Raw genomic sequence first — 72,089 nt, 5'->3', positions numbered from 1 at the left:
ACAATTTTTGATAATCCCTTATTACATCCCCTTATTCTTGTTTACAGAAACTCTTCCAATCTGTGAAACTCCCTACTCCACACTAATTCTCTCTCTAATCATGTTAAGTTTTATGCATGCCTTCAATACACACTTCTTTAAAGCAAAGAGTGACTATAGTTTGAGGCCAACACATAGGGTAGCACTCTGGACACAATTAAGATCACGTATATATGCAGCGCCCCAGAGTCCTGGTCGTTGCAGTACTGTGGCTCCGCCACTATGGGGAGCCATGGTGCGTCCGATGGCACTGAAGGAGTTCATCTGATCAGGTATCACAGACACCAATACATTTCACAGTCGGGCCTCCGGGGGGAGCTAAGGGTTCTATTCATTAGGCCACTCCCCACCATAGTGGGTAAACTGGGGGTCAGGCAGGAAGTTAGATCAGAAAGCTGACTGGATTGGACGAAGCAACACTCAGTGGCAGAGGGTGTTGTGGAGGAAGAGACAGTAGGGTCTCTGTCAGGGGTGGGATCCTGACAGAGGCTTGGCATTGGAAAGAACGTAACAGGTCCGCGCCAGCTCCGGGAAGCGGCGGGGCCCAAGAAAGGACTAGAAGCGAGATAGATTGTGCTGAGTGAGAAACGAGATCAAGCGATAGGAGAATTCCAGTAGGGGTCGTGCTGTAAGACCGAAGCAACACCCTACTGAGGCGCACTACCGGTGGCCGGAACGCCGAGGGAGTATTATAACATTCAGCTTCAAGCAATACTCTAAACAGCGGCAGGACAGTCAGTTTAAGGCGGGCTGTCTAACACATATCACCTATGAAGTCTTGGGAGGCAATTGCGGGAGAGGGGTGTCTCTAGGGTCCCGGAAGAACTCCAGGCCTACCCGACAAACGGGTGCCGTTCTAACCGTAACATCAGGAAGGGACGGACGATTAGAAGAACATCATTTAATCGAGTTGTGAGGGAACTTAAGAAACAGACACAACAGTTGTGGGGTACTTTCCGTAAGCACAGCAGGGGAGGACTACAACACATAGCGCTAAGAAGGAAGGCACCGATTTCCACCTGTGAAGAGAACTCTGGAGGTGCCATTGGACCTGCCGGACTTGCGCAGCCTGGTGAACCGTATTCTGGACTGAGGACTCAGAGATCTCCAGTAAAGAGGTAAAGAGACTGCAACCTGGTGTCCTCGTTATTTACCGCGACCTGCACCCCACAACTGCACCGTTACAACACTGCTTATTTCACCGGACGTCCCCCCCCACTGACAGACAGGGCCACGGACCGGGTCTAGCCACCGTGACAACCCCAGGACTGAGACCTAGAGGCCCGGCTCCGGGTACCCCTCGGCCCTGCGGCGGTGTGGGGGCGCTCCATATACAGCAGGTGAAAAATGTATTTAACACGTTACAAATTTTCTAAGCAAATATATTTCTAAAAGATGCTATTGACTTTAAATTCTCACCAAATGTTGGCCACAACCCATCCCATCAAATAAATCAAATCATTGATGTCCATAAATTAAGTTTAAATTATTTAGAATTGAGAGTCCTCAGTGGTTGATACCTTTTAATGGCTAACTGAAAAGATGGTAACAAATTGCAAGCTTTCGAGACTACATACGTCTCTTCATCAGGCAAAGACTAAAACAAATTCTGAAGAATCACATATTTATGCACAACATAGTATAGAGAAAAAAAAAAAAAAAAAAAAAAGGAGGGGAAAAAAACCATGGATAAGCTAGGTGACATGAAGCAGAATTACCATGGGTGATAAACAGTTACGTCCATAAATATTGGGCCAATTCTTAGATAAGGATTGTTTTATTGTCCTGTGATTAGGGCCTCGTTCTGTTGTGATGACCCCACATGGTCTGAGGGGCATGTGGGGTCATCACAACAGAACGAGGCCCTAATCACAGGACAATAAAACAATCCTTATCTAAGAATTGGCCCAATATTTATGGACGTAACTGTTTATCACCCATGGTAATTCTGCTTCATGTCACCTAGCTTATCCATGGTTTTTTTTCCCCTCCTTTTTTTTTTTTTTTTTTTTTCTCTATACTATGTTGTGCATAAATATGTGATTCTTCAGAATTTATTTTAGTCTTTGCCTGATGAAGAGACGTATGTAGTCTCGAAAGCTTGCAATTTGTTACCATCTTTTCAGTTAGCCATTAAAAGGTATCAACCACTGAGGACTCTCAATTCTAAATATTTTTCTATCTACTGGCTAACACGGTACCAAGATATATTTCTTTCCTGTTTAAATTATTGAAAGTGTAATAATGAAAACTGTCAAAAAAAAAGTATTGAACACATGAAGAGAGGTTAAAAAAGCCATGGAAACTCATGAAACCAGCAGAAATCTATCAGTAACAGAAAAGTTTTCCTGCCACTGAGTGAAAAATAATATCAGCTGGTTCAACTGATGGCCTATAAAAAGGTGTTTGATAACAAAGGTGCCACACATGAAACATCTCATGATGGGTAAAACCAGTGAGCTGTCTCAAGACCTTTGCAACCTTACTGTTGTAAAAGATTCTTATGGCATTAGTTACAGAATAACAGTGAGCACTGTTGCGGCCATGATACAGAAGGAAGGATATCATTTCACCATAAATCAGCTATGACCAGGTGCTCCTCGCAAGATTTAAATAGCGGAGTGAAAAGAATTATCAGTACAGTTGTCCAATTGCCATGGGCCACCTTTGCAGTGCTCCAGAAAGACCTGGAATCAGCAGGTACAAATGTTTCAAAGCTAACTACACTGATGAGCAAAAGGGTAACAATGTTTTGAACTTTTGACTTTCAGGCTTCATATCTCACCATCCACTGCTGCTTTGAGCATGAGACTACGATCATTTTATAGACAATCATCTTGGCTATCTCATGCATAAATACATAGCTGGCAATCAAGGAACAGAGTACAGAGATAAATGGAATACAATGCTTGGTCACCCCAGAGGTGTACTGAATGCCACTGCTTGGTTTGGACAATCATGTAATTCATTTAATCATTTTATTCTTTAGTTACATACTACTGACTACTTTGCACCCACAATGTCACAACATACTTTACCATCTCAAATAACTACAAGAGTATATATCCAATAATATTAATTATAACAAATCACTAAATTGGAAAAAAGAAATACATTTGCAAATGGAGTTCAAAAATTATTGTTACAAATAGAAAGAAAAAAAGACGGTCCACATAATGGTTTATACAACAGGATGTTAACTGACTATCATTAGCCTAAGTGCAGCATCTCTGTTCTACTCATTCTTTTAGTGATACATCTAAAATGCAGTTACTGTGTGGATAATGTTTTTATACACACTACTGTGTGCACAGAATTCACGTACCTCCACGCAGCAACTCCGATCTAGTTATCTCTGCAGTATGACAGCTAGAATTGAGCTGCAGCATTGAGGTTCATGATTTCTTAGCAGACACTCCTACAGCATTGAGGCCCCAAGTCATGATAACACAATATGTACATATGTGTAAGGCAGTCTATACACTGTAGAAGAGACTTAACAAGATTACACATGCTATTCAATACATTATGGGACATATTGGAATACAAAATATCTGAGGAATTAGGAAGAAAACAGTGCTTCAAAGAACTCAGAAAAATATTTAGAATTGAGAGTCCTCAGTGGTTGATACATTTTATCGGCTAACTGAAAAGATGGTAACTAGTGTTGAGTGATACCGTCCGATACTTGAAAGTATCGGTATCGGAAAGTATCGGCCGATACCGGCAAAGTATCGGATCTAATCCGATACCGATACCCGATACCAATACAAGTCAATGGGACTCAAGTATCGGATGGTATCCCTGATGGTTCCCAGGGTCTGAAGGAGAGGAAACTCTCCTTCAGGCCCTGGGATCCATATTAATGTGTAAAATAAAGAATTAAAATAAAAAATATTGCTATACTCACCTCTCCGACGCAGCCTGGACCTCACCGTGGGAACCAGCAGCGTTCTTTGCTTAAAATGCGCGCGTTTACTGCCTTCCGTGACGTCACGGCTTGTGATTGGTCGCGTGCCGCCCATGTGGCCGCGACGCGACCAATCACAGCAAGCCGTGACGTAATTTTCAGGTCCTGAATGCCTAATTCTAGGCATTCAGGATTTTAAAATTACGTTACGGCTTGTGATTGGTCGCGTCGCGGTCACATGGGCGACGCGACCAATCACAAGCCGTGACGTCACGGGAGGCAGGAAACGCGCGCATTTTAAAATTACGTCACGGCTTGTGATTGGTTGCGTGCCGCCCATGTGACCGCGACGCGACCAATCACAGCAAGCCGTGACGTAATTTTCAGGTCCTGACTGCAGAATTAGGCAGTCACGGCTTGCTGTGATTGGTCGCGTCGCGGTCAAATGGGTGGCACGCAAACAATCACAAGCCGTGACATAATTTTAAAATGCGCGCGTTTCCTGCCTCCCGTGACATCACGGCTTGTGATTGGTCGCGTCGCCCATGTGACCGCGACGCGACCAATCACAAGCCGTAACGTAATTTTAAAATCCTGAATGCCTAGAATTAGGCATTCAGGACCTGAAAATTACGTCACGGCTTGCTGTGATTGGTCGCGTCGCGGCCACATGGGTGGCACGCGACCAATCACAAGCCGTGACATCACGGAAGGCAGTAAACACGCGCATTTTAAGCAAAGAACGCTGCCGGTTCCCTCGGTGAGGTCCAGGCTGCGTCGGAGAGGTGAGTATAGCAATATTTTTTATTTTAATTCTTTATTTTACACATTAATGTTGTTTCGATACCGATACCTGATACCACAAAAGTATCGGATCTCGGTATCGGAATTCCAATACCCGCAAGTATCGGCCGATACCCGATACTTGCGGTATCGGAATGCTCAACACTAATGGTAACAAATTGCAAGCTTTCGAGACTAGGGTCTCTTCATCAAGCATAGACTAATGCAAAATCTTTCTTTTATGAGAGAACTCAGATAATTATTGATTCTGACAATGTAAGAATAAGTCCACATCTATAAGAATGGCTATGAATTTTACCTGTACATTAGCACAGGTAAAATCCACAGCATATTACAGTACTATGCATGTGGATGAAACTTTAGAAACCTTAATCAGATGCTGAATTATGTTAAAATCCATATCATGGCAATTTCTCCTTAATTGCTGATTGTAAGCCTTTCAGTATAGCTAATAGCTAGAATAAATACTGCAATGAATTTAAAGCAATATATGCAGGTTACATGCACAAACTTTACTGCAAATTTTTCAACTCCAAATGTTCGTACTCTACAAAATGTTTCTTTTTAGTGATGTCTCTTCTGCAGGTGCTGCCCTTAAGCTGCAGGTAAATAGCATTTCTAAATATGATAGCAAAAAGCCACAACAAATACAATGTATAAAATTCCCCTCACTATGTACTATTTTATGTACCTACAAATTCATCTAAGAGCACATCAATATAAAGCATATATTTAACTATGTTTGTGTTACAGAATTTATTTGCATTATAGATTTGTGTTGTTACAGCATGCTATGCAGTTACAACATTCCAACCTTTATATTTTATCATTATATTATTATAATAAGAAAATATTACTCTTCCCATTTGTCACCAGTGCTTGACATACTGATTCATGTTTATGGTTCAGAGAACTTTTAAATTGAAGATAATATTGTGAAGAAAGCTCTCCATTTTGTCCCAGACAGCCAGGCAATTATGAGATTTTTCACCCTACACTAAACTCATTATCTAACTTTAGTAGAAATGAATATTATTTGAAAATTTGCAAAACTATTACTGTGCATTTGGAATAAACTAACATTATGTTTAAAATGAAGAAGTCCTAGTGTGAGAAAACATTATATAGTAAAATACAACCTATATGCAGAATAGTTATGTTGATGGAATAAACATCTTATTAAAACGTTATGACTAAATATGGCACTTCACACTAGGCTAGATGCTTTAAAAATTCCATCTTAATAGCATACTAGAACATAAACTGTATTTGTTCCCAGGTAAGCAAAGTGGAATAGTAGTTTAACAGCCAGGGAGTACGCTTATGTTGTACATCCCCTGTTTATTGTGTAGACCTCTTTGGTCTAAATGTGTCCCATTTCAGATATTTTAGATAAAAGTTATAATGTAATATACACTGTTTAAAAAATAAAGGGAACACTTAAACAACAGAATATAACTCCAAGTAAATATAACTTCTGTGAAATCAAACTGTCCACTTAGGAAGCAACACTGTTTGACAAACAATTTCACATGCTGCTGTGCAAATGGAATAGACAACAGATGGAAATCATTGGCAATTATCAAGACACACTCAATAAAGGAGTGGTTCTGCAGGTGGGGACCACAGACCACATCTCAGTACCAATGCTTCCTGGCAGATGTTTTGGTCACTTTTGAACGTGGTTGTGCTTTCACACTCGTGGTAGCATGAGACAGACTCTACAACCCACACAAGTGGCTCAGGTAGTGCAGCTCATCCAGGATGGCACATCAGTGCGAGCTGTGACAAGATGGTTTGCTTTGTCTGCCAGCGTAGTGTCCAGAGGCTTGAGGTGCTACCAGGAGACAGACCAGTACACCAGGAGATGTGGAGGGGGGCCGGAGGAGAGCAACAACCTAGCAGCAGGACCGCTATCTCAGCCTTTGTGCAAGGAGGAACAGGAGGAGCACTGCCAGAGTCTGCAAAATGTCCTCCAACAGGCCACAAATGTGCATGTCAAACACAATATCTCAAATACAGATTATACAATACAGATACAATACAATACAATACAATACAATACAGATTGGATTGATAATGGATAGATGTCATAATTGACGCCTCTCCATTATTAATCTGGCTTAATGTCACCTTACAATAGCAAGGTGACATTAACCCTTCATTACCCCATATCCCACCGCTACACGGGAATGGGAAGAGAGTGGGCAAGTGCCAGAATAGGCGCATCTTCCAGATGTGCCTTTTCTGGGGTGACTGGGGGCATATGTTTTTAGCCAGGGGGGCCAATAACCATGGACCCCCTCTAGGCTATTAATATCTGCCCTCAGTCACTGGCTTTACCACTCTGGTGGAGAAAATTGCACGGGAGCCCACACCAATTTTTTCCGCCATTTAACCCTTTATTTTACAAGCTAGAGTGCCCACATTTTGCACATACACACTACTAACATTAGTAGTGTGGAATATGCAAAAAAAAAGGGATATGAGATGGTTTACTGTATGTAAACCATGTCTCATATCATGTCGGGTTTGGGAAGGAGAAATGAAAAGCCGCAATTGAATTACCGGCTTTTCACATATCTCACGCTGAATTAAATATAAATACAGAATATATATATATATATATATATATATATATATATATATATATATATATATACACATACTGTATATATGTTTTAATGAACATTTGAGCACATAAATCCATTAGATGTCGGTTTTGCAAGCCTGCGAGAAAATATCGCAGTACGGATGCCATACGGATTACATACGGAGGATGCCATGCGCAAAATACGCTGACTTACCCTGCCTACGGATGACATACGGATCACTATTTTTGGAACATTTCTGCGTATTACGGCCGTAAAATACGGACCGTATTTTCATACGCTGAGTGTGACGCCGGCCAAAGAGTGAGCCACCTTTCATAGACACATCTGGCTTGATGTTTTCCTTTACTGCACAATGCATAGTAGTAACTATAGCTATTCTATTGAAAGTTTCTCCACTTCAGCTCATCAAGAGACCACAAATGGTAGATATTCATAGCCTATAATTATCTAGTTTCCATGTGTCAATAAAGACATAAAACTATAGTTAACCCTTTCACAATATAACAAAATGTTCCAACATAAAAATAAAAGCCAAATTGTTATATTTTATGAATAAAAAAACAACTTTTTTTTTTCTTTTGCTGCAAACACAATTTAACCTTTCAAAATAATTTGCCATGCTATATTCCCAAGCCACTGAAAATCTGCTTGTGCAAAATCGCAGACTTTTTGTTTCAGGTTTTTGCATTCTGTGCAAAGAAGGACGCGGCCTACCTTTTCTTTGAGCTGCACATTACCTTTATATAGCTGTCCATGGATGGTTGTCTATTAGTCGGTGTCTCGGTCCAGTCCGGCCCTTATTCATATTTAAGTTATTTGATACATAGGGCATGTTAGGTTATGCTACAAGATGGACTTAAAGTCTTCCTTCAACATTAATAACTATGTTGTGTTATGTTATATAGTAAGGTTTACCTTAATGTGGTGGGATAGTTTTTCCTTTTTTGATTAAAGTTTTTATCTTGGGTTAAAACCATGCTCACATTTTATTTTGCATATATTTTATTATACATTATGTAAATTTTTTTGTGACAAACATTTTTGTGAGCCTTATTCTGTTAAGGCAGCTTAACATTTCCCTGCTTTCTCTTTTCTCCTTTTTTTCTGATAATACCCAACATTTGCAAAACCTTATAAATGAAGTGTCATCTTTAACAACATTTTTATTAAACACCAAACACTTTGCTTTACTATTTTTTTTCCTAAATGATGAAGTCTCTGAAGAAAATGTTTCTCTTCACTACATGCAGAAGTCATATTTTTTTCAGAGCAACTGTCTTTAAAAAGATGCAAATTCATGGATTGATGGTGTTCATGAATATGAAGTTCACTTTTATTTATAGCAATGTTAGCAATGGAACAAAAAAGACATTATAATCACATCTCATATAAATTTCAAGATGTCCCACTTACAGTTTTCATGATCCAAGTTAGGGATGATTGCAAAAATCATGGCTGCTTCAAATTTGCAATTAACTAAATGGGATAAGGCCACAGATGGTGTAACATGTACAAATAAATCTAAATATTCAGCGTAATGGTGTTAAATCCAAGATGTCTGTGCAGAGAAAAAACATGTTTGTAGTCAAGGATAATGAGAGATGAGTTACTGCGGACATATACTGGAAGTACTTACTGCTTAAATGATATGTTTCAAGAAAAGTAACACATTCCTCCGTAGCGCTGAGCTGGAGTATTTCAAACCATTTTTATATTGCTGAATCTGCTTTGTGTTATATTTCTGTCTGGTTCTTGTGCCCTGATTTATCTAAATAATAGCTGAAGTGCCAGGCGACTGTGTATATCTACAGCAAAAAGCTATCTGGAAACTTTAGAGGAGAAGAAAATATAAAAAAGTAGTCTCTTTTATGGTCTAAATAAGTTATCCACTCCTGCTTCATATGTAGAAGCATTTGGAAATGACTTGCCGAGGCGATCGTTTTTTTTAAAGCGTATTTATTAAAAGCCGCGTAGTACACATAAATACGAGCTTTTATCTTTGTACTGAGCCAGCAGCCACATAAAGAATAGCTGTTGGGGTTTTGTGCAAGTCTAATGTTAGAAAAAAAATCTGCTTTCTTTAGTGTATTAATCGTGGAGTTTAAATAGACACACAATCCTCTTCTGCATCGAAATCATATGGGTTTAGACTGTTCTTCATCACTTAAATAATTTGTATGGTATGAGGTCCCTTTTATAGGGTAAGAATGACGCTATCCAGAAAAACACTTCCACCTATCCATCAAATTATAAGTATGCATATAACTGATGGGCCATTTGATGAGGCTACAATGCTGCTAAAATCTAGTGCATTCTCTCTGTTTGCTTCCTCTGTACATGGTATTCTATTTTGTTTGGTCAGCTTTGGAAGGAAATCACCTAATGTCTTTAACCCATAATGTCACAATATTTGGAAAGGAAGAGTTAAACCTATGTACCTTTTGCTGGCTGATTAATACACATTTAAACTCTTAAAATATTTGTAGGTAGCATTTTGCAACTCTTAATCCTTTTCAAGTGATGTTTGACATTTGTGAAAGATCTGTCTGAAAATGAGGTTTTTTTATTTACTTAAAAAGTAAGTATTTTTGTTATAAGTGTTTTATGAAAAATGTAGCCTTAAAATCATATACAAGTTTTGTGTTATTTTTTAGCAATCATGTGTAAAACATTGTCTTTACAACACTTAGTTAAAGAATTTTAATGGGATTAGAATCCAGATCTGCTTTATTTCCATAATCAGTGTCACTCTTTAGCTGTATCTAGGACATTCATGTAACATAGAACACACTGGACATGCTTCACTTAAAGGGGATCTGTCAGGTCATTTTTATGTAGTATAGTGTCCCGAAAGCCGACAAGTCGGTATGTTAATGCCAAATGAATATTCACGCCTTCTACTGCCCATAATCCCGCCCATCCCTCCTGGCAGGCATGACTGATTTTTTGCAGTTAGACTGCTGTGTTACTCACGCAAGGATTGCATCGCAGTCCTGGGACTTGCCGCCTGCTCTCCTGACATGAGCGTGACAGCACATATTTCTATGCAGCTGTCATTCTCACATCAGGAGAGTAGATGGACAGTCCGAGGACTGCGATGCGATCTTAAGGCATACAGCAGTCTGACTGAATCAGGGACGCCAATGGGCAGTATTATGGGAGGTGGAAAGGATGAATATTCATTTGCAAATTACATATGTTTGACTTGTCAACGCCAGACAATAAATTTGTTCGTGGCTTACAATAAGACAAAGGGGCTCTGCTGAGAAATTAAAGTTACATATCCTGAAAGGGATGCCAAAGCTCTATTTCTGGATACTATTAGTATACTAAATAATAATGACCTGACAGATTCTGTTTAAAGGGAACTTGTCATAAGGTTTGGCCGATAAGAGATACGGCCATCGCCTTTCAGGGCTACTATAGAACATTCTGTAACATATAGCATAGCATTAGCATTCTATTTGACCTGCAAGAGAAGAAAAATAATGAGCGGTCCGGTCCGATGGGCATCACTGGTCTTGGTCCGGCACCTCACATCTTCTTGCGATGCCGCCCTCCTGCTTGCTTCGTATGTATAACGCGTCTCCTCGGCACCACGCTCCTGTGCAGGTGCACGTTTCTGCCCTGTTGAGGGCAGAGAAAAGTAATGCAGTGTGCAGGTGCCTAGAAAGGTCAAAGAGCCCTGGAGCATGTGCACTGCAGTACTTTGCTCTGCCCTTAACAAGGCAGAGAAGTAAGCCTGTGCAGGAGCTCGGTGCCAAGGAGACTGTGTGTTTGACGAAGGGACACATCATCCAAATGAAGCAAGCAGGAGGATGGGGATCGTAAAAAGATGGAAGGCACTGGACCAAGACCAGCGATGCCCATCGGACTGGACCGCCCCAGAGGTGAGTATAATAAAGTTATTTTTCGTCTCTTGCAGGTTGGGTTGGGGACAGATATACAACATTATAGAATGCTGTATATCAGCCCTGAAAGGTGATGGCCATATCTCTTATTGACCAAACTTGGTGACAGGTTGACTTTAAACAGATCTTCAAATCACTGGGTCATCATTGCAGGAATGTAACCTAGGACCATGCCATGGATGATATTCTTCTTGACTGAAGTTGTGTCTCTACTCCTCTTGCCTTATGAAGGGTTTCTCAACTCCAAACATTGCATGAATTAACTGGTTTACTATGGAATCTCTAAATATTTGTTTTGAAGAAGTAAGTGGTCAGCTCTACTGGAACCTGGTACTTTTTAAAGTAAAGGTACCTTCACACGAAGCGACGCTGCAGCGATAGCGACAACGATGCCGATCGCTGCAGCGTCGCTGTTTGATCGCTGGAGAGCTGTCACACAGACCGCTCTCCAGCGACCAACGATGCCGAGGTCCCCGGGTAACCAGGGTAAACATCGGGTTGCTAAGCGCAGGGCCGTGCTTAGTAACCCGATGTTTACCCTGGTTACCAGCGTAAAAGTAAAAAAAACAAACAGTACATGCTCACCTGCGCGTCCCCCAGCGTCTGCTTCCTGACACTGACTGAGCTCCGGCCCTAACAGCACAGCGGTGACGTCACCGCTGTGCTTTCACTTTCACTTTAGGGCCGGCGCTCAGTAAGTGTCAGGAAGCAGACGCTGGGGGACGCGCAGGTGAGCATGTACTGTTTGATTTTTTTTACTTTTATGCTGGTAACCAGGGTAAACATCGGCTTACTAAGCGCGGCCCTGCGCTTGGTAACCCGATGTTTACCCTGGTTACCAGTGTAAAACATTGCTGGTATCGTTGCTTTTGCTTTCAAACACAACGATACACAGCGATCGGACGACCAAATAAAGTTCTGGACTTTATTCAGCGACCAGCGACATCACAGCAGGATCCTGATCGCTGCTGCGTGTCAAACGAAATGATATCGCTAGCCAGGACGCTGCAACGTCACGGATCGCTAGCGATGTCGTTTCGTGTGAAGGTACCTTAACAAACACTCCAGATTTGGCAAGACACTGAAAAAATAGTAAAGTCAGCCTGCCTCAGAAAAAAATGCCTCTTCTCTACTCTTTTACATGCCTCTACCATGCTTTAGATATCTAAATATATAAAAAATAAATAATGGTTTGAACACAAAACCTCTTCTTTAATGGGAATATTATTGAACACAATTCTTTTATCCTGGACCTGTTGAAGCATAACAACTGCCTCAGAAAGGCCGTCGTCCACCACAGAAATTTTAATCTTGATGTATTGAATAAACAATATATTTTTTATCGGAAATCAAAGTGCCACCTCTTCACTTCTTCTCTTGGATTCCTGGTTCCCCCATTTTTGACAACCAGCCAAGCTAAAGCAGACAGATGAGGGCTTGTATTTTCAGTCTGGTAAGGGTCCATGGGTATTAGCCCCTCAGCCTAAAAATAGCAGCATATAGCTGCCCAGAAAAGGCACATCTATTAGATGCAACAATTCTGGCACTTTGTCTGGCTCATCCCACGTGCTCTATGGTGGTGGCAAGTAGGAGGTTGATATGACCTTTGTATTTTCAGGTGACATCAAGCCCACGGCTTAGTAATGGAGAGTCATCTATAAGAATCCTATCCATTTCTAATCTTATAGTTATATTGTAAATAAACGCACAGCCAGAATAAAGTACTTAATTTGAAATAAAAACACACTTTTACTTTTTAATTTTAAAAAAACAAACACAGTTATACATTGTCAACTGTAAAAAATCAAAAATAAAAAGCAACCATATCCCTCACACATCCAATGCCCTGTCCCACGCCGTAATCCATGGCTGCGATAAATAATTTTCAACATGGACTGTGCCAAAATGCGATCATCCAGCAGGAAACTGTGCTCTCTCTCCTACCCGACGGGCACCGTTTTGCAGCTCGCATCTTCTGAGAGCACAGTTCCGTGATGAACGTTTGATCAGCATTATTTACCGCACCATCGCCCCACGTGCATTTGTAAGGTAACAACTGATGCCATAGATATAATATATGTAACTTAGATTGAGGTAAGCTTAAAACTGTTCTCATTGTTTTGATTGGTCATAATTGAGTATTGTACTCTGGATTATCATATCAAGCAGCATATGTGTATACTATATATTAACATACAGATATTATATACTAAAAAAGAGAAAAAAATGTATATACACTGGCGCTTAATCACCTGAAAAGATAAGGTGGGGGCCTTGGAAGCTGCACGTGGTTAAAAACAGGTTCTGTGCAGGACTCTGTTAGAAAAATTAACACCTAAATAGTGTTGAGCGATACCGTCCGATACTTGAAAGTATCGGTATCAGAAAGTATCGGCCGATACCGGCAAAGTATCGGATCTAATCCGATACCGATACCCGATACCAATACAAGTCAATGGGACTCATGTATCGGACGGTATTCCTGATGGTTCCCAGGGTCTGAAGGAGAGGAAACTCTCCTTCAGGCCCTGGGAACCATATTAATGTGTAAAATAAAGAATTAAAATAAAAAATATTGCTATACTCACCTCTCCGACGCAGCCTGGACGTCCGCGAGGGAACCGGCAGCGTTGTTTGCTTAAAATTCGCGCGTTTACTTCCTTACTTGAAGTCCCGGCTTGTGATTGGTCGCATGCCGCCCATGTGGCCGCGACGCGACCAATCACAGCAAGCCGTGACGTAATTTTAGGTCCTTCAGGATTTTAAAATTACGTTCTGGCTTGTGATTGGTTGCGTCGCAGTCACATGGGCGACGCGACCAATCACAAGCCGTGACGTCACGGGAGGCTGGACACGCTCGCATTTTAAAATGCGCGCTTGTCCTGCCTCCTGTGACGTCCCGGCTTGTGATTGGTCGCGTCGCCCATGTGGCCGCGACGCGACCAATCACAGCAAGCCGTGACGTAATTTTAGGTCCTTCAGGATTTTAAAATTACGTTCTGGCTTGTGATTGGTCGCGTCGTGGTCACATGGGCGACGCGACCAATCACAAGCCGTGACGTCACGGGAGGCTGGACACGCGCGCATTTTAAAATGCGCGCTTGTCCTGCCTCCCGTGACGTCACGGCTTGTGATTGGTCGCATCGCGTCGCGACCAATCACAAGCCAGAACGTAATTTTAAAATCCTGAAGGACCTAAAATTACGTCACGGCTTGCTGTGATTGGTCGCGTCACGGCCACATGGGCGACGCGACCAATCACAAGCCGGGACGTCACGGGAGGCAGGACAAGCGCGCATTTTAAAATGCGCGCGTGTCCAGCCTCCCGTGACGTCACGGCTTGTGATTGGTCGCGTCGCCCATGTGACCGCGACGCGACCAATCACAAGCCGGGACTTCAAGTAAGGAAGTAAACGCGCGAATTTTAAGCAAACAACGCTGCCGGTTCCCTCGCAGAGGTCCAGGCTGCGTCGGAGAGGTGAGTATAGCAATATTTTTAATTTTAATTCTTAATTTTACACATTACTGTTTCGATACCGATACCCGATACCACAAAAGTATCGGATCTCGGTATCGGAATTCCGATACCCGCAAGTATCGGCCGATACCCGATACTTGCGGTATCGGAATGCTCAACACTACACCTAAATAACAATATTGCAAACCACTGCGCTAAAACTAATGCTGAAATATCAATATACTTACTTCTATTATGGTTGTTTGTGTGTTATATGAGAATCCTTATGGATAAAGGGTTGCACCTGGTTACAGCAATTTTACTGAAAGGTAAAGTATAAAGGTATCGGTATATCGGTATATTATTTGGGCCGTACAAATAGGTTATCAAGGATATCAATTAAATGCACTTACTCCTCATGTGAGGTTTTATAGGCTGCACCTGAAGTGTTCCTATACGAGGTTTAAGTGTTTCTTGGTGTGATAAACCAATGCTGGAGGGTAGAATATGCAAAAAAGAAACAAACCCCCCCAAAAAAACAGTATAATATTTGGACCGTATAGATGTGTTATCATAAGTATTAGTGGAAAACACTTACTCTCTTTATATAAGACTATGTAGGCTGCATCCGGAGTATTCCTATATGTAATTGAGCATTTCTCTTTCCACGGTGTGACAAATTGATTGCTAATAAATAAATAGAGAAAAAATGTCAGCAGTACCTTAAAACAATTGGGTTATTGCTAACCACAACAATTGCAGCAGTATCAATAAGAATCACCCGGCACTCACCACATCCTGCTTAGAAAACCACATGCAGGGAAGATGGCGAGGTAGTGCTGTTTGTATCGCTTAAAATAGCTTCAGCGGACTGTGGTGCAGTCAGTGCTTGAGGCCGAGGTTCCTGGACGGTAACGTCCCAGTGAGTGGCAAGAAGGTACCAGTGCCTAGCGTGCCCCGGCCGGAAGAAACGCTGAGGACGCGGTGCCGGTTCCCCGCATGTGGTTTTCTAAGCAGGATGTGGTGAGTGCCGGGTGATTCTTATTGATACTGCTGCAATTGTTGTGGTTAGCAATAACCCAATTATTTTAAGGTACTGCTGACATTTTTTACTCTATTTATTTATTAGCATTCAATTTGTCACACCGTGGAAAGAGAAATGCTCAATTAAATATAGGAATACTCTGGATGCAGCCTACATAGTCTTATATAAAGAGAGTAAGTGTATTCCACTAATACTTATGATAACAAATCTATACGGTCCAAATATTATACTGTTGTTTTTTTGTTTTTTTTTGCATATTCTACCCTCCAGCATTGGTTTATCACACCAAGAAACACTTAAACCTCGTATAGGAACACTTCAGGTGCAGCCTATAAAACCTCACATGAGGAGTAAGTGCATTTAATTGATATCCTTGATAACCTATTTGTACGGCCCAAATAATATACCGATCTCCTGTATACTTTACCTTTCAGTAAAATCGCTGTAACCAGGTACAACCCTTTATCCATAAGGATTCTCATATAACACACAAACAGCCATAATAGAAGTAAGTATGTTGATATTTCAGCCTTAGTTTTAGCGCAGTGGTTTGCAATATTATTATTTAGATATTATATACTATTTTCATATAAATGGGATTGTCTCTAACAGGATTCATTTCAGCATAGAATTTTTTATTGTTTATGTCCTTATCACTAGATTTTATATTGCTATTTTGCGGACATGGTTTATATATTGGCTTATACAACTGACAACTGCTGAAGTTCCAGATAGTTGATATTATTGTACATATCTTTATGGAAATGCTAATTACTACCCTATGCTGCCAACATAATTACGGTACTGTAGCTCTCCCTCTCTTTGGCGGTTTAACTAAGCCCTGTCTATTTTTTTATGGTGAATATGGATTTTAAGCTAATATTAATAAATTTTGTATTTTTTAATTAAATAATCTTCTGTGGGAATCACTTCAGGTCTAGCGGCAAATGCACCACAAATAGACTACTTTTGTTGTCATTTGATTGAAGTGTCTAACGCCTGAATAATTTTTGGACACATAGTATTACTGTTTAGTTCTATGTACAGTAAGTTATTTAGCTAGGAAACGGGTAAGAAACCTACCGGCTGTAACTTTACATTATAAGTAGCAAGTTGCTGTATCAAACTTGCCATTGTATTATGCTTTATCCTTTAATAAGAAGCACATTAATAAATCAAAATTCATTTTATATATATTACAGAATAGTATGGTTGGATTCTACTAACACAAATATCCTTTGCTCCTAACACTTCATAAAATAATTGCTTGGTACCTGAAGCACAGGGAGTTGAAGTGGCTTGCTCAAGGTCACAATGAAATTGTCTTGGGTCTCAAACTGAGTTAATTCCCTTCATAGATACAGTCACAAACTTTGTGGCATAAGCCAACTTTTTTTCAATTGCACCAGGCAAAGCTTAGCTGGAAATAAAAATATGAAATGGTTTTGCAATATCTACAGCACACTCCCCTCAATATGTTCCCTTTGATGATGATTTTTTTTACATTCATTCTCTGTGAGCATATAAGAATAAACAAGTTGCAACACTTAAAATAAAATAGCTGGAGTAGCTATAACGCTATTTCTTCTCATGTGGAAAGTGCCATTTTATTGTCCAAAACATTGTAAAACAGGCACTGGTTATTTATTTATATCGGAAAATAAGCAATAATGTGTAGTAAAATAAAAATAGAAAATGAAAAGAAAAGAAGCAACATATGTCTTTTTTCGGCTTACAATTATTGGAGTCTTCTCATTTCTGTGTCATATCTTAATCTATTCTTCCTGCCACTTGAGTTACATCTTTTTTTTTTACAGAAAGACTATATTCCTATGTAGCATAAATACACTTTTTCTGCAGAATATTTTGTGCAAAAAATCTGTTGCATTTAATGGTCAAAACAAAGTGGATACAATTTCATGAACTCATGCCCATGGTGGGTTTAAAGTTGATCTTGAACTGTGCATTTTTGGTGTGTTTTTTCTGTTCAGGTGTCTATGCCAGTTCAGAAAAAAATGTTTGTAAAAATGCAATTTCACATTTAAGTGCAGAATCAAAGTTTTTCTGTGCCAAAAATGCACTAAAACGCTTTAAATATGCTCGTATGCTCGTGCAGAAAATATGCAGGTAAAAAGCATTGAGCTTAGCCTAAGGATTAGTGTTGAGCGATACCGTCCGATACTTGAAAGTATCGGTATCGGATAGTATCGGCCGATACCCGAAAAGTATCGGATATCGCCGATACCGATACCCGATACCAATACAAGTCAATGGGACACCAAGTATCGGAAGGTATCCTGATGGTTCCCAGGGTCTGAAGGAGAGGAAACTCTCCTTCAGGCCCTGGGATCCATATTAATGTGTAAAATAAAGAATTAAAATAAAAAATATTGATATACTCACCCGTCCGGAGGCCCCTGCACCTTACCGCTGTTAACCGGCAGCCTGCTTTGCTTAAAATGAGCGTGTTTAGGACCTTCCATGACGTCATGGCTTCTGATTGGTCGCGTGCCACTCATGTGACCGCCACGCGACCAATCATAAGCCACGACGTCATTCTCAGGTCCTAAATTCCTAGAATGAGGAGTTTAGGGCCTGAGAATGACGTCGCGGCTTGTGATTGGTCGCGTGGCGGTCACATGAGCGGCACGCAACCAATCAGAAGCCGTGACGTCATGGAAGGTCCTATACGCGCTCATTTTAAGCAAAGCAGGCTGCCGGTTAACAGCGGTAAGGTGCAGGGGCCGCCGGAGAGGTGAGTATATCCATATTTTTTATTTTAATTCTTTATTTTACACATTATTATCGATCCCGATACCGATTCCCGATATCACAAAAGTATCGGAACTCGGTATCGGAATTCCGATACCGCAAATATCCGCCGATACCCGATACTTGCGGTATCGGAATGCTCAACACTACTAAGGATATATCAATGCTAATATCCACTCAACTTTTGAAATAGTAGCCTATAAATGTTAATTATACCTTGTAATAAGTAGAATCGCAAGTACATTGAAAATTAGTGCACTCTCTTGTAAATAAGGGTTTATCTTATCAACAGGCCACTTTGTGCAATGTGCAAGGCTCAACTGCACTATTGTGCTTCATATATTGCTTATATCGGCCTGCTGCTGGAGCAGATATCAGGTGATTGCTTGGGGTGCTATTTATCAGATCTCCATCTATGCCATTTTGATGACCTTTCTCATTGCACAGCTCTTGACAACCCTATAAGCTCTATTTGCACCAGGATATCAAACTCAAATACACAGAGGGCCAACATTAAAAGCTTGGATAAAGTCTTGGACCAACCTTGATATTTTTATAAAAAATGCCCAAAATTGAGGAAGTTTTCCTTATCAAATATCATGATGAACTATTTCTTATGGAAGCAAACTTAAAGAGATTGTCCCATAAACAAAGTACATTTTAATTAATAGATCTTAGAATAAAATGTTGGAATTATATAATATGTAATGTAAGAGTAGTTAAAAGCATATGGCCCAATGGCCTAATTTAAACATGTAATAACTAAAGATAAAAAACCTTGAATAATACAGATAATAATAAGGAATGATGCCAACAAAAGTACCTCCAAATATGGCAAGATACCCAACGTGCACGGTATGATGTATCCTCCACATGCACGGTTCGATGATCCTTCTGTACCCCTCTCCCTCAATCCCCCTGACAAGACTGGTGACCCCATCACACTATGATTCTGTAATCCCCACAGAGCCCTCTTTATAGTATAATGGCAGCAAAAAGTGCTACTTGTAGTATAATGGGCCCCACATAGTCCTCCATACAGTATAACAGGGCCCTGCTTTGCCTTTCATACAGTATAATGGCCCCCACATAGGGCTCCATGTGGTATAATGGCCCCACGGTGCTTCACACAGTATAATCAGTATAATGGATTCATAGTGCGCCATACAGTATAATGGTCACAAAAAAGTGCTTCATAGAGTATAATGGCCCTACATGATGCTCTATACAGTATAATGGCCCCACATAATGCTCCATATAGTATAAGGGCACCACATAGTGCTCCATACAGTATAAAGGCCTCACATAGTGCTCCATACAGTATAATGGCCTCATTATTATACGAATTATGCGAGATAAAAATATTTTATAAATGCCAACCTCTAGATAATATATAAACAATATAGAATCAGCTTAAATCTACATCACAGACAATACAATTGGTTCATCAATATGTGCAGCAAGTGCATCCCTAACCTAAACAGGAAGCGCTGTGCCCCACAATAACAGTATGAAAAGCCAGGACTGAAACAACCAAGAAACTGATTAGCAAAAAGGTGTATATATATTCAGTACTTTCATACTGATAACATGTTCAAACAGGTGCCATTACTACAGGTAATGAGTGAAGGACAGATGAGCCTCTTAAAGAAGAAATTACAGGTCTGTGAGAGCCAGAAATTTTACATGTTTTTAGGTGACAAAATACTTCTTTTCCACCATAATATGCAAAATAAATCTTGCCAAATCAGACAAGGTGATTTTCTGGACTTGTTTTCTCATTTTGACTCTCATAATTGTGGTCTACCTATGATATCAATTACAGGCTTCTCTCATCGTGGGAGAACTTGCACAATTGATGGCTAACTAAATACTTTTTTCCCCACTGTATCTATTCTATTCTGTTGGGTCATGCTGTGATTTTACTGTTTGTCGTAGATGAAATGTAGGGTTTTCATGGAAATGGGTGTGCAAAAATAGGATGGCATTCGTATGGTCTGAGTGCCGTGTGATTTTTTTTTAATCACACCCTTCGAATTGCATTGTTTAGTCTTGTCCGAGATATGAGGACAATCGCAACATGCTGCTTTTTTTCTCCGTCTGATTTCAGATGATAAAAAAAATCACAGATGAACAGGGAATCATAGATTAACATTGGTCAGAGTGCAGAGTGTTTTTTATTGGATTGCAGTCTTCCGTTTTCCTCGCAGTTGAGTATGAGCCCTAATATAACAGATATAGGAGGCAAATGGTGCAAAATTAGTAATCAACCTCTTCACGACATGCATCATGCATATACTGTGCATGTCGTGTCTCTCCCTTTGATGTGGGCTCTGACGCTAAGCCCAAATCTTTCCCGGCTAATGTCAGCTGTTTTACATGGTTATATACTACGTGGCTGTGCTATCTACTACATGTCTGTGCTATATACAGTACTATGTGGCTGTGCAATATACTATGTGGCTGTGCTATATACTACGTGGACTGTGTTATATACTGCATGGGCTGTGCTATATACTACGTGGCTCTGCAATATACTACATGGCTGTGCTATATATTACGTGGCTGTGTTATATACTATGTAGCTGTGCTATATAATAAGTGCCTGTGCTATTTACTATGTGGCTGTGTTATATACTGCGTGGGCTGTGCTATATACTACGTGCCTGTGCTATACACTATGTGGCTGGGCTATATAATACATGGCTGCTATATACTACGTGGCTGTGCTATATACTACGTGGCTGTGTTTTATACTATGTAGCTGTGCTATAGACTACGTGCCTGTGCTATAGACTACGTGCCTGTGCTATATACTACGTGGCTGTGCTATATACTACGTAGCTGTGCTATATACTATGTGGGCTGTGTTATATGCTATGTGGGCTGTGAGACTCTTTTGCCTGGGGCCCTCAAAAACCTTCAGCTATCCCTCGCTTCACTGATTATTCGCAGCCGGCCGGCCGCAAACAATCTGCGATAGGCGCAGTCCGGCCGCGAATTGGAGCAGGATTTGAACCACACTTCCCTAATTGGTCACGCCCGGCCGGCTGAATCCTGTGTATTCATTGCATTATTCTGAAATCTTCATAAATAAACTACATACATATTCCAGAATACCCGACGGGTTAGAATCGAGCCACCATCTAGTCAGATGATAACAGGCTCTAATCTCTGGAGACTATTGAAGCCAGTATAAAGTGAAAAAAAATGTTTTTAAAATTATGAAAAAAATACAAAAATATAAAAGTTCAAATCACCTCCAGTTCGCCCTATTCAAAATAAAACAATTATAAAAAACACACATATTTTGTATCACCAAGTTCAGAATCGCTCGATCTATCAAGCTATAAAAAGAATTAATCTGATCAGTAAATGGCGTAGCAAAAACGAAAAACAGTATGTACACCAGAATTATGTTTTTTTGGTCGCTGCAACACTGCATTAAAATTCAATAACGGGCTATCAAAATATCGTATATACACCAAAATGGTATCAATAAAAACATCAGCTCGGCACGCAAAAAATAAGCCCTGACCTAACCCCAGATTGTAAGAAATGGAGACGCAATGGGTCTCGGAAAATTGCACCATTTTTTTTTTAAACAAACTGTTTTTTTTTTCACCACTTAAGTAAAAAACAACCTAGACATGTTTAGTATCCATGAACTCGTAATGACCTGGATAGTTATTTTGGCGAGTCAGTTTTAACATTTGGTGAACATGGTAAAAAAAAAAAATGTTGTGGAATTGCATTATTTTTCAATTTCACTTGGAATTTGTTTCCACTTTCCAAGACATGATATGGTCAATCCAATGGTGTTTTTCAAAAGTACAACTCATTCCACAAAAAACAAGACCTAACATGGCCATATTGATGGAAAAATAAAAAAGTTATAGCTCTGGGAAGCAGGTGAGCAAAAACAGAAACGCAAAACGAAAATGGTCTGCGGCGTGAAATTGCAAAAATTATTTTTAGTCCAAATTGCATCCAAGTGCTTATAAAGTGTATGTTTGGATTCCAAATTGATCATCTCTTGGTATCATTTGTACTTTGCACTTTCAGAAGCTCGGATGAGCGCACAAAGGAACAGGTGAATCCACCGCTGTGTCATAGTGGGCCCACCAACCTCTATGAGTAGTGTTTGGCACAGTACACTTAATGCAGCATGTACTGACAAGGGGAGCATCTCTTTATAAATTATAAAAGCTAATTAACATATTATTACTTTGAAGCATAGTGAAATTTGTGAACGAGAGTCAGGTAATTGCATGTAGCTGAACAGTGGACAAGAATCTATGTCACTAGTGGGCTCTTTCAAACCCCCCAAAAAACACCAGTACACAGGCAGAGATGCTTACCTGTCCAAGGACTCCAACAATTGCACTAGCCAAAGTACCTGTGTACTGGTGTTTTTTTTTGTCTAGAATAGTGGAGGTCTTTCCACTTATGGTGTTTTTTTAGATTAGGACTGCCAATATGTAAGGACCCTTGACGCGGGTTGGCAGCTTAAATATTGTGGCCATAATATCGACCAATACCTTGCATACATTGCTATGTTTTTGGTGCACTGTATATTTTTCCAGGGTGCGGCTGGACCCTAGATGGCTCTGTACACTGTGGCCTCTGTTCACACAGGATGCATTATGGTGAGCCCGCTACATGGCATCATTAATAGGCTTTGAGCCATATACTTTGCATTCCTGTGTGAACACGCCACATACAGACTATTTGTTTGCACAGGTGAACCAAGTGGCCAATTCCTGATTGTAGGGTGGCTGCCTTATCAGTACTATTGCACCTGTGTATCTGCCATCTTAACTTGGGCCCGCTGCACCTTGGCTAGTGCAATTGTTGGAGGTCTTGGACAGGTAAGCATCTCTGCCTGTGTACTGGTGTTTTTTTTTTGTCTAGAGTAGTGGAGGTCTTTCCTCTTATGCTGTCTCTTTCAAACCAAACAGGAAAAAGAGTGGGGATTCCTGACCACAGCCACAGACTCTGTGGCAGCACCTGGGAATCATAGCTATTTTTCTGTTTTGTATGAATATTATTCTTCCCACTGACTTGTGGGTCAACAGTCGGAGCAGTAGCTCTTCATTCTTACAAGTACGGAGTTGTGCCAGGTCACAACCCAGGCAGCTGAGTATATGCAATTCTGTGCTACAATTGGAGCACCTTTTCTCTTTTTCTTTACTAGTAGGCTCTTGGCACCCCAGTATAACACTGAGTACGGATCTATCAAAGTTTACAGTAACAGTAGTGATGTGGTAGTGGCGTAATATGCCTTTGTTGTACCACGCCTACACTCTTTGCGAAGGTGGCGATATTTGACTTTACTTGATTTGCAAAAATCATAGCTGGTGTATTACAATTTTCACACATACCAGTGCACCATTAAGATGGCGCTTGTTACATTTAATAGTGATGAGCGAATATACTCGTTACTTGAGATTTCCCGAGCACGCTCGGGTGACCTCCGAGTATTTTTTAGTGCTCGGGGATTGTTTTCCTCACCTCAGCTGAATGATTTACATCTCTTAGCCAGCTTGATTACACGTGGGGATTCCCTAGCAACCAGGCAACCCCCACATGTACTTATGCTGGCTAACAGATGTAAATCATTCATGAAAACTAAATCTCTGAGCACTAAAAAATACTTGGAGGTCACCCAAGCGTGCTCGGGAAATTTCGAGTAACGAGTATATTCGCTCATCACTAACATTTAACCAGAATGAGGAGAATGAACCGTATATACTCGAGTATAAGCCGAGAATTTCAGCCCATTTTTTTTTTTAGGCTGAAATTGCCCCTCTCAGCTTATACTCAAGTAATTCCCAGGGGTCGGCAGGGGAGGGGGAGCGGCGCTGTCTAATCATACTCACCTGCTCCTGGTGCGGTCCCTGCAAGTCCCTGGTTCTCCGGGCGCTGACAGCTTCTTCCTGTATTGAGCAGCCACATGGTACCACTTATTACAGTAATGAATATGGACCAGACTCCACTCCCATAGGGGTGGAGCTGCATATTCATTACTGTAATGAGCAGTACCATGTGACCGCTCAATACAGGAAGAAGATGTCAGCGCCCGGAGAACCAGGGACCTGCAGGGACCGCGACAGGAGCAGGTGAGTATAACAGTGAGTCCCACATTCCACCGTCGGCGCCGCTCCATCTTCCGTGTCCTCTGCAGTAACGCTCAGGTTAGATGGCATGATGACGCGATTAGTGTGCGCGCTGCCCTCTGCCTTAACAGTCAGTGCAGAGGATGTAGAAAACACAGTGGTGCCAACGGTGGAACGGGAAAGGTGAGTATAGCAAGTGCCGGGGGACTGAGCGACCATAGGTGAGTATGTGATTTTTTTTTATCGCAGCAACAGCATATGGGGCAAATATCTCTATGGAGCATCTTATGGGGCCATGTGCAGCATTATATGGGGGCAAATATCTCTACGGAGCATCTTATGGGGCCATGTGCAGCATTATATGGGGCAAATATCTCTATGGAGCATCTTATGGGGCCAAATGCAGCGTTATATGGGGCGAATATTTCTATGGAGCATCTTATGGGGCCATGTGCAGCATTATATGGGGGCAAATATCTCTATGGAGCATCTTATGGGGCCATAATCAGCATTTGTGCAGCATTATATGGGGTAAATGTATCTATGGAGCATCTTATGGGGCCATAATCAGCATTTGTGCAGAATTGTATGGCGCAAATGTCTCTATGGAGCATCTTATGGGGTCATAATCAACTTTTGTGCAGCATTATATGAGGCATATTTTAATATGGAGCATCTTATGGGGACCATCATAAATTGTATGGAACATTATATGAGGCATATTTTGTATGGAGCATAATATGGGGCCCATCATGAACTGTATGGAGCATTATATGGGGCTCCTGATTCATTATGGATATTCAAAACACTTAACCTACTGATGACTGAATTAATTTTACTTTTATTGGTACCTATTTTTATTTTTTACATTTACCGGTAGCTGCTGCATTTTTCATCCTAGGCTTATACTCGAGTCATTAAGTTTTCCCAGTTTTTTGTGGCACAATTAGGGGTCTCTGCTTATCCTTGGGTCGGCTTATACTCGAGTATATGCGGTATTTCGTTTCAACATGTCCATCCATATAGGAAGCTAAAGTGAATGTATCAAAGATCCTACTGACAACCTTTGTTATGGAGAATTCAACAGTGAGCAAGCCAAGGTTTAGTGATGAAATACATTTTTGGCCACTTTTTCCTGACTATTGTACACTTAATATCTTTGTATCTAAAAATTGTGTGTCTAGTATTTTCCTACAATTCAATTCTTCAATTTTTGGAGCTTTCTTCCTTGAAACACTGACAGAACAGTTATCTCCTTTAAAATCTATTGTTGTCAATGGGTGATAACATGAAAAACTAGACAAAGATGCCTTTCTTCTTATATAGAATAAGTCCCATATAGTAGAAGAAAGTGGCACAAATGCTTATAACTAGATGCTGCAAACTGTGCCCAGCGTCAACTGTCACTCACAGCTGAAAAATGTGATACCGTAGAATCTAACTCCTGTTTTTTTCTGGAATGTAGTACACTTCATACAGTGCAAGAGATGCAAAGATAAATGCTACATTGGTGAGGCAAACTAAGAACAAGAATCAATCTTCACAGACACAAAATGAAAGAATGCTGAAATGATCAAGGAGACATACCTGTGGCTGAACACTTTCCTCGGATAAATCATTGCAATACCAAACTGGCACAATCCTGAGAAAGAAAACTCAAGAACAAAAGACTTTTGATCTGAAAAACGAGCATATATTTTGATTCTACCCTTGAAAGAAAAATGTTATATTTCGTGACATTTCCTGAATACGTTTGTTCATTTTTAACCTCGCAGACTATCATTGGCTCCCCTCTGCTCTATGTGATTACAGAAAACATAATAATTTATCAGCCAAATCCCAAACTGGTGCCAATTACTATAAATCGGATGACAAAATAAAATGCAATGTAAGATTTCACCACAGTCAAAATCCACATCATTAGCATATACATTTAACTAACAGCAGGACACTGCCAAGTAAAAGTCACACCTTTCCACAGTGGCTGCATTTATTGAACTTCAGATATTCTGTATCTATCTATCTATCTATCTATCTATCTATCTATCTATCTATCTATCTATCTAATCTGTCTGTCTGTCTGCCTGTCTGTCTATCCACACACAGACACACACACACACATATATATATATATATATATATATATATATATATATATATATATATATATATATATATATATATATATATATATATATATATACACAGTACAGACCAAAAGATTATACACACCTTTTCATTTAAACATTTTTCTGTATTTTCATGACTATGAAAATTGTACATTCATACTGAAGGCATCAAAACTATAAATTAACACATGTGGAATTATATACTTAACAAAAAAGTGTGATACAACTGAAATTATGTCTTATATTCTAGGTTCTTCAAAGTAGCCACCTTTTGCTGTGATGACTGCTTTGCACACTCTTGGCATTCTCTTAATGAGCTTCAAGAGGTAGTCACCAGGAATGGTTTTCACTTCACAGGTGTGCCCTGTCAGGTTTAATAAGTGGGATTTATTGCCTTATAAATGGGGTTGGGACCATCAGTTGTGTTGTGCAGAAGTCTGGTGGATACACAGCTGATATTCCTACTGAATAGACTGTTAGCTGCTTTTTTCTTGCCATAATACAAATTCTAAGTAAAGAAAAAGCGAGTGGCCATCATTACTTTAAAAAATGAAGGTCAGTCAGTCCGAAAAATTGGGAAAACTTTGCAAGTGTCCCCAAGTGCAGTAGCAAAAACCATCAAGCGCTACAAAGAAACTGGCTCACATGAGGAGCGCCCCAAGAAAGGAAAACCAAGAGTCACCTCTGCTTCTGAGGATAGGTTTCTGAGTCACCAGCCTCAGAAATCGCAGGTTAACAGCAGCTCAGATTAGAGAGCAGATCAGTGCCACACAGAGTTCTAGCAGCAGACACATCTCTACAACAACTGTTAAGAGAAGACTTTGTGCAGCAGGCCTTCATGGAAAAATAGCTGCTAGGAAACCACTGCTAAGGACAGGCAACAAGCAGAAGAGGCTTGTTTGGGCTAAAGAACACAAGGAATGGACATTAGACCAGTGGAAATCTGTGCTTTGATCTGATGAGTCCAAATTTGCGATCTTTGGTTCCAACCACCGTGTCATTGTGCAACGCTGAAAAGGTGAACGGATGGACTCTACATGCCTCGCTCCCACCATAAAGCATGAAGGAGGAGGTGTGATGGTGTGGGGTTGCTTTGCTGGTGACACTGTTGGGGATTTATTCAAAATTGAAGGCATACTGAACCAGCATGGTACCACAGCATCTTGCAGCGGCTTGCTATTCCATCCGGTTTGCGTTTCATTGGACCATCCTTTATTTTTCAACAGGACAATGACCCCAAACACACCTCCAGGCTGTGTAAGGGCTATTTGACCAAGAAGGAGAGTGATGGAGTGCTACGCCAGATGACCTGGCCTCCACAGTCACTAGACTTGAACCCAAATCGAGATGGTTTGGGGTGTGCTGGACCGCAGAGTGAATGCAAAAGGGCCAACAAGTGCTAAGCATCTCTGGGAACTCCTTCAAGATTGTTGGAAGACCATTCCCGGTGACTACCTCTTGATGCTCATCAAATATATAATTCCACATGTGTTAATTCATAGTTTTGATGCCTTCAGTGCGAATGTACAATTTTCATAGTCATGAAAATACAGAAAAATCTTTAAATGAGAAAGTGTGTCCAACTTTTGGTCTGTACTGTATAGTATATCTCACAAAAGTGAGTTCCCCATTTTGTAAATAATTTATTATATCTTTTCATTTGAAAACACTTTAGATATGACACTTTGAAATAATGTAAAGTAGTCAGTATACAGCTTGTATAACAGTGTAAATTTGGTGTACCCTCTAAATAATGCAACACATAGCCACTAATGTCTGGCAGCAAAATTGATTACACCACTGAGTGAAAATGGCCAAATTGTGCACAAAGTGTCAATACTTTTTGTGGTCATCATTATTTTTAAGCACTGCCTTAAAGGGAGGGTGCCGTGATTTTAGTTTTTGTATTAATAATTATTGATTATATAATCAATTATTTCTAATACAAAAGTAAATGTACTACTTTCATACTTTTTTATTTATTCACTTTTAATTTTACCACTGGAGGCTGCCATTTTCATTAGTGTGGGTGTAAGTGTCCCGGCACGACACTTGCACACCTCACGGCAGCCATGGGCATAGGAGCCAACAGTCGGACTCCGTACCACCTGCCCCGATATACCACTGCTACCTGCCCCTATATACCACCTACCACTGCTACCAGCCCCTATACACCACCTGCCCTTATATACCACTGCTACCTGCCCTTATATACCACTTACCACAGCTACCAGCCCCTATATACCACCTGTCCCTATATACCACTGCTACCTGCCCCTACATACCACCTACCACAGCTATCAGCCCCTATATACCACCTACCACTGCCACCTGCCCCTATATACCACCTACCACTACTACCTGCCCCTATATACCACTGCTACCTGACCCTATATACCACTTACCACTGCTACCTGCCCCTATATACCACTTACCACTGCTACCTGCCCCTATATACCACCTACCACTGCTACCTGCCCCTATATACCACCTACCACTGCTACCTGCCCCTATATACCACCTACCACTGCTACCGCCTCCTATATATACCACCTACCACTGCTACCTGCCTCTATATGCCACTGCTACCTGCCTCTATATACCACCTACCACTGCTACCTGCCTCTATATACCACTGCTACCTGCCCCTATATACCACTTACCACTGCTACCTGCTCCTATATACCACTTACCACTGCTACCTGCCTCTATATACCACCTACCACTGCTACCTGCCTCTATATACCACCTACCACTGCTACCTGCCTCTATATACCACTGCTACCTGCCCCTATATAACACTTACCACTGCTACCTACCCCTATATACCACTTACCACTGCTACCTGCCCCTATATACCACCTTCCACTGCTACCTGCCCCTATATACCACCTACCACTGCTACCTGCTCCTATATATACCACCCACCACTGCTACCTGCCTCTATATACCACCTACCACTGCTACCTGCCTCTATATACCACTTACCACTGCTACATGCCTCTATATACCACTGCTACCTGCCTCTATATACCACCTACCACTGCTACCTGCCTCTATATACCACTGCTACCTGCCTCTATATACCACCTACCACTGCTACCTTCCTCTATATACCACTGCTACCTGCCTCTATATACCACCTACCACTGCTACCTGCCTCTATATACCACTGCTACCTGCCCCTATATACCACCTACCACTGCTACCTGCCCCTATATACCACTGCTGCCTGCCTCTATATACAGTACCATCTACCACTGCTACCTCTGTCCTGTGTAGCTAATAGTCCTGTGTAGCTAATCCTGTCCTGTGTACAGTATCACACAAGATAGGATTAGATACACGGCTCAGCACAGTATCAAACAGGACAGGATTAGATACACGGCTCAGCACAGTATCACACAGGACAGGATTAGATACACGGCTCAGCACAGTATCACACAGGACAGGATACGATACATGGCTCAGCAGTCGGTATCAGAGAGGACAGTATTAGATACACGGCTCAGCAGTCGGTATCACACAGAACAGGATTAGATACACGGCTCAGCAGTCGGTATCACTCAGGACAGGATTAGACACACGGCTCAGTAGTCAGTATCTAATCCTCTCCTATGCACTCCTCTCCCCCCTGCATGTCTTTCCCCATTGTGGTTTATTATTTTTGTTGTGGGAGATGAGGGAGTCAAGGATTATGCGTTCGGTATGGTTTAAAAAAGATTAATAAAGGACTTTATTCTGGCCGAGTCTTTATTTACAATACAACTATAGGATTAGTAATGGATGGGTGCCTTATAGACGCCTCTCCATTGCTAAGCCGTGGGCTTGAAGTCACCAGACAATATGAAGGTGACATTAACCCCACAAATATGAACCCCACTTGCTACCGCTACAGGGCAAGTGGAAATTGCCAGGCAAAGCGCCAGAAAAGGCGCATGTAAAAGGCGGCTGAGAGCTGATGTTTTTAGCCTGGGGGGGACAATATACATGGCCCTTTCCTAGGCTATTAATGTCAACCCGTAGCTGTCTGCATAGTATTTATTATTATTATTATTTATTTATAAAGCACCATTGATTCCATGGTGCTGTACATGAGAAGGGGTTACATACAAGTTAAAGATATCACTTACAGTAGACAGACTTACAATGGCAGACTGATACAGAGGGGCGAGGACCCTGCCCTTGCGGGCTTACATTCTACAGGATTATGGGGAAGGAGACAGTAGGTAGGGGGTTGCAGGAGCTCCGATGTTGGTGGGGCGGTAGCTTCAGTAGTGGTGAGGAGGCAGCGGGGTCAGTGCAGGCTGTAGGCTTTCCTGAAGAGATGAGTTTTCAGGTTCCGTCTGAAGGATCCGACTGTGGTTGATAGTCGGACGTGTTGGGGCAGAGAGTTCCAGAGGATGGGGGATATTCGGGAGAAGTCTTGGAGGCGATTGGATGAGGAGCGAATAAGTGTGGAAGAGAGAAGGAGGTCTTGGGAGGATCGTAGATTACGTGAGGGAAGATATATGGAGATTAGTTCAGAGATATATGGAGGAGACAGGTTGTGGATGGCTTTGTAGGTCAGTATTAGTAATTTGAACTGGATACGCTGAGGGAATGGGAGCCAGTGAAGAGATTTGCAGAGGGGGGAAGCGGGGGAGTAGCGAGGAGAGAGATGGATTAGTCGGGCAGCAGAGTTAAGGATGGACTGGAGAGGTGCAAGGGTGTTAGCAGGGAGGCCGCAGAAAAGGATGTTGCAGTAGTCAAGGCGGGAGATGATGAGGGCATGCACAAGCATTGTAGTAGATTGAAGGTTGAGGAAAGGAGGGATTCTGGAGATATTTTTGAGCTGGAGGCGACAGGAGGTGGAAAGAGCTTGGATGTGCAGTTTGAAGGACAGGGCAGAGTCGAAGGTTACTCCGAGGCAGCGGACTTCCGGTACGGGGGAAAGCATGATGTCATTGATTGCGATAGATAGTATTTGCTGGTTATTAATTATAGGCGGCCCCACGTCTTTTTTTGTGGGGTGTCCTCCATTTTAATTGACAGTAAAGGCTAAGTATACAGTTGGGAGCGTGTGAGTGTGGGCACCCCCCCCCCAAAAGACCAGTACACCGCTCTCCTGAAATACTCTGTGCTCCTGTCTCCCTGCTCCTTCCACCATACATCTCTGTGACCTCCCTAGAGCAGCACAATACTATATGGATCACGTATAATGGCGCTATATATATTTATCACATAATACTCCATAAAGACCACACATTATGCTGAGATATTATAATATATATATAATATCACACATTATGCCGCCAAGTATTGTGTGATCTATGTGACGGTATTATATGTGATCTATAGGGCAGTATTATGTTTGATCAGTGTTGTGGAATGATGTAAAAACTATATGACGGTGGTATATGAGAACTATATTGTGGGATTATGTGTGATCTATGTGGCAGTACTAGGTGAGAAATGTATGGTGGTTTTATGTGTGATCTATATGACGGCATTATGTGATTAGTATATGGCAGTATAATGTGTGATCTATATGGCGGTATGTGTGAAAAGTATATGGCGGTATTATGTGAGATCTATGTGGCGGCATTATGGGTGATCTATATGGCGGTATTATGTGAGAAGCATATGGTGGTATGTGAGAACACTGGCGGCACTATGTGTGATCTATGTGGTGGTATGTGTGATCTACATGGAGGTATTATGTGAGAACTATATAACAGTATTATGTGTGATCTATATGGTAGTATTATCTTCAGAAAGGTGACCCATTCTAGGGTGGTTCTGGCTGATCATCTGCACACGGGTCTGGAGTCATAGAGGGGGCAGCATGACCTATGTTAGGTGCAGTCAGGGGAGGGCTGGTGAGGCAGCTGAAGAGAGGTGTCTCATTTTTATCGTTACTGTGTGGCTACATTTCCCCCTGCTTCCCAGCGTAACCCTGTACTGTGCCTGTTGCCTTGCTTTCACATATCGCCAGGACATGATCTGAGGAGGGGAATGGTGTCTTTGCATGCAATGCCTGGATCAGAACAGGCCATCAGCAGAAATGATTCCTGGATTTTTGTGGCGCAGACGGTCCATCCATGTGTATAAAAGACAGCGCTCTATGTAAATCCGTGGCTGCTCTGCGCACCGAACATGGTGCCAAAGAACTGCACAAGGTTCTCCTGAAATACTCTGTGCTGCTGTCACCCTGCTCCCTCCACCATATGTCTCCCAGAATCCTTGCTGCCTGCCATCCTCTGTGACTGTTTACTTGTCAGTATAACTGTGCAGTCACCAACAAAATGGCTTCTTGCTGTGTTCCTGAATCCTCTCTTATCCCTTAGCAAACACCCAGAAGGAGAGGAGAGGAGTGACATCACGTCAGCAGACTCCGACCATAATTACTGCAGTGCGGTAATGTGAGCTAGTTGTACACTAGGTTTTTGTCAAATTTCAGTAGCTGCTCCCCCTAGTGTTTAAAAGTGGAAATGCCAAACTTTTTAAAATGATTTTTCATATTTTACTAAATTATAAACAAATTATAATATTTTTTTAAGAAAATGTAAACATTAATTCTTTACATTTTTCAATTGCTGGAATTCTTTTTTTTTATGGCACCTTCCCTTTAACTTTCCTGGGCATGGAGTTCACTAGAGCTTCACTGATGGCCACTGGAATCCTCTTCCACTCCTCCATGGCGACATGGTGAATGTTACCGACCTTGCGCTCCTCTACCTTCCTTTTGAGGATGCACCATAGATGCTTAATAGGGTTTAGGTCTGGAGACATGCTTGTCCAGTCCAGAACCTTTGCCCTCAGTTTCCAAAGCAAGGCAGTGGTTGTCTTAGGGGTGTATTTGGGGTCGTTATTATATTTTAATACTGCCCTGTGGGACAGTTTCCGAAGAGATGTGGATCATGCTCTGCTTCAGTATGTCACAGTACATGTTGGCATTCATGGTTCCCTCAATGAATTGTATTTCCCCACAGCTGGCAACACTGATGCAGCTCCAAATCATGACATTCTCACCACCATGATTGACTCTAGGCAGGGCTGCCGCTAGGAATTTCAGGTCCCCATACTGGCAAAATATTCAGGGCCCCCTTGAGACTCTGCCCAGGCTCCAACCCAAACCCCACCTCTCAAACTGTCCACAGTCCCACCGCTCTCTCTTGGAAAAACTCCACTTCTCACCAATCACACATTAACAGTTCCCATTACCAGATCACACATATAGCCAGCACCTTTTGTTTTGGCCAAAAGATTTTTCTAATCAACAAGGTAGGCTCTTTTGGTCAGGCCCTACTCTATGCTAACCTATTAAAAAGTTGTTAAAATATGCAATACAATTTAGGCATGTTATTTTTCCATTTTTAAAATGATCAATAATATCACATCCAAAGGGACAAATACCACCACACCATGACCAGACCACATATTACCACCACAGTGACTGAATAATAGCGCATACAAGGGACAAGTAGTGCCACACCATGGCCGGATAACATATTACTACCACATAGTGACTGAATACTACAATACTGATCATTAATACAAAACACAATACTATCACCAAAAGTGCCATTATGCACAGGAGACCTGTACTTAGTATGCAGTGTCTGTGTACATGTAATACAGTGATCACTGGTGACAATATACATAGTATCTCTGTACATAGTGTCAGTGTAAAGGTAATACAATGATCACTGGTGACATTGTACACAGGACCTCTGTATATAGTGCCAGTGTACAGGTAATACAGTGATCACCAGTGCCATTATACACAGGAGCTCTGTATATAGTGCCAGTGTACAGGTAATACAGTGATCACTGGTGACATTGTACACAGGAACTCTGTATATAGTGTATAGGTAACGCACTGACTCAACAGTGACGTCTCTAGATCAAGTCATTCAGCTTCACTTTTCATCTTCATCCTGCACAGACTGCCATCACATCTTCCAGCCAGGATTTGTCTCTGCAGGAAATAACACAGTTATCTAGAGCTCTGTTGCAGAACACATTATTTAATTTTTCCCAACTTCTACACTACACCAGGTGAAGAAAAATAGGTGACATATTGCTGCTCTGCACAATAACAGGACTGCCCCCACATTTAAAATAGCATCCTCAAAAATAAAATAAATACATCACTGCAGTAATAATAGCCCCATGGTAATAATATCCCCCTTCCTGGCCCAGTGTATGTCATTCCTGGCTCCAGTCATATGTTCTCCCATTCTGCCATCATGAGTATCCATTCTAAACCCATATGATATCCCCATCTTGCCCCATCTATCCCATGATCCTGCCCCATATGTCCCATGATCCTATCCCTCGTCTGTCCCCATGACCCTGCCCCATCTGTCCCATGATCCTGACCCATCTGTCCCATGAGCCTGACCCATCTGTCCCATGATCCTACCTCCCCATCTGTCCCATGATCCTACCTCCCCATCTGTCCCATGATCCTACCGCCCCATCTGTCTCCATCGTATCAATCCTGCACCATGATCCTGCCCCATCTGTCTCCATCCTGCCCACATGTCTCCCATTCTGCCCCATGTCTCACATCCTGCCCCCCGTGTCTCACACCCTGCCCCGTCTCACTTCCTGCTCCCATTGTCTCACATTCTGCCCCCTGTGTCTCACATACTGCCCACTGTGTCTCACATACTGCCCCCTGTGTCTCACATTCTGCCCCCTGTGTCTCACATTCTGCCCCTTGTCTCATATTCTTCCCCCTGTGTCTCACATTCTGCCCCCCTGTGTCTCACATTCTGCCCCCCCCTGTGTCTCACATCCTTCCCCCTGTGTCTCACATCTTGCCCTCGATATCTCACATTATGCCCCCTATGTCTCACATTCTGCCCCCCGTGTCTCACATTCTGCCCCCATGTGTTATTTCAATTCCTGCCCCCTGTGTTGTTTCCATTCCTGCCTCCTGTGTTTCCATTCATGCCCCCTGTGTTTTCATTGCGGCCCCCTATGTTTCCATTCCTGCCCCCTGTATCTCCATCAAGCCCCCGTGTCTCCCATCCTATTCCAGTGTCTCTATCCTGCCCCAGGCTTGCCGCATTCAATAAAAATAAAATAAACACCTTTCTCCTTACGTGGCCGCGCTCCAGCTCTGATGTCCATCCCAGGCATTTCAGCACGGACTCGCTGGTGAATGACAATGATGTCTGCCACTGGGGCCCAGGCCCGATGGGCAGATGAGACGGGGCCCGATGCGGCCCCCCTCTGCCCACCTGGTCCCATACGCCTGTCAGGGCAGTAATGCCCTGATCGCGGCCCTGACTGTAGGCAAGATAAATTTGTCTTTGTACTCCTCATCTGCTTGCCGCCAAACAGACTTTACACCATCTGAACCAAATAAGTTTATCTTGGTCTCATCAGATCAGAGGACAGGATTCCAGTAATCCATCCCCTTTGTCTGCTTGTCTTCAGTGAACTGTTTGTGGACTCTCTTGTGCTTCAGCTTTGGAAGAGGTTTTCTTCTGGGATGACAGCCATGCAGGCCAATTTGATGCAGTGTCGGGCATACAGGTCCTTCTCAAAAAATTAGCATATAGTGTTAAATTTCATTATTTACCATAATGTAATGATTACAATTAAACTTTCATATATTATAGATTCATTATCCACCAACTGAAATTTGTCAGGTCTTTTATTGTTTTAATACTGATGATTTTGGCATACAACTCCTGATAACCCAAAAAACCTGTCTCAATAAATTAGCATATCAAGAAAAGGTTCTCTAAATGACCTATTACCCTAATCTTCTGAATCAACTAATTAACTCTAAACACATGCAAAAGATACCCGAGGCTTTTAAAAACTCCCTGCCTGGTTCATTACTCAAAACCCCCATCATGGGTAAGACTAGCGACCTGACAGATGTCAAGAAGGCCATCATTGACACCCTCAAGCAAGAGGGTAAGACCCAGAAAGAAATTTCTCAACAAATAGGCTATTCCCAGAGTGCTGTATCAAGGCACCTCAATGGTAAGTCTGTTGGAAGGAAACAATGTGGCAGAAAACGCTGTACAACGAGAAGAGGTGACCGGACCCTGAGGAAGATTGTGGAGAAGGACCGATTCCAGACCTTGGGGAACCTGAGGAAGCAGTGGACTGAGTCTGGCGTGTGCAGGAAATGGGCTACAGGTGCCGCATTCCCCAGGTAAAGCCACTTTTGAACCATAAACAGCGGCAGAAGCGCCTGACCTGGGCTACAGAGAAGCAGCACTGGACTGTTGCTAAGTGGTCCCAAGTACTTTTTTCTGATGAAAGCAAATTTTGCATGTCATTCGGAAATCAAGGTGCCAGAGTCTGGAGGAAGACTGGGGAGAAGGAAATGCCAAAATGCCTGAAGTCCAGTGTCAAGTACCCACAGTCAGTGATGGTGTGGGGTGCCATGTCAGCTGCTGGTGTTGGTCCACTGTGTTTCATCAAGGGCAGGGTCAATGCAGCTAGCTATCAGGAGATTTTGGAGCACTTCATGCTTCCATCGGCTGAAATGCTTTATGGAGATGAAGATTTCATTTTTCAGCACGACCTGGCACCTGCTCACAGTGCCAAAACCACTGGTAAATGGTTTACTGACCATGGTATTACTGTGCTCAATTGGCCTGCCAACTCTCCTGACCTGAACCCCATAGAGAATCTGTGGGATATTGTGAAGAGAAAGTTGAGAGACGCAAGACCCAACACTCTGGATGAGCTTAAGGCCGCTATTGAAGCATCCTGGGCCTCCATAACATCTCAGCAGTGTCACAGGCTGATTGCCTCCATGCCACGCCGCATTGAAGCAGTCATTTCTGCCAAAGGATTCCCGACCAAGTATTGAGTGCATAACTGAACATTATTATTTGATGGTTTTTTTGTTTGTTATTAAAAAACACTTTTATTTGATTGGACGGGTGAAATATGCTAATTTATTGAGACAGGTTTTTTGGGTTATCAGGAGTTGTATGCCAAAATCATCAGTATTAAAACAATAAAAGACCTGACAAATTTCAGTTGGTGGATAATGAATCTATAATATATGAAAGTTTAATTGTAATCATTACATTATGGTAAATAATGAAATTTAACACTATATGCTAATTTTTTGAGAAGGACCTGTATTGTCTGAGCACTGACAGGCTGGCTCCTCCATCCCTTTAACCTCTGCAGCAATTCTGGCAGCACTCATATTTCTATTTTGAAAAGACAACCCATGGATATGATGCTAAGTATGTGCATTCAACTTCTTTGATCGACCATAGCGAGACCTGTTCCTAGTGAAACCTGCATGATCTTGACCAATGTGCTGCATGTGTTGATGATCTTCTTATAGCCAAAGCCATCTTTACATACAGCAACAATTCTTTTTGTTTCAGATCCTCTGTGACGTCTTTGCTATGTAGTGCCATGCTAAACTTTGGCCGTGGTCACACTACAGCATAATACGGACGAGTGCTAAGCAATAAAAAAATCGCATAGCACTCGGACTAAAGGTACCTTCACGCTAAGCGACTTTGCAGCGAGAACGACAACGATCCGTGACGTTGCAGCGTCCTGGATAGCGATCTCGTTGTGTTTGACACGCAGCAGCGATCTGGATCCCGCTGTGATATCGCTGGTCGGAGCTAGAAGTCAAGAACTTTATTTTGTCGCTGATTACCCGCTGTCATCGCTGGATCGGCGTGTGTGACACTGATCCAGCGATGTGTTCACTTGTAACCAGGGTAAATATCGGGTTACTAAGCGCAGGGCCGCTCTTAGTAACCCAATATTTACCCTGGTTACCATTCTAAAAGTAAAAAAAAAAAACAGTACATATTCACATTCTGATGTCTGTCACGTCCCCCCGGCGTCCACAGGGTTACGCGCGGCTGCTCAGAGCTTCCTGCACTGACTGTGTCAGCGCCGGCCATAAAGCAGAGCACAGCGGTAACGTCACTTTTATAATGGTAACCAGGGTAAATATTGGGTTACTAAGCGCGGCCCTGCACTTAGTAACCCGATGTTTACCCTGGTTACCCGGGTGCTGCAGGGGGACTTCGGCATCATTGAAGACAGTTTCAACGATGCCGAAGTCGTTCCCCTGATCGTTGGTCACTGGAGAGAGCTGTCTGTGTGACAGCTCCCCAGCGACCACACAACGACTTACCAACGATCATGGCCAGGTCGTATCGCTGGTCGTGATCGTTGGTAAGTGGTTTGGTGTAACAGTACCTTAATGTTAATCTATGGGGCAGCTTCCATCATCCATTTTTTTCTCGTCTGTATTATACTTGCGAGTGAAATCCCAGCCAATGCAAGTCTATGGGTGCGAGAAACAAAATCGCACAGTACACGGACCATGCATGTGACTTGCGAGAAATTTTCAGGCATTGTGCAGGTGACAGGAAATTGGCTCAGCCATTATTTGTTCATTTTGCAAGTGTGTGAGAAAATCTCACCATACGGATGACACACGGATACTTTTTAGAGAGAAAAATGCATCCTGGCATTGCACACGGATGACATACGGATCATACCATACGGAGAACATTTGTGTGATTCTCGGCAGGCAAAATAGGACAGATTTTTTATACATTGTTTGTGACTCCATCCTTACAGTGACCAGTCGGAGAGTGTGAGAATGATAACATCAAATGTAACACATCTGCTCCCCATTTGCAACTGAGACCATGTAACATTTATAAATCACATGACATTGGGAAGGGAAAATGGCTAATTGGGCAAAATTTGGCCATTTTCACTTAGGGGTGTACTCATTTTTGTTGCCAGTGGTTTAGACATTAATGGCTGTGTGTTGCGTTATTTAGAGGGCACACCAAATTTACACTGTTACACAAGCTATACAATTAATACTTTATATTGTTTCAAAGTGTCATATCTTCAGTGTTGTTCAATTAAAAGATATAATAAAATATTTACAAAATGTGAGGGGTGTTTTCACTTTTGCAATATACACATACCTATTTATGTATTTTATATGATTTTTATATGGATTACAGGTGCAGCAAGTACAGTAGCTGCAAAATGACATAGAGATTGTAGTGACTGGATAAAGATGTGTTATTTCTGTGGCGCCCCTAGGGGTATTTGCCACAAAAATAGTTATTGACACCAAATACAAATACTAGAATAGCAAGACTGCACTACCATCTGCGGCCATAAGGGGGAGCTCCAGAGACTCCCCTTGATCTATTCTGGTCTGAGAAAAGGACTGGCAGTTGGGTTGAGGAGTTGAAAGTGAGAGGTCGTATAACTGAACTCCTAACAGCCCTATGACAGATTATAGGCCCGTGATACCCATAGTAGGAAAAGAGGAATAGAGAAAAAGGACATTGTGAGAACCGGGTAGCAATAACCTCTACCCAGAATAGGTGCAGAGACGGATACCGGATCCGTGGCTATATTCATTATATATAATACAGCAACCGGAAGGAAGTGAGGTGATATCGGCTTCACCAGGGTAAGACGCAGCAACAGACACAGAGTTCAGCGGTACTCCCAGAGGGGGTAAGCCGACAAAAAAGGACTCGGTTGTCCGTCAAACCAGAGAACAGAAGGGACAGATTGGGTCGACAGCCAGTTCACAAACAGCAGCAGGGCCATACAGAAACTGCACATAATAAGAGGTGGAAATCCTGACAGGGTCAAAGTAATTCAGAGTTCTTATACAGACTCCAGTGACAGTATTGGTTGCAAATCCCTGTTTGTTGAAGTAAACTGGTTGAACGTTTCAGCGCCTCAGTCTTTCATTTGGACAATAGCCATCGGTCCAGGATCGGGGTCATCACAGCTGAGAGGACCTGCTGCTGATCAAGTAAGTGTCTGTTCCTTCATGATATCCCTTACATTGTGCATCGCCTGAGGCCACAGCACCGGGTCAAGCCACTAGTGACATCCCCCTCAAGAGACGGACCTCATTGATCTGGTGCTGGGTACCTCGGTCTCCCGGGCGTCACAACTGGCGTCATGAACAGGATTGGGCCAGCCCGTACACCGGGTATTGTGTGCCATAATTGGAGTCTGAAACTGTGAAAATTTGGATGACAAATCTTGGAAATTGACTTTGTTAAAGAAAATCCCGTTCCCCATTGAAAACTATTGAAAGTGACTTTTCTCCATTGGTTATAATGGGGTAAAAATGGCCGCCATCCCCTGATGTAATCATCTCATAACCGTTAGGCACAAAACTGTTAATCGAGCTACGTCATTACCCAAGCCCCAGTCTAACTGAAAAACTTCAAAATCCACCATTACAGAGCGTGCGGCAGATAGAGGCAGCAGGGGGCTTGTCATTGTCATCCTGCTGCACAGAGGAATGAATCTACATTATCTAGACGGAAGCTGGGACCGGAGGGGTCTGGATTAACTAAGGGGGTACAGTATGTCGCAGCACGGAGACGCCGCAGCACCCGGCGACGCTAATGCAGCTGAAAGACAGAGTGTCGATAGAGAGCCTGGCAGTGCAGCAGTGCAAGGAGTGGTGCCCATCATGCCGGTTTTGATGCCATATACCCCGGGTGGCCCGTGGCTTCCAATGTATGAAGGTGAACCTAATACCCTTGACGGTTTCAGGGAAAAGATGCTGGCTCATTTTGATATGTTCCCTGTGGGTGAAGCTCGGCGTGTTAGTCTCCTGATGATGCAGTTAAGTGGCCATGCTAAGCGAGAAGTCACGGCATGGGCAACTGATCTAAAAGGTACTGTTGAACGCATATTTGCTGGATTAAAAGCTACATTTGAAACCACTACCAGCAGCAAAGCTAAAGTATGATTCTTTAATTGCAAACAAAAAGCTATTGAGGGCGTGAGAGATTTTGCCTTAAACCTGCAGGAAGCCTTTAAATCACACTGGCTGAACCCATTTTTAACACAGGAGCCGATAAACTGCTAAGAGACCAATTTATTGAGGGACTCTACACCCCTTCTCACTGGGGGCATGTGAGCATGCTTGTTTTTAAGAACCCTGAATTGACATTTGCCCAATTAAAGGAGAGCGCTATACGTCTCCAGCTGGCAGAGGCACCTCGGGATCAGGATCTCACACAACCTATGGCAGATGCACTTCAGCAATGGGGAATGCCAGTGACATCAGCTACGTCCGGTGCCAGTGCTAAGTCCCTGGGACCCATTACTAATGAGGCTCTTCAGCAAAAGCTTGACTCTTTAACTGATGTTGTTGCTTCAATGGCTAAAACCATGCAGGAGATGAGAGAACCCAGGATGGAGTTGGCAAACTGTAGAGAGGATGTTCCATGGATGAGGTCCCGGAGATACCCGACATGGAGAGGACGACCCCGTGACCGCTACCAACCGGATGGACAGCCCATTTGCCGCCGTTGCCAGCAGCCAGGCCACTTTGCACAAAATTGTGATTTAAACGGGAATCCCCTGGGAATGCGGGCCGCTTCGCAGGAATGAATTTTCAAGGCCCAACACCCTGGCATGACAGGTACATCGGAGGACGACCCATCATCCCCATCGTGCTGGACGGAATTCCCCTCAACGCTTTGCTGGATACAGGTTCCCAGATTTCATCTATACCATATATCCTTTATAAGAGGTACTGGGCTGAGGTAGATATTGATAAAGGACCCTCCGATGTTGAACTAGATATATGGGCCAGTAATGGTAAGTTGATACCGAAACTAGGATTCAGGGAGATGACCATAAAGATTGGTAAAGCAGAATTGAAGAAACAAGGTATAATTGTCGTTGATGTTGACCGACAGAACTGTGAACCAACTGTATTGATAGGAATGAATGTGTTAGAGAACTGCTTTTCCAAAGTTATTTCTGTCTTACAACAAATTGCTGAAACTGCCCGATCCTGCCAGCAGAGAGTTCTCCGGAGGGAAATAAAAGTATTAATGTTAAGGCAACAGATAGAAGTTGCAGGTGGAGAAATCGGCAGTGTGAGGGTGAGTGATCCAACGTCTATTGTAAGCCCACCAAAAACAGAAATGCTGGTATGGTGTAGAGCGGCCATTGGTACTAAAGGACAAGACTATCAAGCCTTAATAGAACCAGCGTACACCGACAGCAGGCCCACTATACTCACGGCACGAGGGGTGGTCGAGGTACACCGGGGACGGGTGCCGGTACGACTTTTGAACTGTGGAGAGGAAGAGGTCACTTTGCCAAGGTACGCTACAGTGGCAAAGTTATATACTGTTGACAACAATGCCATCACAACCGTTGAGCTCTTAGAATCGACCTGTAAGGTGGAAGATAACGGCTCAGATGGAGAATCGGAGGATTGGTGCCAACAGCTAGACGTGGGCGTAGATTCAACACCTACCCATCAAAGACAAGGGGTGTATAGATTAGTGACGGAATATGAGCAGGTCTTCAGTAAACACCCATTGGACTTCGGACGGATAGAAGGGGTGGAACATACAATCCCCACCGGTGACCATCCCCCGATGAAAGATATAGACCCATACCGCCCGCTCACTATCAATGCGCGAAGGACATGCTGAGAGAGATGAAACAGGCCGGGGTAATAAGAGATAGTTGTAGCCCTTGGGCGGCCCCTCTGGTGATTGTCAAAAAAAAGGACGGAACCATGAGAATGTGCGTAGACTACCGGCGGATTAATAACATCACCTATAAAGACGCCTATCCCTTGCCTAGGATAAAAGAGTCCTTGACTGCTTTGAAATCTGCTAATTATTTTTCCACCTTAGACTTAACAAGCGGGTATTGGCAAGACCCTGTGGCTGAGAGATAAAGAAAAAACAGCATTCACCACACCAATGGGTCTAAGCAAATTTAATCGCATGCCGTTCGGACTCTGCAACGCATCCAGTACTTTCCAGCGACTGATGGAATGTTGCCTCGGACACAAGAACTTCGAGACCGTCCTCCTGTACCTAGATGATGTGATCGTCTACTCAAAGACTTACAAACAGCACTTAACAGACCTGGCAGAGGTGTTCGAAGCCTTATCCAAGTATGGTATGAAAATCAAACCATCCAAATGTCACCTTCTCAAGCCAAAGGTACAATACTTAGGGCACATCGTGAGTTCGGAGGGAGTAGCACCGGATCCCGAGAAAATAACTGCCAAAAGGGATTGGCCAAGACCTACCAACGCAAAAGAAGTGAGGCAATTCTTGGGATTAGTGGGTTACTATCGTAGATTTATAAAAGGATTTACCAAATTGGCAGCGCCCTTGCAAGATGCTTTGATAGGGCAGACGAAGAAACCTTCAAACCGAAACCCTCCTTTTCAGTGGAACGACGAAAGAGAATACTCCATTGAACAACTAAAGAAGGCACTAACCGGAGAAGAATTTCTGGCGTACCCGGATTACCATCAACCTTTCATCCTCTACACCGATGCCAGTAATGTGGGATTGGGAGCGGTGCTGTCACAAAAGCAAGAAGGTCGGGAGAAAGTCATCGCCTTTGCAAGTAGAAAACTCCGGCCTACTGAAAGAAATTCTGAAAATTATAGCTCCTTCAAATTGGAGCTACTGGCAGTAGTTTGGGCTGTGACTGAACGTTTCAAACACTATTTGACCGGTGCAGAATTTATTGTCTATACTGACAACAATCCATTGACCCACCTAGACACGGCTAAATTAGGTGCGTTAGAACAGCAATGGATAGCCCGGTTATCTAATTACAACTTCGTGATCAAGTATCGAGCAGGTCGCAAGAATGGAAATGCCGATGCCCTATCCTGGATGCCACACTTGAGTGATGTAGAAGAAGAAACGGGGGAGCTTGAAGAAATTGAACTACCAGCCTTTCATCAGCCCAAGGTAAAACATCGTTAGTCAAATACCTATCAGAAACAACAAGAAGTGAATTTTAATCCGTTAGCACACCATAGATGGGCTGACACTAGTGTTGAGCGATACCGTCCGATACTTGAAAGTATCGGTATCGGAAAGTATCGGCCGATACCGGCAAAGTATCAGATCTAATCCGATACCGATACCAATACAAGTCAATGGGACTCAAGTATCGGACGGTATTCCTGATGGTTCCCAGGGTCTGAAGGAGAGGAAACTCTCCTTCAGGCCCTGGGATCCATATTAATGTGTAAAATAAAGAATGAAAATAAAAAATATTGCTATACTCACCTCTCCGACGCAGCCTGGACCTCACCGAGGGAACCGGCAGCCGTGACGTAATTTTCAGGTCCTGAATGCCTAATTCTAGGCATTCAGGATTTTAAAATTACGTTCCGGCTTGTGATTGGTCGCGTCGCGGTCACATGGGTGACGCGACCAATCACAAGCCGTGACGTCACGGGAGGCAGGAAACGCGCGCATTTTAAAATTACGTCACGGCTGTGATTGGTCGCGTCACGGTCACATGGGCGGCACACAACCAATCACAAGCCGTGACGTCACGGAAGGAAGTAAACGCGCGCATTTTAAGCAAAGAACGCTGCCGGTTCCCTCGGTGAGGTCCAGGCTGCGTCGGAGAGGTGAGTATAGCAATATCTTTTATTTTAATTCTTTATTTTACACATTAATGTTGTTTCGATACCGATACCCGATACCACAAAAGTATCGGATCTCGGTATCGGAATTCCGATACCCGCAAGTATCGGCCGATACCCAATACTTGCGGTATCGGAATGCTCAACACTAGCTGACACCCAAGATAGCAATCCGGCTGTGAAGCTAGTGAAGGAACTATTGACTGAGCAAAGTGCATATCCTGATGAGGATGCCCCAGAAGAGACGCATCAACTCTGGAAAGAGAGAGGCAAAATGTTCCTGTATCAAGGGAAACTCTGTAGAAGATACACCAATCCGAAAACACATGAATTGGTTTGGCAGATTATCGTGCCTAAACAACATGTGAGGATGGTCCTCGAGGCTTACCACAATGGTGCTGGTCACTTTGGTTGGAAAAAGCTAGAAGTACTTCTGAGAGAAAGATTTTATTGGGTCGGGATGAGAAAATCTATCGAACAGTGGTGTAGAAACTGTGGCCCGTGCAACCTCAGAAGGAACGATCAAAAGAGCCAAAGAGCACCACTGCAGACCATAATCACCAAACAACCACTTGAACTGGTAGCCATGGACCACGTGAAGTTGACACCGAGCCGGTCCGGTTACGTCTATACCTTGACCATCGTGGATCATTATTCGCGCTTCTTGGTAGTAGTACCTGTAAAAGATCTGACTGCAAAAACAGGAGCCAAAGCATTCCAAACGTACTTTTGTAGACCCCATGGATATCCGGAACAGGTTCTCACTGACCAGGGTACAGCCTTTGAATCAGAGATCTTCTGAAAATTCTGTAATATGTATGGTTGCAAAAAGATCCGGACGACGGCCTATCATCCGCAAACAAACGACTTATGTGAGAAGACGAACCATATTGTGATAGACCTACTAAAGACTTTACCTGAAACGGAAAGGAATCTATGGCCAGAGAAATTGCCTGACTTGGTGGATCTGTATAATCATGTCCCGGTGAGCTCTACCAACTGCACCCCAGCTTATCTTATGCGTGCAAGACCCGGCCAATTGCCAATAGATCTAGAAATGGGAATTCTGAAACCAGACGCAGAAGTTCAAGACTCCAATTGGGATGTCGTATGGCAAAAGCAGTATCTCCAAGTGCAAGCGAGTGTGGAAAGAAGCCTCCAGCAAACCAGAGAAAGACAAGAGCGAACTTTCAACCAGAATTCCCTAGCAACTCCATTAAGACCGGGTGACCAAGTACTCAAGAGGAATCGTCGAACCAATAAACTGGATAATCAATGGGAAGCCGTATCCTACACAGTTTTACCAACAAGAATGGATAATCCTAAAATGTGTCTCATTAGCAAAAACAGAGGTTTAACATCTGTACTAGTGTCAAGAGACAATCTTAAATTATGTCCGGAAACGTTGAAAGAGCCAGAAGTTGTCCAGCCAGAATCAGAAGTTATTCAACCTATACAGGTTCAACCAGTAAAGGAAAAAGAGGAGGAAATGTATCACACCTGTATAGGAGACAAAACCCTACTAACATACCATGGTGCAGTAGTGGTTCCCATGGTGGCCTTTTATCCAACACCGAATCCAATATTAGAAGTCCCAAGACAGGAAGAGGCTGACCCCGTACTACAAGAGGTTCCAGGTCAGGAAGAACAGATTCCTGATCAGAGGGATCCCATTCACGGTGGACTTGCCAACCCCATAGTGGTGGAATTATCTTTAGCAGAGAGGGCAGATACTATATCCGCAGTAGACAGTAGTACACCACATAAAGAGACACCGCTATTACGTAGATCCCAGCGTAGTACCCAGGGTCAATTACCGGCCAGGTATGCGGATTACCTACTATAAGACTATAGTCATTGTTATCGTTCTGTAACGTTTAAGCCCAGTACCTACAGAGACTTAACTGTATGAATTTCTTGCATATTCTTGAACTTTTTATCAGCCTGGAAACACTAAATCAAAGCTCCGGAAAGACTGCTTTGTGAACTTTGCTTCCTAGTACCTTCAAGGATAGAACTGTATTAATGGACGCTATTTGAAGTGACTTTTTACAGAATTCCATTTTTTTTTGTTTCTTTAAGTGGTTTTTGTAACTTTTCATTTTTAAGACTCTGTACATATCAATTGTTATTTCAAAATGTTATCATCCCACAGTCCCGGAGTACTGTTCTTAACTAAGGGGGGATGTGGCGCCCCTAGGGGTATTTGCCACAAAAATAGTTATTGACACCAAATACAAATACTAGAATAGCAAGACTGCACTACCATCTCCGGCCAGAAGGGGGAGCTCCAGAGACTCCCCTTGATCTATTCTGGTCTGAGAAAAGGACTGGCAGTTGGGTTGAGGAGTTGAAAGTGAGAGGTCGTATAACTGAACTCCTAACAGCCCTATGACGGATTATAGGCCCGTGATACCCATAGTAGGAAAAGAGGAATAGAGAAAAAGGACATTGTGAGAACCGGGTAGCAATAACCTCTACCCAGAATAGGCGCAGAGACGGATACCGGATCCGTGGCTATATTCATTATATATAATACAGCAACCGGAAGGAAGTGAGGTGATATCGGCTTCACCAGGGTAAGACGCAGCAACAGACACAGAGTTCAGCGGTACTCCCAGAGGGGGTAAGCCGACAAAAAAGGACTCGGGTTGTCCGTTAAACCAGAGAACAGAAGAGACAGATTGGGTCGGCAGCCAGTTCACAAACAGCAGCAGGGCCATACAGAAACTGTGCATAATAAGAGGTGGAAATCCTGACAGGGTCAAAGTAATTCAGAGTTCTTATACAGACTTCGGTGACAGTATTGGTTGCAAATCCCTGTTTGTTGAAGTAAACTGGTTGAACGTTTCAGCGCCTCAGTCTTTCATTTGGACAATAGCCATCGGTCCAGGATCGGGGTCATCACAGCTGAGAGGACCTGCTGCTGATCAAGTAAGTGTCTGTTCCTTCATGATATCCCTTACATTGTGCATCGCCTGAAGCCACAGCACCGGGTCAAGCCACTAGTGACATCCCCCTCAAGAGACGGACCTCATTGATCTGGTGCTGGGTACCTCGGTCTCCCGGGCGTCACATTTCTTTCAGGCCTTTGTGAGTAATGTGAGGTTTCTGAGTGATATGTAGCCAATGCCGTGCATTACAATTTATTTTTAGCAATTTGGAAGGATCCCTATTAGTGATGAACAAATATACTTGTTACTCGAGATTTCCCGAGTATTTTTTAGTGCTCGTCCTCCTTTGTGGTCTCCCCTCAAACACTCTACCCCTCCAATCTATCCTGAACTCTGCTGCCCAACTAATCCACCTGTTTCCCCTCTATTCCATGGCCTCTCCTTCCTGTCATTCCCTTCACTGGCTCCCCATTGCCCAGAGACTCCAGTTCCACAACCCTAGCCATGACATGCAAAGCCATCCACAACCTGCCTCCTCCATGTAAGGCCCCTTCACACATCAGTTTTTTGCCATCAGTCACAATCCGTCAAATTTTGAAAAAAACGAATCAAGTGACTGATGCTGTCATATCCGTTTTTTTCTCATAGGCTTGTATTAGCAACAGATTGCGATGGATGGCCTCACGTTTCATCCGTCGTTCACCAGATCCATCAAAAATTGTTTGTCCGGCGGCCAGAGACGACGGACAAAGTAACGTTTTTTGTGTACATCGATAAAACAGACCGTCGCCATCCGTCATTTGCTCAAATGGAAGACTATGGGCACCGGATCCGTCAAATGATCCGTTTTTTTTTAAACTGAGCATGCTCCGATTTATTTATGTCTTCAAAGGGAGATTTGTAGTTAAAATTCTGCGCTGCCGCTAAGATGAATTTCAGGAGAGTAGAGTTGATTCACAGTGGTTTTATTCAACGCGTTTCAGGGGTCTCATGCCCCCTTCATTAGGAAATACCACACAGAATATAAAGGCATCACAGGTATAAATAGTTTTGCTAGGTTACAAAAAAAAGAGCGCCAACAGGTCAGATGACTCAGTGTCAAAGTTCAATGATAACACACAATTAACAATTCAAACGATTGGAGAGGTATATATAATGAAAAAAATGCAATGACATCTTTTATATTTCTAGACAACAGTTCCAAATTTGCAGCATTTAGGAGGAAAGAAAGAGAAAAAAAAATGCTCTACTTAAAAGGACAAGAACCTGTAAGAAAAGGAATTATTCCAGTTCAGAAGCAAATGCCTTACAGATGAACTACCGTGTGGAATCAACAAGCTGCTTTTTCTTATCGAAAATCCATTGGAATCTTTACATTGAATGTGGAATAAAATCATGTTTTATTATTTTACATTAAAAAATGTAAATATATCTGAAGATTTGTGGTCGCTTGTGGTGATCTAAAATTATGAAAATTATAATTAGTGAGTTTAAAATTGTGTCACGTACATAAGAATAACAATTTAAGCAGCGAACCAGCGCTTAAGGTGAGCGCAGAAGCAATGTGAAAGTAACACTTCACCTGTCCAAGGACCAATGATACTCACCTCTTCTGACAAACCTACCGCCTGCAGTATCCCTCATTACACCATACTGCTGCACACCAAGCCCTCCCGTCACCTACTGTATCCTCACCCATCCCTTGTAGACTGTGAGCCCTCACAGGCAGGGTCCTCTCCTCCTGGACCAGTTGTTTAAGATTACTATAGTTTTTTTTATGTATACCCTTTTTCACACGTAAAGCACCATGGAATTCATGGAGCTATAATAACAAATAATAATAATAATACTTCTATTAAAGGAATTTTACTGTCACATACAGTCCAGCTTCAGAACATATTCACAGCACATATTGTGCTAATGGAGAATATATAAAAGTATTGCATATTCAGTTCTCTCATATTTAAAAAAAAGAGGAAGCCTTTCCAGTGTCTAGTATTTCATACTTTTGCTTAATGCTAATTTACCATCATGTGAATGGGCAGTTTACTCCATCCTGCAAGATTAGTGCCCTCTAAAATGTATTTAATTGTTGTAGCGTGCACATGTGGTAAAAATTGTTGTTACCCCTCGTTTAATGACAGAAAAACCCACAATGTTCTCAGAAATAACTTGAATCTGACAAAAGTAATAATAAATAAAAGATCTATGAAAATGAACAAAAGAAAGTCAGACATTGCTTTTCAACCATGCTTGCACAGAATAATTAAAAAAAACAAAAACCAAAACTCATGAAATAGGCCTAAACAGAAATGATGGTTCCCATAACTTAATATATTGTTGCACAACCTTTTGAGGCAATCACTGCAATCAAACGATTCCTGTAAGTGTCAATGAGACTTATGCACCTCTTGACAGGTGTCACGTACCCCCTTATCAGCATGTGACTTGGGGTTGCGCCTGCAAGGGTTAATCTATCTCCTCTCACTCAGTCCAGCATTCAACCTCTGTCCTATGCTGTAATGTGAGCATAAATCACACCCCGACACAGTCCACACACCCCGCTCATACACACTGCCAACACTCACCAAACACACGTGCGATGAGTCCTGGAAATATTACTACTACTGTCTGCCAATCATAAGGATCACACACTTTAAGGCTATGGATTCTTTAGAGCATGCAAGATCCAGACTTATTAAATTTTAAGCTTTAATAGAAAAGGTACAGTGCTTACAATAAAAAGACTATAAAAATATGAAAATAAAAAGTGATGCAAAATGCAAAAACAGTTACAAAATAAAATGGAGAAAACTTACAGAAATATCAAACTTTGCATTCTGATCCTCTGTCCCTGGGGGAGGGAGAAATATGGAATGGATCACATCAGCTTCCAGGCTGCCCCCACATGCGAACATCTTTCTTTGTGTGTAGGCCTAATTTATAGAGTCAACCTGGATGTCAAATTTCTAGACCAGCCTCTCAGGTTAATATTATAATTGCTGTTTTGTCACTGGACCATGGCTACTCCACCAATGAATATATTATTTCCTCAGAAACTCTGTGCATAACATTTTTCATAGATAGATAGTGTCAAGCTGTAATTGACATCTCTCTTCAATAAAGCCAGAAGGTGTGAAATGTTTTCCCTTCTTCCTGGTTCTTAGCAAGGCCCCCCAGCAAGATTGGAGACAGGAGACTGACTTCTCAGGATAACATATGCTGTGACCCCTGTGAGACCTGCAATCTCAGGACAGATGTTAGTTCTGCTAGTCACACATTCATACCTATACAGATTTCACTACGACAGCTATTTTGGCCCACTCTTCAAGAGCAACCTGCTCCAGTTGTCTTGTGTTTGAAGGTTGCCTTTTCCATGTGGCATGTTTCAGCTCTTTCCAAAGTTGCTCAATAGGATTTAGGTCAGGGCTCATAGAAGGCCACTTCAGAATAGTCCAATGTTTTCCTCTTAGCCATTCTTGGGTGTTTTTAGCTGTGTGTTTTGGGTAATTTTCCTGTTGCAAGACCCATGACCTGCGACTGAGACCAAGGTTTCTGACACTGGGCAGCACATTTCTCTCTAGAATCCCAGATTCTAGACAACTTGTGCCAGATAGAGCAAAGAAGCCCCAGAACAAAACAGAACCTCCTCCATGTTTCACAGTAGGGACAGTGTTCTTTTCTTGATATTCTTCATTTTTCTGTCTGTGAACATAGAGCTAATGTGTCTTGCCAAAAAGTTCCATTTTTGTCTCATCTGTTCATAGGACATTCTCCCAGAAGCTTTGTGACTTGTCAACATGTAGTTTGAGAAATTGCAGTCTGGCTTTTTTATGATTGTTTTCAATAATGGCGTCCTCCTTAGTCGTCTCCCGTGAAGTCCACTTTGGCTCATAAAACGACAGATGGTGTGATCTGACACTGATGTTCATTGAGCTTGAAGTTCACCTTTAACCTGTTTAGAAGTTATTCAGGGCTTTCTTGTTACCATTTGTATTACGGGACTCTTTGATTTGTCATCAATTTTCCTCCTGCAGCCACATCCAGGGAGGTTGGCTACAGTCCCATGGGTCTTAAATTTCAGAATAACATGTGCAACTGTAGTCACAGGAACATCAAGCTGCTTGGAGATGGTCTAATAACTTTTACCTTTAACTTGTTTGTCTATCATTTTCTTTCTAATCTCCTGAGACAACTCTTTCCTTCACTTCCTCTGGTCCATGTTGAGTATGATACACACCATGTCACCAAACAGCACAGTATCTGTAGCCCTATATACAGGCCCACTCACTGATTACAAGATTGTGGACACGTGTTAGGTGTCGAGTTCCCGCCGCTACACAAGGGGAATCTCGAACCATGTATACTGCAGTCTCCCATTCTCTTCCAGTCTCAGCGGAACCTCCTCAGTATCTGGCTCAAGCTGATACTGTGCGCTTCCTTACTGCTGCCTTTCCAGGCTCTGCCTTTGTAGGCAGCACTGATCAGCAGCGAGTAGATGTTTCTGGGTCTAAGTCCAGCTTTTCTCATACTGAGCATGCCCACGGGATGACCTCCCATTGGAGGTCGGGGGTCACATGCTCAGGTCCTGTTGCGGTTCCTATTGGACTATCTGGAAGGTCCTGGAGCGCTACTTCTATACAAGGTTCGAATGGCCGCTCGGCCATGCACCAGTATAAACAGAGTTTGCTTCTATTCACACTGGGTGAGGTCTAACCCACGTGTGATCAAGCATCCATCTGTCATTACTCAGCAGCAGGTGTCATCTCTGCAGGGTGGACCCCTGACTGCGCGCGCACCTCATATTCTATAATATTATTATTTGGTGCTTTCTGCCAGTCCTAACATTATACTAGCGCCAGGGTCTGGCTAGTAATGGCAGACGAATAGCAACTGCAGCGGTACATCCAGCAGCTGGAGGGCAGGTTGGCGGCTCTCGAGTGTACAACTTCAGCTGTGAATGTTACCACAGTGGCTGTTCAGGCTGCTAGCGTGGCTGCAGCCAGTTTGTCCACTGCCACCCCTACTCCGACATTATCCCGTCTTCCGTTGCCGGATAAGTTTCCTGGCAACAGTAAGCTGTGTTGAGGATTCGTGAGCCAGTGTTCCATACATCTTGAGCTCCTGGCTGCACGTTTTCCCACAGAATGGGCTAGAGCAGGATTTATTATATCCCTTCTGTCGGGCAGGGCATTGGAGTGGGCAACGCCACTGTGGGAGCATGACGATCATGTGGTGCAGAGTGCTGCAAGGTTCCTGGACACTCTGAAACAGGTCTTTATGGGACCTCAAGTCACCCATGATTCAGCGCTCCAACAGCTGGCATTGATAAAAGGTTCGTCCATGGTCAGCCTTTTTGCCATCCACTTCCGGACATTGGAATCTGAGCTGGACTGGTCACATAAAGTCCTTATCCCAGAGGGAACTGGCTGACCATGTGAAGGATGCCTTGGCCACTAGGAAGATTCCTGCCACACTGGTGGAGCTAATAGCTATATCTACCCGCATCAAACTTTGTTTTAATGAGTGAAGGTTGGAGCGAGCCCAGTGTAGGCCGAGGTTTTGCATGGCTTGCAATATCACCAAACCTCTGTAATCTCCGGTCCAGGCATCCTAGCCACCTGAGGCAATGGAGGTGTCACGGGCAGGGTCTGTCCCGGACCGCTCGTGCACCCAAGAACTGTCCTGTATACCAGCAGTCTGGACATTATGCTAGGAAATGTCCCCAGCGGTCGGGAAAACGTCAGCATCTAGTGGTTATAGGAGGAGGTACACTAGACACGGCGATGTTTTCCTCCAAACTGTCCTTCAAGGGGACAATTATTATACAGTTGTGGCCAAAAGTATTGACACCCCTGAAATTCTGTCAGATAATACTCAGTTTCTTCCTGAAAATGATTGCAAACACAAATTCTTTGGTATTATTATCTTCATTTAATTTGTCTTAAATGAAAAAAAACACAAAAGAGAATGAAGCAAAAAGCAAAACATTGATTATTTCACACAACACTCCTAAAAAGGGCCAGACAAAAGTATTGGCACCCTCAGCCTAATACTTGGTTGCACAACCTTTAGCCAAAATAACTGCGACCAACCGCTTCCGGTAACCATCAATGAGTTTCTTACAATGCTCTGCTGGAATTTTAGACCATTCTTCTTTGGCAAACTGCTCCAGGTCCCTGATATTTGTAGGGTGCCTTCACCACACTGCCATTTTTAGATCTCTCCACAGGTGTTCTATGGGATTCAGGTCTGGACTCATTGCTGGCCACCTTAGGGTATGTCTCCACGTTCAGGATTGCATCAGGATTTGGTCAGGATTTTCCATCAGTATTTGTAAGCCAAAACCAGGAGTGGGTGATAAATGCAGAAGTGGTGCATATGCTTCTATTATACTTTTCCTCTGATTGTTCCATTCCTGGTTTTGGCTTACAAATACTGATGGAAAATCCTGACCAAATCCTGATGCAATCCTGAACGTGGAGACATACCCTTAGAAGTCTCCGGTGCTTTCTCTCAAACCATTTTCTAGTGCTTTTTGAAGTGTGTTTTGGGTCATTGTCCTGCGGGAAGACCTATGACCTCTGAGGGAGACCCAGCTTTCTCTCACTGGGCCCTACATTATGCTGCAAAATTTGTTGGTAGTCTTCAGACTTCATAATACCATGCACACAGTCAAGCAGTCCAGTGCCAGAGGCAGCAAAGCAACCCCAAAACATCAGGGAACCTCCACCATGTTTGACTGTAGGGGCCATGTTCTTTTCTTTGAATGCCTCTTTTTTTCTCCTGTAAACTCTATGTTGATGCCTTTGCCCAAAACGCTCTACTTTTGTCTCATCTGACCAGAGAACATTCTTCCAAAACGTTTTAGGCTTTTTCAGGTAAGTTTTGGCAAACTCCAGCCTGGCTTTTTTATGTCTTGGGGTAAGAAGTGGGGTCTTCCTGGGTCTCCTACCATACAGTCCCTTTTCATTCAGACACCGATGGATAGTACGTGTTGACACTGTTGTACCCTCGGACTGCAGGGCAGCTTGAACTTGTTTGGATGTTAGTCAAGGTTCTTTATCCAACATCCGCACAATCTTGCGTTGAAATCTCTTGTCAATTTTTCTTTTCCGTCCACATCTAGGGAGGTTAGACACAGGGCCATGAGCTTTAAACGTCTTGATGACACTGCGCACGGTAGACACAGGAACATTCAGGTCTTTGGAGATGGACTTGTAGCCTTGAGATTGCTCATGCTTCCTCAAAATTTGGTTTCTCAACTCCTCAGACAGTTCTTTGGTCTTCTTTCTTTTCTCCATGCTCAATGTGGTACACACAGGACAGAGGTTGAGTCAACTTTAATCCATGTCAACTGGCTGCAAGTGTGATTTAGTTATTGCCAACACCTGTTAGGTGCCACAGGTAAGTTACAGGTGCTGTTAATTACACAAATTAGAGAAGCATCGCATGATTTTTTGAACAGTGTTCGAATGACAATATTTTGTCCACCCCTTTTTTATGTTTGGTGTGGAATTATATCCAATTTGGCTTTAGGACAATTCTTTTAGTGTTTTTTCATTTAAGACAAATTAAATGAAGATAATAATACCAAAGAATTTGTGTTTGAAATAATTTTCAGGAAGAAACTGAGTATTATCTGACAGAATTGCAGGGGTGTCAATACTTTTGGCCACAACTGTAGGCCCATTCACTCATATGGTAGAGCTTTGCATGGATCCCGGGGCGGAGGGCAACTTCATGTCTTCTGCTTTCACCAAATGACACGCAATACCCGTGGTGATGCTCGCCAAACCAGTGACCGTAAGAGTGGTGAATGGGTCGACACTGCCCTCACAGATAACACACCACACCATCCCATTTACTCTTTCCATGTCGCCATCCCATCAGGAGATTATTTCTTTATGGGTAATTCCCAAGGGGATAGACGAGATCCTGCTTGGGATACCCTGGTTACATTACCACTCCCCACATAAAGAGTGTCCACAGGGTGAATTTTGGGATGGAGTGAATCTAGTTAGGGTAGATGTCTGAGGGAGTGCGTCCAGGTTGCTACTACTGAAGTACCCGCAGATCTTTCCTTTCTCCCCAAGCACTATTGGCCCTATGCAGATGTATTTGCCAAGAGGGCTGCGGAGACCATTCCCTCTCACCGCCCCTATGACTGTCCTATTTACCTCTTACCTGGTGCAGAGCCTCCCCGGGGTCGGGTCTATCCCCTGTCTCTCCTGGAGACGGAGGCGATGTCCGAATACATCCAGGAGAATCTGGCAAGAGGATTCATTAGGAAGTCAGTGTCACCTGCAGGGGCTGGGTTCTTCTTCATGCAGAAGAAGAATGGAGAACTATGTCAATGCATTGATTACAGGGGTCTTAACGCCATCACTGTTAAGAACAAATACCCTCTGCCTCTGATATCGGAGCTATTCGAAAGGTTGCGGGGAGTGAGGGTATTTACTAAACTAGATCTGCGGGGTGCTTAGAACCTGATTCGCATCCGTGAGGGACACGAATGGAAGATGGCATTTAACACCAGGGACGGGCACTATGAATACCTGGTGATGCCCTTTGGGCTCTGTAATGCTCCAGCCTTTTTCCAAGACTTTGTGAATGATATCTTCTGGGATATGCTCTCCACCTCGGTTGTAGTCTATCTGGATGATATTCTCATCTACTCTCCAGATATAGACTCCCACTGGAGAGATGTTTGCAAAGTCTTAGACCTCCTACGGGCAAACCCCCTCTATGCCAAGCTGGATAAGTGTGTGTTTGAGCAGGAATCCTTGCCTTCCCTGGGCTATATCATCTCCGCCTGGGGATTGGCCATGGATCCTGCCAAGCTTCAGACTGTGATGGACTGGCAGGAACCCCATTCTCTTAAAGTGGTGCAGCACTTTGTGGGGTTCATTAATTGTTATTGCCAGTCCATTCCCACTTCTCAAATTTGGTAGCTCCCTTGGTTGCCCTCACCAAGAAGGGAGCAAATCCCAAATTGTGGTCGGAGGAGGTTTCCAGGGCCTTTCTCTCTATTAAGTAACACTTTGCTAGTGCTCCCATTTTACATCGCCTCGATGTTGATAAATCGTTTATCACGGAGGTGGATGCCTCTTCCGTCGGTGCTGGAGCTGGTGCTTCTTCCAGAAGGATGCTGAAGGTCGGAAGTATCCTTGCTTTTTCTTCTCCAAGACCTTCACACCAGCGGAGTCAAATTATTTCACCGGGGACAGGGAATTGCTAGCCATGAAGTTGGCTTTCTCGGAGTGGAGACACCTCCTGGAGGGGCCTCACTTTCCCTTCCAAGTTTACACCGACCACAAAAATTTGGTGTATATACAGACTGCCCAGCAGCTAAATTCTCTGTTATCAGCAGATGAGGAACCTATATTGTCCCTTCTGAGAGGATGGTGGCCCTGGTTTTGCTAGTCTGAGCCCCCGGGCAAGACTTTTGTGCCATCTAATTTGCGACCGGAGGTTCTCTTTTGGGCTCACTCGTCCAGGGTGGGTGGACACTTTGGGACCAAAAGAACATCTTAGCTTCTGGCGAGGATGTACTGGAGGCCGCATATGTCCCATGACGTCGGAGACTATACTCGGTCGTGTGTCTCCTGCGCCAAGAATAAGTCTGCTCGACAACAGCTTGCTGGGCTACTTTACCCCCTTCCGGTGGCAGACAGGCCCTGGGAAATGGTTGGGATGGACTTTGTGGTGGGCTTACCCAAGTCCCGTAGCTGCACCATTATTTGGGTAGTCACCGACCATTTTTCCTAAATAGTGCACTTGGTGCCGCTTCCACAGCTACCTTCTGCACGATCCTTGGCTGCGTTGTTGGTCAAGCACGTTTTCCGCCTACACAGTATGCCAGACAAAATTGTCAGTGACCGGGGTCCCAGTTTGTGTCTTGGTTCTGGAGAGAGCTTTGTCGTCTTTTCAGCATCGAGCTGAATCTATCTTCAGCATACCATCCCAAGACGAATGGGTTGGTAGAGAGTACCAAAAAGACTCTGGTCACATACCTGTGACATTTTGTCTCAGCCAGGCAGGATGACTGGGCATCCTTGATACCATGGGGGAGTTTGCGCTGAACAATGCCGTAGCCGACTCCACTGGGCAGACCCCATTCCTCCTTAATTACGGCCAGCATCCGCGGGTTCCTGTGCCCATGCCCATGTCTTCCACTGACTCCATGGTGGCAGACTGGGCTGAGGAGGCATGTAACATTTGTGACTGCACACAGGATGCCATCTAGGCCTCCAAGGAGAGAATTAGGGTCTCCGCCAATGTACATCGGCGTCCTGCTCCGACCTTTGCTCCTGGCAATTTAGTATGGCTCTCTGCCCGTAACATCAGGCTGCGAGTTGAGTCCACTAAGTTTGCACCTCACTACTTGGGTCCCTTCAAGGTCCTGGAACAGGTTAACCCTGTGGTCTACCGTCTGGCCCTTCCTCCACACCTAGGCATCACAGACACCTTTCATGTGTCCCTCTTAAAGCCCGTTCACATGTCCTGGTCCATGGGGTGTAGGATGGTACGTGGCAAAAGATTCTATTTGGTGGATTGGAAGGGTCATGGCCCAGATGACAAGTCCTGGGAGCGTGCGGATCACATTCGGGCTCCGCAGTTCATTGCGGCCTTCAAGCGTAGTGAGGTGCAAGGAAGAGGCCCTAGGAGGGGGGTGATGTTAAGTGATGAGTTCCCGCCGCTGCACAGGGGGAATCTCGAACCATGTCTACTGCGGTCTCCCATTCTCCTCCAGCTGCAGTGGAACCTGCTCATCAGAGATGTAGATCCCAGTGTCTGGCTCAAGCTGATACTGTGCGCTTGGTTACTGCTGTCATTCCAGGCTCTGCTTTTGTAGCCAGCACTGATCAGCAGCGAACATGCATTTCTGGGACTAAGTCCAGCTTTTCCCATAATGAGCCTGCCTACGGGATGACCTCCCATTGGAGGTTGGGGGGTCACATGCTCAGGTCCTGTTGCGGCTCCTATTGGACCATCTGGAAGGTCCTGGAGCGCTACTTCTATAAAAGGTTTGCATGGCCGCTCGGCCATGCGCTAGTATAAACTTGATAACGTGTGTGTAGATGGATGTATGTCGATGGATGAAAGCTCCTTAATCATTCCCATTCCTTGTGTTGATGACTGCTCGCGAATGGTGGAAGCTACCTAGCACCCGACCATGCAACTTGCACACTTAGCCCACATTGCAGTGTCTAATCGCAGTGCCCGCTTATACAGCACAGTGCGCAATCAGTGCGCTTTCCTGACTGCCGGTCAGTGTAGGGTGGGAACTCCCACTTGGACTCAGTATCTAACTCAGGGCATCATCGGGCGCGGGCTCAAAAGCCACCGAGGGTCAGAGCGAGTCCAATCACCAGTTTAGTGGGGGTGATTCATAGGGATCCCACTAGTGTCTTTCAGCTGAACCCTGTGACTGCTATCAGGGTGCAGCATATTTATGGTGACTCTGAGAAGCAACAGAGTTCGCTTCTGTTCATACTGAGTGAGGTCTAACCCACGTGTGAGCAAGCGTCCATCCGCCATTACTCAACAGCAGGTGTCATCTCTGCACGGCGGACCCCGGACTACAAACGCACCTCATATTCTATAATATTATTATTTGATGCATTCCGCCAGTCCCAACAACATGTGATGCTAGTTAGTGGACACACCTTGATTTAATATGTCCCTTATGTCACATTATTTTCAGAGGTACCATAATTTCTGTCCTGGCCTAGTTCATGAGTTTTATTTATTTATTTTTTTTAATTCTGTGGAAGTATGGTTGAAAAGCAATGTCTGACTTTCATTTGTTCATTTTCATAGATCTTTTATTTAATATTACTTTTGTCAGATTCAAGTTATTTCTGTGACCATTGTGGGTTTTTCTGTCATTAAACAAGGGGTAGCAACAATTTTGCCCACGTGTGTACATTTGGCATCCTGATTGTCAGACATGAATCTGAGCTAACAGTAGATATGAGCTAAAGTATTAAAGTAGTCTGAAAATGTAGGTGAAGAACCTTTGTAAAATGAAGTATTATAGTATGTAATGCAAAATATATTTAATAGACTAATGCAGTCAATTTTAAGGCAGAAGTGAATACTTAACGTAGCCCTGTTGACTTTTTTATACAACCAAATAAAAGTCACAGTGTATTAATAGTATTAGGGTGAGTGTCCACGGTAAGTAAACGCTGCGTGTTTGACGCTGCAGCGTCAAACACGCAGCATCCAGATGTTCCAGCATAGTGGAGGGGATTTTTTGAAATCCCGTGTCCACTATGCGTGGAAACCCGCATGCGGCGGCCCTGCGACTCCGGACATGCTGCGCGTCTTTTCAGATCGCAGCATGTCCGTGCTACCTGCGGCGACGCTGCGTCGCCGCAGGTAATATCACAGGGCCCTATGGCGAGGGGTGCGATGATCCCGGATGTGTACAGTACACATCCGGCATGATCGTGTCCCAGAAAGGGGGCGGGGCTTAGCGCCGAGCGGCTTCTCCGCTCCGGCGATACCGCCGGCCATCCTGAGCGTGGACACACACCCTAAGGGTATGTGACCACTTTCAGGATTGCATCAGGATTTGTTCAGTATTTTATGCAGGTAAAATTCTGAAAAAATCTGCACCTGAGGTCACTGGCAGGTCACCTGCGTTGTCCTTGCGTTGTTTCTGCAATGTAAGGACATGCTGCTTTCTTAAAAGACGCGCCACATATCCTTTTTCGCGGGTCTGCCGCATGCATCTTTTAATGCATAGTGGAGACGGGATTTAATGAAATCCCCTCCACTATGCTGTAACATCTGGACGCTGCGTGTTTGACGCTGCGGCTCTACGCAGCATCAAACACGCAGCGTTTCCTGAACGTGGAAACATACTCTTATAGTGTATTTTTGTGGGCTATAATGCTGTGAAGGGTTTGTTTTCTAAAAATACAGAGTCACCAAGCAGTGACTTCACTCAGATCATAAGGGGCTGTGTATTTTTACAAAACAGTGAAAATGCTGCAGATTTTCTGTCCAAATTTGCAGGTGTAATACATGCAGCATAATTCAGTAGCAACAAATTGAATAAAACTTTAACACATTTTCCTGACATATTGCTAAAGATATTGAACAACACATTAACCTGTGACATGCACATTTTACAATCCCATTGAGTTCAAGGGGGAAGTCAAAATCCAAAACAAATTCCAATTGGATTGTTCTTCAGGTTTCCTGCAGATGAGCATCAAGATCTACAAGTTTTGGAAACATTTTTCTCTACAAAAAAAAACAAAACACAAAATATCCCAAAATAAACAAACCTTACCTATGTACCATCTTATGAAGATTTTTTAACCCTTATGACGATAGAATGATAGAATGTGCAAGGAAGTTGGGTTGTATCAAGATCAAAACTAGTTTGCTGGCCAGGTAAGGATTCAGACAGCACCAAGAGAGATAAGGGTAGGGTGGTTCTAAATTCACTTTGCTAATTTGCACAATGAAATAGGTAGTAAGATGTGCAAGGAAAACCCAACAGTTGTGTGCAGATTTCCCTACTTAGATTTCTCTGCTGATTTTTGTGGATTTGCTGAAGAAATTTTGCTGAGCAATCTAAGGCGGAGGGGATTTTTTGAAATCCCGTGTCCACTATGCGTGGAAACCCGCATGCGGCGGCCCTGCGACTCCGGACATGCTGCGCGTCTTTTCAGATCGCAGCATGTCCGTGCTACCTGCGGCGACGCTGCGTCGCCGCAGGTAATATCACAGGGCCCTATGGCGAGGGGTGCGATGATCCCAGATGTGTACAGTACACATCCGGCATGATCGCGTCCCAGAAAGGGGGCGGGGCTTAGCGCCGAGCGGCTTCTCCGCTCCGGCGATACCGCCGGCCATCCTGAGCGTGGACACGCACCCTCAAAGACGCGCCGCATGTGAGTTTTCTCGGGTGTGCCGCATGCGTTTTTTACTGCATAGTGGAGACAGGATTTCATGAAATTCCCTCCACTATGCTGTAACATCTGGATGCTGCGTTTTTAATGCATGCTGCTCAACGCTGCTAGTGGTGCGCATGCACGATGGACGCGCTGACAGGCCGCGCCTCCAATGGCATCCTCTAACAGCGACGTCCAGACTTTCTGACGTCACGGGGATTTTCCCCTCCTCTGGACGCCGCTGGGATTGCCGGAAGGAGCGCGGCGCTGCCCAGTGAGTCCATCCGCATGCGCCGCAGGACATATGCGGCAATCAGCAGCAGCTGCAACAATGATATAAAAATCTAGTTCCCATCCACATTCACATAGCCTCCCGAGGAAGCGATCAACGCAAAACGTGCGTCGGGGCTTCATTTTTGTGGACACCTCGCATGGAATTTTGCACAATTGGGTAAGCTTAGCTTATGGATTATGGCTTAGCCATACTCTTTGTTCCGGGCACATTGCAATAGGGGTGGGTAGTTGTTTATTGGGGCCTTCCCTCCGTTATAGTTGGACTGGTCACTGTGCCATTTAAAATAGATTTCTTTTGCTCCTTCTTCCTACCAATAATTACATATCCCCGTAATCTGCACGTTATTGCCCGGTTCTTAGTAGTACTATACACATTAGCTGCGGCTCTATTACTATACCCTTGTTACATGAATTTATGTGCATATCCCTATGCTGGTGTACTTATGAGTCATACACCTCACCCTCAAAATACCAGTGTTACTTTTGTTTTGTATTTGTGTTAATAAATTTATATTTTTGCATAACAATTTGATTATGCTGTGTATTTCCTGCTCTGGGGCATCATGCTCTCTTGAATTTATATAACATACAGGTCCTTCTCAAAAAATTAGCATATAGTGTTAAATTTCATTATTTACCATAATGTAATGATTACAATTAAACTTTCATATATTATAGATTCATTATCCACCAACTGAAATTTGTCAGGTCTTTTATTGTTTTAATACTGATGATTTTGGCCTACAACTCCTGATAACCCAAAAAACCTGTCTCAATAAATTAGCATATCAAGAAAAGGTTCTCTAAACGACCTATTACCCTAATCTTCTGAATCAACTAATTAACTCTAAACACATGCAAAAGATACCTGAGGCTTTTAAAAACTCCCTGCCTGGTTCATTACTCAAACCCCCCATCATGGGTAAGACTAGCGACCTGACAGATGTCAAGAAGGCCATCATTGACACCCTCAAGCAAGAGGGTAAGACCCAGAAAGAAATTTCTCAACAAATAGGCTGTTCCCAGAGTGCTGTATCAAGGCACCTCAATGGTAAGTCTGTTGGAAGGAAACAATGTGGCAGAAAACGCTGTACAACGAGAAGAGGTGACCGGACCCTGAGGAAGATTGTGGAGAAGGACCGATTCCAGACCTTGGGGAACCTGAGGAAGCAGTGGACTGAGTCTGGTGTGGAAACATCCAGAGCCACCGTGCACAGGCGTGTGCAGGAAATGGGCTACAGGTGCCGCATTCCCCAGGTAAAGCCACTTTTGAACCATAAACAGCGGCAGAAGCGCCTGACCTGGGCTACAGAGAAGCAGCACTGGACTGTTGCTAAGTGGTCCCAAGTACTTTTTTCTGATGAAAGCAAATTTTGCATATCATTCGGAAATCAAGGTGCCAGAGTCTGGAGGAAGACTGGGGAGAAGGAAATGCCAAAATGCCTGAAGTCCAGTGTCAAGTACCCACAGTCAGTGGTGTGGGGTGCCATATCAGCTGCTGGTGTTGGTCCACTGTGTTTCATCAAGGGCAGGGTCAATGCAGCTAGCTATCAGGAGATTTTGGAGCACTTCATGCTTCCTGGCACCTGCTCACAGTGCCAAAACCACTGGTAAATGGTTTACTGACCATGGTATTACTGTGCTCAATTGGCCTGCCAACTCTCCTGACCTGAACCCCATAGAGAATCTGTGGGATATTGTGAAGAGAAAGTTGAGAGACGCAAGACCCAACACTCTGGATGAGCTTAAGGCCGCTATTGAAGCATCCTGGGCCTCCATAACATCTCAGCAGTGTCACAGGCTGATTGCCTCCATGCCACGCCACATTGAAGCAGTCATTTCTGCCAAAGGATTCCCGACCAAGTATTGAGTGCATAACTGAACATTTTTGTTTGATGTTTTTTTTGTTTGTTATTAAAAAACACTTTTATTTGATTGGACGGGTGAAATATGCTAATTTATTGAGACAGGTTTTTTGGGTTATCAGGAGTTGTATGCCAAAATCATCAGTATTAAAACAATAAAAGACCTGACAAATTTCAGTTGGTGGATAATGAATCTATAATATATGAAAGTTTAATTGTAATCATTACATTATGGTAAATAATGAAATTTAACACTATATGCTAATTTTTTGAGAAGGACCTGTATATGGTATCGCTGCATTCAGAATCGCCTGATCTATCAATATATAAAAAGAATGAATCTAATTGGGGTAACAAGAAAAAAAAAATCAAAAAGCCAGAATTATGTTTTTTTGGTAGCTGCAATATTGCAACAAAATGCAATAGAGGGCTATCAAAACATTGTTTGTACCCCAAAATGATATCAGTAAAAACGTCAGCTCAGGGCACAAAAAATAAGCCCCACCCAGCCCCAGATCCTGAAAAATGGAGATGCTACGGGTCTCGGAATATGGCGCCATTTTTTAAATTTATTTATTTTTTCACAAACTTTGGATTTTTTTTCACCACTTAAATGAAAACGAACCTTCACATATTTGGTAACTGTGAACACATAATGACCTGGATAATCATAATGACAGCTCAGTTTAACTTTTAGTGAACATGGTAAAAAAAAACAAAACAAAAAGCAATGTTGGAATTGCACCTTTTTGCAATGTCACGCCAATTAGAATTTTTTTTTCCTGTTTTCCAGTACACAATATGGTAAATGCAATGGTGTTGTTCAAAAGTAAAGCTCATTCTACAAAAAATAAACCCCCAGATAGCCATATTGACCCAAAAAATAAAAAAGTTATGGCTCTGGGAAGAAGGGGAGCAAAAAATGGAAACTCAAAAATGGAGATACCCCTGGTCCCTAAGGGGTTAAATTAAATTTTTAAACCAAATCTGTTCTGACTGACAGAATTAAACAAGCATGCTAACTATTATAATTTTTATGATCATTTATTTGCAAGCTTTGATTTATCATGTATGTTAAATGTTTTACTTTGGCTGTTATATAAGGCTCTTTTTATATAAACTCATCATTATAATTTTAAGTTATTTCAGTGATCTTTAGGTTAGTTACATGGAAAGGAATAGTTACCAGATGACCAAAAGTATACTGTTAAGTACACAAGAATTCTAAATCCAAAATTCTGAGCTTTGTTTTTTGAGAAGTCTTAAAGTACGCTTTAATGTAAAAGTGGTTGTGCTATCCTGACAGATTGCTTCACCTAACATTATTGTCACGTTCAGAAAAATAAAGCCAGAAAATTTTGGGTTTTCTCACGTTTCCTTCTAACTGACCTTAGACAGCCAATACCTATATGTCCCATGGGATTGAAGGTTATCTTGAAAATTAATTCAGGGCAGCAATTGCTTTGATTTTCTGCGGGTACTTTTAACAAGTGCAACATGTACAACTCATTGAGTTCTGATACTTTCCGAGTTCTTTGAATTCTGGCTTGTGCGGTTAAGAAGACAAATCATAAATGTACATTACATCATACTATGGCTAATAAATACCATATAAAGCAAGCACAAATACAAATTACAATAACTTTGTGTAATTTCGTTTTAGGCCTCTTTCACACATTCGGGTCTCTGGTACGTGTGGTGACAGTTTTCACACGTACCAGAGACACTGACACACGTAGACCCATTCAAATGAATAGGTCTGTGCACATGTGAGTGTGTCTCCATGGACCGTGTGCCCCACACGTAGGCATGTCAGTTTTTTATAGTCAGCACGGGCTACAAAACGTCCCGCACACGTGCACATGAAGAACACACATGAATGTCATCCATGTGACACGCATAGGCGCCGGGGAAGAAGCACTACAGTAAGTGCTGTTACCTGGTGTGGGGTGCTGAAAGCAGCTCTCATCATTCTCCCCTGCTCTGCCGGGGATCGACGCAAGCAGAGGAGAATAATGAGAGTTATACTCAAGTCAGAACAATGACAGCAGGTGGGGGCTTTTGGGACTATTACTTCCATCAACCTACACCTGCTGCCGCTAATAACAGTGACAGCGGGAGCGGATGATGTTATTGTACTTTGCCACAATTCTGTCTCTGAGCACCTTGGCCAGTGCCTTTGACCTTATGATTCTCATTTAGCCTGACATGCACTGTGAGCTGTGAGGTCTTATATAGACAGGTGTGTGCCTTTCCAAATCAAGTCCTATTAGTTTAATTAAACAGTGCTGGACTCCAATGTAGGAGTAGAACCATCTCAAGGAGGATCACAAGGAAATGGACAGCATGTGACTTAAATATGAGTGTCTGAGCAAAGGGTCTGAACACTTATGACCATGTGATATTTCAGTTCATCTTTTTTTATTAAATTTGGAAAAATTTCTACATTTCTGTGTTTTTCAGTCAAGAATTAACTTTTGAAGTTACCAAATGGCTGCAATAAAACAAAGAGTAAAAAATTTAAAGGGGTCTGAATACTTTCCGTACCCCACTGTATATATATATATATATATATATATATATATATATATATATATATATATATATATATATATATGTATATATATATATATATATATATACACAGTGCAGAATCAAAGTTTGGATACACCTTCTCATTTAAAACATTTTCTGTACTTTCATGACTATAAAAATTGTACATTCACACTGAAGGCATCAAAACTATGAATTAACAAATGTGGAATTATATGCTTAACAAAAAAGTGTGAAACAAATGAAATTATGTCTTATATTCTAGGTTCTTCAAAGTAGACACCTTTTGCTTTGATAACTGCTTTGCACACTCTTGATGAGCTTCAAGAGGTAGTCACCGGCAATGGTCTTCCAACAATCTTGAAAAAGTTCTCAGAGATGCTTAGCACTTATTGGCCCTTTTGCCTTCACTCTGCGGACCAGCTCACCCCAAACCATCTCGATTGGGTTCAGGTCTGGTGACTGTGGAGGCAAGGTCATCTGGCGTAGCACCCCATCACTCTCCTTCTTGGTCAAATAGCCCTTACACAGCCTGGAGGTGTGTTTGGGGTCAATGTCCTGTTGAAAAATAAATGATGGTCCAACTAAATGCAAACCGGATGAATAGCATGCCGCTGCAAGATGCTGTGGTAGCCATGCTGGTTCAGTATGCCTTCAATTTTGAATAAATCCCCAACAGTGTCACCAGCAAAGCACCCCCACACCATCACACCTCCTCTTCCATGCTTCACGGTGGAAACCAGGCATGTAGAGTCCATCCGTCCACCTTTTCTGTGTCGCACAAAGACACGGTGGTTGGAACCAAAGATCAAAGAACAGATTTCCACTGGTCTAATGTCCATTCCTTGTGTTCTTTAGCCCAAACAAGTCTCTTCTGCTTGTTGCCTGTCCTTAGTAGTGATTTCCTAGCAGCTATTTTACCATGAAGGCCTGCTGCACAAAGTCTCCTCTTAACAGTTGTTGTAGAGATGTGTCTGCTGCTAGAACTCTGTGTGGCATTGACCTGGTCTCTAATCTGAGCTGTTGTTAACCTGTGATTTCTGAGGCTGGTGACTTGGATAAACTTATCCTCAGAAGCATAGGTGACTCTTGGTCTTCCTTTCCTGGAGCGGTCCTCATGTGATCCAGTTTCTTTGTAGCGCTTGATGGTTTTTGCAACTGCACTTGGGGACACTTTCAAAGTTTTCCCCATTGTTCAGACTGACTGACCTTCATTTCTTAAAGTAATGATGGCCACTCATTTTTCTTTACTTAGCTGCTTTTATCTTGCCATAATACAAATTCTAACAGTCTATTCAGTAGGACTATCAGCTGTGTATCCACCAGACTTCTGCACAACACAACTGATGGTTCCAACCCCATTTATAAGGCAAGAAATACCACTTATTAAACCTGACAGGGCACACCTGTGAAGTGAAAACCATTTCCAGTGACTACCTCTTGAAGCTCATTAAGATAATGCCAAGAGTGTGCAAAGCAGTCATCAAAGCAAAAGGTGGCCATTTTGAAGAACCTAGAATATAAGACATATTTTCAGTTGTTTCACACTTTTTTGTTAAGTATAAAATTCCACATGTGTAAATTTATAGTTTTGATGCCTTCAATGTGAACTTACAATACAATGCAGAAAATTCTTTAAATGAAAAGGTGTGTCCAAACCTATGGTCTGCACTGTATATATATATATATATATATATATATATATATATATATATATATATATATATATATATATATATATATATATATATATATACTAGATGGTGGCTCGGGTATTCTAGAATATATAGGTAGTATATAGCACAGGCTACGTACTATATTGCACAGTGACGTAGTATATAACACAACCGACATAGTATATAACATAGCTACGTAGTATGTAACACAGCGTACGTAGTATATTGCAGAGCTTCGTAGTGTATAACACAGCCACGTAGTATATAACATAGCCAGGTAGTGTATTGCACAGGTATGTAGTATATTGGTCAGCCACGTAGTATATAGCAGAGCCACGTAGTATATTGCACAGCCAGGTAGTATATTGGACAGTAACATTGTATATTGCACAGTCACGTTGTATATTGCCCAGCTACATAGTATATAGCACAGAGATGTAGTATATAACAGAGCCCACGCAGTATATAACACAGCCCACATAGTATATAGCAATGTGGGCACTGTATGCGTGGTTAAAAAAGACTTAAAATAAAAAATAAACATATACTCACCTTCCGAAGGCCCCTTGAAGTCCTGGCCCTGTGTGCGGTGCACGCGGCAGCTTCCGGTCCCAGGGTTGGTATGAGCGCAGGACCTGTGATGACGTCGCGGTCACATGACCGTGACGTCATGGCAGGTTCTTCTCGCATAGCATCCTTGGCACCGGAACCTGCCGCTTGCACTGCCGAGGACAGCACGCCACGTTGGAAGGTGAAAATAACCTTTTTTTTATTATTATTATTTGTAACATTAGATCTTTTTACTATTAATGCTGCATACGCAGCATCAATAGTAAAAAGTTGATAAGTTGATCACACAGGGTTAATAGCTGCATTAACGGAGTGTGTTACACCACAGTCCGTTAACGCTGGCATTAACCCTGTGATCGCTCAGCGCTGACAGCCCTTTCGCTGCCAGACTATGGCAGTCGCTGATTGGTCGTGGCAATGGTCATGGGCGTTTTGCCACAACCAATCAGCGACTTGGATTTCCATGGCAGACTTAGGACCAATGAATATCCGCGACAGACAGAAGGAAAGACGGAAGTGACCCTTAGACAATTATATAGTAGATATATATATATATTTAAAAATAAAAAACAAAATAAAAAAATAGGACAACCATCTTCATCTTTAAGCCTTATAGATATCATTTAATCTTCAACTTGCTTAACTGTTCACAATAACAGTAATTTTGACCAGTGGTGCTCAAACTTTTACATGCCACTTTGCATAGCTATACAAGCTAACAATACACACAATGTAGATATATTTGCGATCCTGTACCTATATCAAGTATTGCAACCTATAAATAAAATTTGTACAATCAAGAACATTAGTTAAAATATATTTTATTTTTTGTAGAATGAGAAAATAATCACAAATTATAAAATGGGGATGTTCAGATGCAAAAAATCTGGCCATAGTATAGACGGTTAATAGCAATGTGAAGAAGTGTTAATAATCTATAGAGAGATGAAATAGGCAGCTGCTTAAAAAAATAAGTATTATGTCTCATGCACCTTGTATGAACCTTATAAGCTAACCCACATGCTAATGAATATAAATAAAGTGTCATGTGTAATATGCTGAAAATAAAGCAGCATAATCAGTTGCACAGGCCCCAGTAATGCATTCAGAACACATTTCACATGTTAAACAGAGAAAAAGTAATCACAACATGGAACATATATATATATATATATATATATATATATATATATATATATATATATATATATATATATATATATATATATACACACACATACTTAGACACAGAGTACCAGGCACATCTGATACACGTTTTGCTGTGTGCTTATATATGTATTTGAATATTTTTATTTATATTTATATTGTGATAGGTCGACTCACTTGGCTTCTTAAAGAGGTAGACACAGGAGTGGTTTCTATTTAAAGTCCGCCTGATTTATTGCAATTCTCAAAAACCACGTCACCAGAAAAATGTAAATAGAGCCTTTGGCAGTTAGTGTTGAGCATTCCGATACCGCAAGTATCGGGTATCGGCCGATATTTGCGGTATCGGAATTCCGATACCGAGATCCGATACTTTTGTTGTATCGGGAATCGGTATCGGGATCGATATAATGTGTAAAATAAAGAATTAAAATAAAAAATATTGATATACTCACCTCTCCGACGCAGCCTGCACCTTACCGAGGGAACCGGCAGCCTTCTTTGCTTAAAGAAGATGCAGGCTGCGTCGGAGAGGTGAGTATATCAATATTTTTTATTTTAATTCTTTATTTTACACATTAATATGGATCCCAGGGCCTGAAGGAGAGTTTCCTCTCCTTCAGACCCTGGGAACCATCAGGGATACCTTCCAATACTTGAGTCCCATTGACTTGTATTGGTATCGGGTATCGGTATCGGATTAGATCCGATACTTTGCCGGTATCGGCCGATACTTTCCGATACCGATACTTTCAAGTATTGGACGGTATCACTCAACACTATTGGCAGTAGGTAAAACATAAAGTAACAACTCAATACAGCAATGCTGGTCAGCCCACCTGGCTTATATTGGAGCTTCCATGTCCTTTAGCAAAGTAAATTCAATCCAGGAGACCTGCAATCTCCATATTTCCAGCTTTTCTTAACACAAAAATACATCTCCAGAGCTTGCACCTGCAGACCCACCCACCCAAAAATGATTTGTATTTATCCTCTGGATTCATCCAACTCTACAGCTGTTCAATCATCCTAGCACTTAACATGGCTGATTAACCTCCTCATTAGTGTTGCGCGATACCGTCCGATACTTGAAAGTATCGGTATCAGAAAGTATCGGCCGATACCGGCAAAGTATCGGATCTAATCCGATACCGATACCCGATACCAATACAAGTCAATGGGACTCATGTATCGGACGGTATTCCTGATGGTTCCCAGGGTCTGAAGGAGAGGAAACTCTCCTTCAGGCCCTGGGAACCATATTAATGTGTAAAAGAAAGAATTAAAATAAAAAATATTCCTATACTCACCTCTCCGACGCAGCCTGCACCTTACCGAGGGAACCGGCAGCGTTGTTTGCTTAAAATTCGCGCTTTAACTTCCTTACTTGAAGTCCCGGCTTGTGATTGGTCGCGCGCCGCCCATGTGACCGCGACGCGACCAATCACAGCAAGCCGTGACGTAATTTTAGGTCCTTCAGGATTTTAAAATTACGTTCCGGCGTTGTGATTGGTTGCGTCGCGGTCACATGGGCGACACGACCAATCACAAGCCGTGACGTCACGGGAGGCAGGAGACGCGCGCATTTTAAAATGATAGGAAACACGAGCAAAATTTATAAAATCGGAAACATTTGGTAAAAAGTGCTGGAAAATATTTGCAGTGCCACTAAAGTATTTGAGCACTTTGGCTATGATAATGATGTGATGTGTTTGGAGCACTTGTTTGATGAGGGGAGGGGGTTTACAGAGCTCAGGAATGGCGTGCTTGTAAACTTTTTTTTTCTTCTTACTTTATGTGTGCACATTGCAGCTAGTCAATCAGGGTGCACGAAATGTCCACTATGTCCTGACAACTGCTTGTGACATTGGCTGCTGAAATCACATGTCCATCTTC

The sequence above is a fragment of the Ranitomeya variabilis genome, chromosome 5 (assembly GCF_051348905.1).
Source record: "Ranitomeya variabilis isolate aRanVar5 chromosome 5, aRanVar5.hap1, whole genome shotgun sequence".
In the NCBI taxonomy this organism is placed as follows: Eukaryota; Metazoa; Chordata; class Amphibia; order Anura; family Dendrobatidae; genus Ranitomeya; species Ranitomeya variabilis.
This window is presented reverse-complemented; position numbering follows the sequence as displayed.